This window comes from Rhamphochromis longiceps, linkage group LG19, assembly GCF_057381845.1.
Source record: "Rhamphochromis longiceps isolate RC_006_pf linkage group LG19, R_longiceps_female_GT1.1, whole genome shotgun sequence".
Lineage (NCBI taxonomy): Eukaryota > Metazoa > Chordata > Actinopteri > Cichliformes > Cichlidae > Rhamphochromis > Rhamphochromis longiceps.
The window spans coordinates 13,783,936-13,844,883 of NC_140575.1; the positions used below are offsets into that span (position 1 = coordinate 13,783,936).

The 60,948-nt window shown below is 41.8% G+C and overlaps 3 protein-coding genes across 7 annotated transcripts; 1 reads left to right on the forward strand and 2 right to left on the reverse strand.

Annotated features, from left to right (window-relative positions):
* Positions 1-16,052: 16,052 nt before the first annotated feature.
* LOC146646388 (uncharacterized) lies at positions 16,053-20,685 on the reverse strand. Its single transcript, XM_085391345.1, has 5 exons — positions 20,546-20,685; positions 18,992-19,060; positions 18,828-18,876; positions 17,735-17,827; positions 16,053-17,463 (listed from the first exon to the last, which is right to left on the reverse strand). Exons 1-5 carry the CDS (start codon positions 20,683-20,685, stop codon positions 17,152-17,154), a joined length of 663 nt encoding a protein of 220 aa, XP_085247471.1. The 3' UTR covers positions 16,053-17,151.
* Positions 20,686-41,494: 20,809 nt separating this feature from the next.
* syf2 (SYF2 pre-mRNA-splicing factor) lies at positions 41,495-50,010 on the forward strand. Of its 2 annotated transcripts, none has more exons than XM_085391818.1 (7): positions 41,495-41,552; positions 41,846-41,944; positions 43,137-43,262; positions 43,673-43,790; positions 45,732-45,822; positions 47,511-47,609; positions 49,652-50,010. In XM_085391818.1, the coding sequence occupies exons 1-7, from the start codon at positions 41,535-41,537 to the stop codon at positions 49,815-49,817; spliced, it is 717 nt and encodes a 238-aa protein (XP_085247944.1). In that variant the 5' UTR covers positions 41,495-41,534; the 3' UTR covers positions 49,818-50,010. The 2 variants fall into 2 exon arrangements, with proteins under 2 accessions (XP_085247944.1, XP_085247943.1); XM_085391817.1 differs by having other exon boundaries at positions 41,520-41,552; positions 41,843-41,944.
* A 1,684-nt stretch (positions 50,011-51,694) lies between these two features.
* On the reverse strand, positions 51,695-56,871 carry rsrp1 (arginine/serine-rich protein 1). 4 transcript variants are annotated; one of them, XM_085391764.1, is made up of 5 exons: positions 56,648-56,870; positions 53,521-54,132; positions 53,274-53,431; positions 52,148-52,222; positions 51,695-52,053 (listed from the first exon to the last, which is right to left on the reverse strand). In XM_085391764.1, the coding sequence occupies exons 2-5, from the start codon at positions 54,089-54,091 to the stop codon at positions 51,910-51,912; spliced, it is 948 nt and encodes a 315-aa protein (XP_085247890.1). In that variant the 5' UTR covers positions 54,092-54,132; positions 56,648-56,870; the 3' UTR covers positions 51,695-51,909. The 4 variants fall into 4 exon arrangements, 2 of the variants coding, with proteins under 2 accessions (XP_085247890.1, XP_085247889.1); XM_085391763.1 differs by having other exon boundaries at positions 51,696-52,053; positions 53,521-54,112; XR_014908825.1 differs by lacking the exons at positions 51,695-52,053; positions 52,148-52,222 and adding an exon at positions 52,360-52,649 and having other exon boundaries at positions 52,870-53,431; positions 53,521-54,112; positions 56,648-56,871.
* Positions 56,872-60,948: the final 4,077 nt, after the last annotated feature.

A 60,948-nucleotide genomic window follows, 5' to 3' on the forward strand; every position in this document is an offset into this window, starting at 1 on the left:
GCGTGTTTACACTGGCCTGACGTTAACTGCATAACCACATTCTTGGATATAAAATCATATGTCATCCAAATTAATTTACACTTGTGGCACAAACAACCAAAAACATAGAGAAGGTCTTTTATTTTCTTGTCCGTGAACCCTTAGCATTTCGCTTTGAAAACTTCGTCACCCTCACTTTCTTGCTGCTCTCAGTGCCTTTCCTCTGGTACATTTTCAGAGTAGGCTTTCACAAACCACTGGTAAAAATGTTTGTCTCAAGTTAATGGTCCTCTCCTCACACTTGAGACCAAACAGAACAAACAAAAAGCACTTACGTCAAACAGCATCCTTCATTACATAGGAAAGAGAATGTTTTATTAACTCTAAATAAGCCCCACACCTATCGTAAACACCTATATTACTGTAATGCTATCATTAAATGAGCAAGAGGAAGCCTTTCAGCCTGATAAACAGCAAACAGCTTTCCATTTGCCTCTGACTAAAATGATTTAATGGCCAGATTGAATCAGTGAAATTAAGTTGCTGTTTCAGTCCCAATGTATAAGCAGCCCAGCCTTAGCCTACGGGAGCAGAGTATTCCTGTGAATCGTGGTTACTCCGGAATATCAGCAGCTTTAAATGATGGTTCCCAGGAACAAACAAAACTGATACAAACTTCAACAGATGCAGCAATAAATTTACTTATAATATAGTGCCTTGACCTGGATGCTCCATCTTATTGTTATTTGGAAAACTGCAAATGTTCTGGCTGGAATTGTTCGTTTTCAAGGTGCATAGACAACGCCTACAAAAAGCAGAAAGCATACCAAATGTAACATTTCTAAATCCCCCTTTCATACTCGTCTTCATGTGAACCTCTCGATATCCGCCAGCACTGCTTTTTTCCCACTTTTTTCTCATTTTGGAGTAAAGAGACGAGGTAATTTTGCATTTTCAGGGTCATTTGCGATCAAGTTTGTTTTCCAGGTGCCCCTGGAAAACTACACACTGACAGTTTAGCCCTGAGAGGCAAATTCATGCTATACAACACTGTAAATGCCAGTAAAGGTCAGAGGGAAATAAAGGAGGAAATTAACTCAAAACAAGAAATGCTGAGTAAAGTCCAAAACAACTGTAAGGAGAACAGAGAAGTATAAAACAGGAAAAAGGATAGACTCATCACTAGAGATGATTTTTAACATAAAGGTTCGACGCAGATGGTGGTGTTTATTCTCTGTGCAAGCTTAAAGGTCCGTGATGAAATACATCAGAGGTGTGGCCCACCAAAGGGTTCAATCTAGTCCACTGGTTGGCTTTCAAAAATGTTAAAATTTTTAAAAAGGGACATAATTTTTGGACTTTTAACTGCATTTTTAGAGTCATGTTCCTGACAGAGATATCACCTTTGGCCTAGCATACTACACCAATTTAGATAACTCAATAAATGAGGTGTTATTTAAATTAATACTACTTAATATAGTTGTTATTATTATTGTTGCTATTTTCTGTTTAATCGTTTTCTTTGTATTGCTAGGTTGTGTTGTAAAAGTCAAACCAGGAACACTGTCTGCAACTTTGGCTAGAAGTCCTTCATACATCAGTTGCATTTTTTTTGTGTGTAAATGTGTAAATACAAATGCAAAGAGCCAGGCTGATGGGTATCTTTGATTTAGCATTGCTTTATAATGTAGAAAAACTGAAAGGTATTGTGCTTCTTTCAGTTCAAATGTGTCTGTGTGCAGTTAAAGTTCTTTACACTGAAAGAAAGAAAAATATTTTTGAAATTAGATGCACAGTTGCAAGAGTTCGCATCTAAAAGTCTAAATTAATATAAGCAGGGCTGGAAGCGGTACAGAGGTGCAGGAGGAAATGATTGGAAGGGAGCGTCAGTCAGGTTAAGTTGTGTCATGTGATCAACATTTCTCTCATAAAACCTTAAATCTATCCACTGCCTCTAATATCGCAAAGTGTTGATAGACACAACCTCACAGCATCATCACATGGCACATTAAGGCTTTGTTTACTTTTGAATATGAAACAATTTTATGTGTGCCAGGCCTGCACTCATATTTCTGGTTAACCATTGTCTTACATCAGGCTTGGCATGCTAGGCCGCAACAAAGATCGGGCCTGAAATAGGCATCTGATGTGTGTGTGTGTGTGTGTGTGTGTGTGTGTGTGTGTGTGTGTGTGTGTGTGTGTGTGTGTGTGTGTGTGTGTGTGTGTGTGTGTGTGTGACACGGCGGGCGAGCAGTATAAGTCTGCTTCAGCGGCTCAGCATTAGCTGCAGGAGTAATGGCAGTCCTGCTCTCGAGTATTTTTAACTGTCAGCACTAAATGCCTCATTCAGCCCCGGCATACCCCCCCACCCACCTCGTAACCTCAGCCAGAATACCTTCACTTCTGTGTACACAGCACCGCAGGCAGGCTTGCCAGCTGTTTACACATGCACGCACACACTCAGACTCACACGCTTGCATACCCTTATGGCTGCTTCAAAAACACAAATATGCGGCGGACATTCTCCGCTGCGCACTCGCAGATACAGAGCACATCTATATAAACTCAGTCTCCATGAAAGCATATTCATATTTGTAAATGTAGTCACACAGACGCGCGTTTTCTCTGCTCGGTGTGCACGCATGCACTCATCATGTGATTTGGCCCGGGCCTGTCCCGTCTGTTGGCACGTCGGAGGAATGGAATGTGTAAGAAATGGTGCCCACACATCGAGCAGCCGCCCAGCGCTCAGGTTGGCATGGCGCACAGCGGGGAAGTGTACAGCCGAACAACAGGGGAGGAATGCAGACAAATAACTTGTCTTTATTAAATATTACTGCTGCAATTAAAACCCCTCGTTCTCACCTTCTGTCTCACCCATTAGATGGAGGAGATAATGGGTGGCACTGCATGACGAGACGATGGTTATCTGTGAGAGCCAGCCACAGGGCAATCAGTCATGTTTGCGAGACAGCTTTATGACTTTTAATGAATTTCTCCCACGCCACCACCAATGATAGACACTCAACCGCAGCCAATAGAAGTTTTTGTCTCCAGGCTGAAATCTCAGGATGCATAACTGACGTTGCGCTCTTTTGGCAATCTTGCCTCAGCTTTTGTTTGGGCGTGGATGTGAGCCGAAGTCCTCTCATGTTAGGCGGCCATTGTTTTTCCACACCTGGTGTGCGAGACGTCCCAACATTGCATCACTTTGTGCCTTCGTTGCCTCTGTTGGCGCCCGAGTCTGCTCGAAGCTAATGAATGAACGCGAGGAGCTGTGGCTGACTTGCTCTGTATTTTTAGGGCTGTGTGCCTGTGGTCTGTGCGGCCTGTCCCATCCAGAGGAGCCATGGGGGGATATTTTTGACCACAGGCTGAGTTGAGTCCAGGCCCACACAGAATCGCTGACAGACGCAGGCAAAGAGGAAAGAGGGATGTTTTCCTATTGGGAGGAAACCAGCCTTGATTATGGAGGGGAGAGAGAAACCAAAAGAAAAGGAAGATGGTTGTGTTTGAATGTGGGGAGAGAATTTTTTCTTCCCTTATTGCCACGCCCTTCCTCTTTGCAGCCCACATATTTGGAGGCTTTCAATTTGTAATGGAGCAAACCCTTTTTATCAGCCTTAGCTGACACAAGGTCAAAGCTGCAGCGAGTTCACGTGCAAAACAAAGATAATTAGAGTCATTTCTCCCCAAGTTTTCTATTATTTTTTCCCTCTGCATTTGGTTTAGTCCATGTTAATGATATTAAAGATAACCATAGTCTTATTTATACAACTCTCCAGATGCTATTTCAGTTGGCTCACTGATTGGAGCGATTTGCATGCTCCATGTAATATGGATACAGCTCTCAGGCTATAATTCCCCATATTAATATTTAATTGCCATCAAAGTGTGTTTTCAAAGTATAAGGTGACGCTCCGGTCTCTCAGCCCAGTCACGATAGAGCTGATTCCGGGGCTGGGTGAGGAGCGTAGTGCGGTTCCAGAGAGACCAGTTCTCGGTCATCTTATCCCCCCCGCCTCACGCGCTGGCACCTGTAGCGCCCCTCCAGCAACAGTAAATCACGTGACCATTTCCTCGCGAAGAAATCCTAATCCTCGTGCCAGATCCGTCCGGGCGCGAGCAGCTGCCTCGACCCAAGACATGTTGAAACCCGAGGCGACGGCATTAAGAATTAAAAACGCTAGAAAGTGGTCCCTGTGCGCGCCTTGTTTTGTCATCAATGTTCCATTAGTGTCACTTTATTCCACGCCTCCCCTCCTTCTCCCCTCCGTGTGTTTGAGTCAATATCGGGAAAGCCTGCCTGTTTCTGCCCAAATGGTTACAATATACCTTCTTCACGCCTAAAGAGCTGACAAAGGTTATTAGGCCGAAAGGGCCAAACAGATAAATCAGAGCTTCAAAAGACATGTAATCTCAAGCTCTGGGAATTTGCCCAGAGAGGGGAAGTGTGAGGCAGCGTGTTCCAGTCCATTAATTATTATCAAGCTGCAAGTGAAACCGCCTCAAAAGTGTAAAAATCAAGCGTACTCTGCTCTGCAGTTACCCTTTAAATGTCTTGTCCTCAGAGTGGGATAGCGGACTTCCTGGACAGTGGCCTTGGTGTTCAGAGGCCAGGAAGCCTCATGGATATAATACCTATGTGTGGCTCCAGCCGGTGGCCAGTGTGGTGATGTTGATACAGAAGCAGACCTTGACACACAGCTGTTGTTTACAATGTGGCTAGCCCAGGTGGACAGGGCCACGGCCACAAGTCGGCCTAACCTCCAATCCACAGATCTATAGTCCTGACCAGAGATGTTTTGGGGGAAGTCGAGTCAGGTCGGTCCCAGCGAGACTCAAGTGAAATCCCAGCTCCTTTCAAGCAAATCCAAGGACGTGTTGCAAGCTACATCACTTTGGGACATTTAGTAGAAATTTATATGACCAAAAAGGAGGTGGTTCAAACATTTCCAGACTTGAATAGTTTATATTTAAAAAACAAACAAAAGTAGAGATTAATAAAAAGGACTCTGATTCAGTCATATATTCACACATCTATGTGCCACAATGTGGAGATATGAGCTCATATTAGAATCACAAATGCCGTCTTTAACTTTCATTCAGACTAAACCTTGACGAAACTGGTCAACTCTTCCATCTTCAGCTTCTGTTTCATTAAAACGTCATGACAGGAGTTTATATTTAACTTGTAATTTCCTAAAACGTTTCCTGGAATTATTATTGCATATTTACTCTATTGAAAATAGAGGAAAATGGTAGAAGGTGCAGTGGGCAGGGGCCTGTCACTTTAGCTTTCTAAGAAAAAGTCCACTAATTATACAGTCATACAATAAAAATAAAAAGGGGTCAGTTTGATTGAGTTCATGAGAAGCTGTTAGTGTCTAAAAATATTTTCCAAGAAGGAACTGCCAGTATTCACGATTCATATTTGGAAAAACTTATGTAGCCTTAAACCTCCATCCACCGTGTGACTGCTGTACGAAGGTAAAGCTTTTTTTAAACAAGCATCTCATGTCACTCGTGGAAATAACGCCGAGCATTTTTAGATGCAGAAACGTGAATTTCAAAGCAGTTTGTGCAACCAAGCTGTCGTAAGTGCAGACCAGGCTGCCGTACTCGTATTTTTCCACTTTTCTTGTTGAATTTTAATCAGTTTATTGTGGTTTTTCTGTACAACACTGCACTTTGCCAGATCTGCTGATTAATTGCTGATGTGGCAGGACTTGCGCCAGAGACAGAACAGCATGTTCTCATCTTCAGGGTATAAATTATTGCCTTTGTTTCAAAACCGCTCCCATCATTTGTTTATGCACAAGGTGTCCGTTGGCAAGTGCCACTTGATGCAGTGGGCTGTAGTATGAGTAAAAGGGTTCTGTCACTCCCAGCCTGCCGCATGTCATTGATCTGGGTTATTGTTGTGGAGAGGCGTGCTGTAAAGAAGTGAGGATTTTTCAGTGCTTACAAAACCAGCCAAAAAGTGCCAAAAACCTGCAGTTTACGCCACCGCCACCTCCTAATGTCAACTTTGTGGAAGCGGATGGGGATTGGTACCTCAGCAGCTGATATTTCTGCCACTGGTGCATCTGAGCATTGAAGCTTAGATTCTACATCTAGAGATGAGAACACATTTATAAAAAGTTTATAAAAAATTTCACACATAAAATAGCATCAGCAGTGCCTGTGCATTCATTCTGAAAGGCAGGTGGGCTTCTACTGGTTATTCCAAGGTCTCAGGTAGCAGATGAAGGTGACTTTTTCCTGTTTGAGCTCCCAAATCAGGCCACACAGACAACTTTGGTCAAATATGGGCCGGACCAGAGAAACACCCTGTTCTGTCAGTCTACAGGAAATTAACAAAAAATTTAACCAATAATAAATCCTTATATGAGAAACATTTTGTCTTAATTTATCCACATGATAAAGAAATGCTGCTACAGGAAATGTAGAAATCTCTCAGCAACACTTTTTGGGCTTAAATTGTAAGAAGGAAATATGTAAAAGTACATATCTAATAGTGTATAATGGTGTAGTTTGAATTGTCTTTGGAGAGGTCTTTATCAGCAGGAAAGTTTAGTCATCCAATGGGCCTAATTGGAGTCTTCGCCGGGCCAATTCTAGCCCTCTGGCCTTAGGTTTGACACCCCTTTCCTAAGTGCCTTCATAAAACCTTTTTAATCAGAACCCTTGAATGTTATGTTTGTTTTTTATTCCCTTTCTTCATTGTTTATTACTTTCTGTGTAACACGTAAGTAAATAAAGTTTATTGTTACTTTATTATATTCACACATGCATCCTGCAGATCTTCTGCACCATGATGTTCCTCCTCCTGAGCTTCCTCCAACTTTTCTTATGCAATGTTGGCATTCAGCTCTCAAACCTCCGACCGAGATGGAACTGGCTCCTCACCACCACGAGCACTATCGATGGAAAGCAGGTGTTACAGAGTTAGATGAGAAGGTCCATCCATCATTCCATCCGTTCACCCATTTTCTGTTGCTCATCCTGATCCGAGGGGAAGCAGTCTAGGCAGAGACACTCAGACCTCCCTCTTCGGACCATCTCCTCCAGCTCTTCTGGTGGGACGCTGAGGTATTCCCAAGTCAGCCAAGAGACATAAGCTCTCCAGCGTGTCCTGGGTCTACCCCGGCTCCTCCTCCAACCAGGAGGCATCCTAGTCAGATGCCCGAACCACTTCAACTCGCTCCTTTTGATGTGGAGTATGTATTTGACATTGAAAAGAGCCAGATGAGGAGATCATCAGATGCTGTAAATTTGCCCTGTGCAGTCTCTTATTTCGTCTTTTTTATTTTATATTCTTTACTTTTGTGTGAATCTGCATGCTCCATCTGCCTCTCACTTTGCTGCTGGAGCATGTGAATTTCCCCAGTGAGGGGAAAAAAGGAGATTTCTAGTCTATCCCACTTGAATCTGTAAACAGTGGGAACTGCTGTACCTGTGAACATTTCGGTTCATGCACAGATTGGATGAAATGCACACAGCATACGTTCCATGTTTCCTTTATGTGTTTGTTGCTGGCTGAGACTTCTTCCTTAGCTCCTTCTAATCTTCTCGAACTCTTGACTAAAAAGTAAAGAGTCATTTTTGCATTAAAAATGCCAAAAACTTTCCTTACAATTCAAACATTTATTGGAAGTCAAGGAGGAGAAAGTTCTTGTATGTCATGCTGACTTAACCGGCTTCACACACACTGACCTGTAATTACACTGACCTCATTCCACAGTTCCTCTAAGCTCGTAAAACCTTGACCTCCAAGTCATAAAATACTGCATATTTGAATCGTTTATATAATCCATTAATAATCCCTGTAATACACATTTTTTCTACTAAATAATTTTAGCCGCTCATGCTCTGCTAAACCGCTTTCATATTCCATGTATTTGATTTTATGGCTGTTTCATTGAAATTCACTCAGCGATTAACCAAATGTGCCGTTTTTTAAGAGTTCAGTATTATAATTAGTACACAATGCCAGGAAAGCTCTCAAGGCAAAAAACTCCTTTCTAAGAAACAGAAGAGATAAGAAAATAAAGGAGCGACATATAAACACACTTCAAAAAGCTTTGTGTTTCATAACAAACAACTGCAGCCTTCATGGGATTTTTTTTCTCTTTTGATTTAAAAGATTTCCAAAGCCATAAGCAGCAGACATCCTGCTGCATGTACAGTGTGTGCATTGAGTTGTACTGATATGCATCTCCACACAAACAAAGGCGGTAACAGAACTCTTTGCTCCCCCGGCCTTTGAGTCATCTCGCTACATCAATAAATACAGCAAAATAGCATTAGCAATAACTTCAACTATATGACCAGGCTCTAATATGATAGAATTAGTATCAGTGTTTTAAGGTTTGGCCATTTAGGTGAAATTCTAAGCCGGGCAGGGAGTAATTTGGACACAGGGAAAATTGATTTTGACCATCAGCACTTTCTCATTTTCAAACAGCGCCTGCGGCTAAATGGGTTAGCCTGTTAAGCACATTACACAGGTAGCTTCTCCTTTCCTCCCCAATGATTATGTGTCCGCCTTGAGCAATTGATATTTCTTGCAAATAAGAAAATTATCATATTCCATGACTGGAAAGAGAAATTAGTGCCTGCTGTTATGGAGTGGAGTCTCTGGACTGAGAGAGGGAGGCCGAAGTACATTTTTCCTCTCTTTCCTTTTTTTATTTTTAAGGGTGGGGTGTGCATATCAAATGTCCTGAGCTATATTGGAATCAGGGTGCTGTCAGGCCTCATCAATAAAAATATACAGTGATAGACTGTAAGTGGTGAAGGGGGGACACGGAGGGATGGAGGGGCACTGAGAGAGAAGGACTGGCTTTGACTGTGCCGAGGCAGAAAGCCGGGAACATGTACAGCTGGGTGTGCCGTAAGAAAGCTGTAATTTCACCAGCAAACTGTGTACTGGTTGCATAAATCATAATAAACTGTCTCCGCTGAATTTATATTTTTCTGCAGTGCCTGACTAAAGTTTGTAGTTCCCCCTAAACGCATATGCAGACTCCAGTCTGACCTGACCGCTCTCATCAATCGCAGGAGGTAAAGAAGCTTAGTAATGATCAGTGAAGAGCACCCTGGAGACAAGTGCCATGATGTGTGTTATATAGATCCTGCTAAATATCCAGTTATTGGGGCCTTCCCTGCTCCCTCTCTGTGGCCTGAGAGGCTGCCTGCAGGCTGGTCTAAGTGGAACCACATGGAGGAACCTGATAGCGGCCAGAGAAGTTAACCCGAGCAGTGCGAGCGGGCTGCCCCAGGCTGGTGAAATGAATGGTCAGAGATGCTGTGCCTGACCCTCGGCACACTCATTCAAAGAATCTTACGCTATATCTTTACCTAATGTCGTTATACATGCGAACATGGGCTCGCACGTCTCACTTTCCTCTTTCTCTCACTTTCCCCTCATGTACACATCTCATCCATTCTACACCCTCTCAGGGGTTTCTGTGGCCGCGGTGCCCTCGGGAGTGGCCGACCAATGAGAAGAATTTACCGGAGGGCCAATTGGCATGCTAACAACACCAAACACACTAATGGGAGAGAAACAAAGCCACAGGCCACAGACATCCAGTAAACAGCAGACCACAGGCCTCGAGATGTATGCTCTTTCCTGCATTTGACCACGCAGGTACAACAACTCCAACTGTGACTTCCTAAAGTTTCCTGTGTGATTTAGCGGTGGGATTGCTTGAGCCGGTGAAAGGCCAGGATAACAGTGTCATTAGGTTGGTTCCTCTCCACACTGTGAGGGATATTTAATTGGTGGGTCAGTCAGGAATAATCACTCTCTCTCCCTCTATCTAATGTGCTGTGCTGCCATGTGCTTCCAGTTAAGCTGGCGCTCGGCCCCGAGCAGAGGTTAAGTGAAACTACCTGCTCCTCTGTGTCTGGCGATTATTTGCTTTGTCCGCGGCGCTGCCACATCATAAAACACTTGGGTTCACTTTTGCGATTGCTGTCAGAGTCCCTGGGGTTCATTACTGTTACGCCTGCATGTGTGGCTGTACAAAGCCTGCCTTTTTCATATCACTGAGGGGCTCAGAGAGCAAACGTCGGGGCAATATTTCAACAGAAAACTATTGTGCACTTCAATCTTTAATCCTCACACAATATGGATGATCTTATAGCGATACAGTAAATAATGAAAAATTAGCTTTCTGCAGGCAAACGGGAAGAGACATGAAAGTGGACTGGGGTGCTGGCTCTGGTTTTCAGTCTGAATGGTTGTTAATTAATGGGGCAGACGAAGGCCATAACTCTTCGCCGGCCCTTAGACTGCCACAGTGCAAGGCCGTTCAGCGATCACAGTCATCCACATGCTGCTGGTCTAACACTTTGATTGTCTGAGCAGTGCATTTTTTCACTTTGAAAGAGCTTGTGTCTATAAGTCTTCGGGGGCGGAGGAAACTCAACCATCACAGTGATGGAGAATCTGAAGCGCACAGCTCTAGCAAAGATCAAGCCTTTTTCACCCCCTATCAGTATGAAAAGCCAGTCGCTTCTAAATGATTCCCAAAACCACAGGTGATTTGTCTCTGTCTCTCCCCTTGACTTCATTTGCAGGATTCAAAGATCAAAAGGACCTGCTGCTCTTCTAAGATGAGCTCTAAGTGCTTGAACTCCAGCGCAGTCATTAAGTACAGTAGTATGGATGTCTCTGCCCGAGTGCCAGCTGAAAGCAGACGCACGGAGAATCACTGGTGCCTCCTGTACACTGTGATTAAAGTAAATGAATGAAATAAGATATGAGGAAATTAAAATGATTGGCTTTAGAGCAGGAACGACTGAGCAATAAAGCGGGCAGGGAGAGCATAGGAGCATATGAGAGTAAGACAAAAATTACATTGATTATGTATTCCAACCAGCGGATTTCTCAGTGAAATATGGTCAGCTTTAAAACACGGTTGAATTTCAGATGGTAGAAATCAGCTGAACAATGTCTGGTTTCGATCACTGGCTGACGCCGACGTGGATATAACATGCAAGGACGTAATTCCAACCCAAATACAACATTAACATCCATTTTCCTCCCGAGTGTTTTGTGGACGCTGCACATTTAAATCTGCAGCATCGAGATTTTGGCCACTTTGCACAGAGGAAACCGTTTTTTATCATTTTTGCCATCTTTTTAATGTGTTTCTAAAATATGACATGGTTAGTGAGAACCCTGCATACTCATACGGTCGTTTACACTACTGTTAACAGGATCATTATTTAACCTCAACGTGTTTCCCCTCACCCCCCACAGCTGATGGCTGGCCTTCCCTAAGCCTGGTTCTTCCTATTAAAAGAGAGTTTTTTCTTCGTACTGCCACCAAGTGCTTGCTCATAGGGGGTTATCTGATTAAATACACTGAATACACTACATCATTCAGCTTTAAGCACCACCTTTAATAACTTCAAGTAATTGATTTCTGTATGACTTTATTAGTCACTCAAATTGTTGTCTGTAGATTTCCTGGTGTGTTTTGGATCATTGTCCTGTTGCATGGCCCAGTTTGATCCAACAGATGGTCTCACGTTTAGCATATATGGTCAGCTTCATGGTCGACTCAGTGCCCGCGAGGTGTCCAGGTCCCGTCACTGCAAAACAAACCCAAATCATCACCCACTAAAGTGCTGACAGCTGGTATGAGGTGTTTGTGGAGATATGCTGTGTTTGGTTTTCTCCCAATGTGGTTGTGTGCGTCATTGACAAACATCTCCACTTTGGTCTCATCGCTCCAGAAGTGTTGCACTTTGTTCAGATGCAACTTTGCAATCCTAAACCAGTCTGCCATGTTTCTTTTCAACACATTTGTGAGATTATTGTTACCTTTTTTAAGTCCATCCAACATCCAGCAGTTAAATAACATTAACAATAGCATTAATTTGAAGCTTTCAGCTTTCAGCTACATTTGGTGTTTCCGCTTTTTGCATGGAGTCACATGGTGTGGCCAAAAAAGCACCAAAGTGAGGTGAAAGTGGATTTCCACAAAGGCTCCTCTTATTGTACCTCTAATGGAGTGGAATTGTATTTATAGCCACATGTTGTTATGTTGTGGTGTCCCTCAGGGGTCAATCCTAGGCCCTTTTCTGTTTCGCCTGTGTTTCCAATCATTTACAAAAACATCTTATTTGGGACTTGCTGGTGATCCTTAATTTCATCTTTAAAAATTATTTTCAGTTTGTTACATTTTTCTCTGTTTTGTCATTTTAATCAAAACGATTCTGATTTCTTTTTCACACTTCTACCTTTTAATATTTTTTATTTCATACTTTTGTTTTATTATTTTTGTAATAAATACTACAGTAGAATAATACTTTTGTCTTTATATTCCGTTATTCGTTTTAACTTTGAGTTGTGTTCTTTTAAATCGTTGTGTATTGTCTTAGTTCTTACAGCACTTTGAATCTGCCTCTGTGTATAAAAGTGCTTTATAAATATAATAGGTGCCATGGTGGTGGAGTTATCTGATTCATAGTTAATAGAAGAATATTTCTTTGAATTGTATTTAAAAACAACATTTAAAATGGATATGTGGTCCAGCTTTGGCTTTAACATCAGCTATTATTGAAAAAGAAAATACATGTCTTGACTTGAGTTGACTAAACAAGTTTATTTGTTGAATTTTTTTTTTTTTTAAAAAAAGTGAAATTCCTCTCTGCCATAATGAGTACCCAGTCACAGTCCATTCCCACAGTATAGTCCCTTTTTAGCTTGAATTCATACATATTTTATTCATTCTGTTTTTGTTTCTTAACTTAGTGACCCTGTTTGTCAGCTACACTCTTTGTGGCTGCAGATGTTACTTATTTTTGTATTTTTACACCTCACTCTCCCTGACAGTGTCTTTAGGCGTGGGTGTAAAAGGGACCACATTCCCAGGGGGGACAGTTAAGTCCCTCACAAGGGGAAGCAATCAGACCCAAACCTCCAAATGATGAGTGTCGTCTTCCTCCCTCCTCATCCGACCAGAGGCTGTGAGTGGCGGTTGGTTTGTCCCATCCTCGTCACCGCACTCTGGCCTGGGGTTCTCCGCTGAGAACCCACATGCCTGAGCTGGAAGGGCTGGGATAATGAGACACTATGGGACAACAAAGGCATCAGCCCCGGCTCTTAGTCACAGTGGAAGTATGTATGGAAAAATTCCCGTTCTCATATACAGTGTGCTGAACTGCTTCTTTTTCATCAGTGATGCTGCTGACTGGCAGATGATACACAAGGGTCAAAGCAAAAAAAAAGTGGATGATTTTTTCTCAGATAGGACAGATGAAGTAGCAGTTTAAGGCATAATTGGAGATGTAAATGGATTCCAGTGAAGCTGGTCTTCAGATCTTTTCATCTGCTATTCAGTCCAGTTCCAACAGAGGGCGCTCCATTATGTGTGCAATGAGTAGATGGTATAAAAGATTCGTCTGCTTAACACCAAGTTGTTAACACCTAATACGGATGAAAAAGTGGAGTGCTGAGTTAGCACCTGTTTCCAGGTACTTCGCAAGCCACACCTCTAAACCAATAAAAACCCTTTTAAAGGCACCAGCATTACAAACATGGTGGAAAGGTCCACTTTAATAATGAAGTAGCGAATGAGCCCTCGCAGATACCGGCTGGCTTCAGCAGTCTTTGTCTAACTCAGTATCTGGGTGGGGGATAGTATATTTTTTTTAAATCAACACCGAAAAGGGGTCATGACTGGGGAGACTATGGATAGAGGCCAAAACCCTTTTATGTACCAGGATGTAAATGTGCTTTTCATGGTGTAAAGTTGAGCTTTTGAAACTTTTGGCATCATTGGTGCAAACAAACTTTTCTGCAATAAGTAACATGTTTAAGGTCACAGAGCGCTCCTAAAACCTGGTTCGTCTTTTTGAAAAGCCTTCTGTTGATCCAACATGTAGCGAGTGCTGACAGGAAGTAGAACAATAGTGCATATTCGCCTCACATTGGCTTCTCTTCACTGACTTCCCGTTAAATCTAGAATTGAGTCTTAATAGTACCGTATCACACCAACAAATCACTGTGATATTAGACTGCTGGTTTGATATTAGAGTTTGGAATCAGGAGACAGACACCGTCTGTTGTTTTCCCCTCACCACGACCAGTGGTGGCAGATGGCCCCGCCCCTCCCTCAGCCAGATCCTGCTGGAGGTTTCTTCCTGTTAAAAAGCAGTTTTTCCTTCCTACTGTTGCCAAATGCTTGCTCATAGGAGGTCGTATGATTGTTGGGGTTTCTTTCTAATATTGTTGGGTCTTTACTTAATAATATAAAGCGCTTTGAGGTGAATTCCCTCAGCTCAAAGTGGGTTTTGTCCTAAATACACTTTCCATTAACAAAACCACACTTGAATTTACAATTTAAAAAATCAGAAATATGATTTTGTGAAGATTTTAGTTTTAAAAAAAAATCTGAGTTACTCCAAGATTCCCTGGAAAACTCTTTTTGTAAAAGGGAACCAGAAAAATGCTCATTTTAAAACATAATCTACATTATGGCTCTCTATCGGACTGTACAGTATCTTAGATTGGCATTAGAAATATAGTAACAGAGCACAAAATGAATTAATATTTCTGTTGATGAAAGCCTCTACTTCAGGCTTACATGTTGATGAATGTGTCAGTATTCTTAGAGTCGATATTTTTAGACATAATGTAATATATTTTGTTATTGACTTATCCAGTGGTGCATATCAGACAATTAAAGGGAATTTCTTTAAGGAGGCTTTTAAATGATCCGCAGAATACAGCACATTAACACATACATAAGGTCATATTCTTCTAATATAAAGGTTTTTGCTTTTTTTAAACGTGGACTCCTGGGACTTCTGGGTTCTCAAACAGGCTGTAAAATAATCTGCCACATCTAGCAAATTCATAGCGTTTAACCTAATTCAGCAGTTATTTTATCTTTCTCAGTACGGCAACGTGGAAAAACAAAATGTGCCCACCCCGATGTACAGGAGGAACAGTGCAGGACTGTTTTTCAGCTGAATGTTGTGCGCTGTATTTGAGGTATTAGAAAGGAAAATGAGGCACAGCGTGTAACACTTTTATGAATGGCTCGCTAATGGCCTTGAGTACGAAAAAGTCCAAGCGGAAGTGCACGGACGATTTGCGCAGCGATTAATCACATATGAATTAGAAATTAGAAGTGTCCAGTCAGTTCAGCACTCATCACACAACCACCAACCGCAGCCACCACCCTCCACTGCCTCTCTGCTGTTTGATCCCAGGCCTGTGTCCACTCACCCACCCCCTCAGTGCCCTCTTTCATCCCCCGCCCACCTGGCGCGAGAAGAAAGGCTGCCTCTAAACACAGAGCAGAGTAGGCCGGGCCCGACGGGCATCTTGCCATGCGTACATTTCCACATTCTCTCATCGCCTGTGCTGCATTGCCTTCTCCAGAAGTCATACATCAGCCACTGCTGGGCCTGCGCCTCACCCTGCCCAGCTCCGTTCTGCCTCACAAAGCGACTACAAAGCCATAGGCTAAATGACAAGGAGTGGAGACGATGCAGAGCATAACAGGAACGAAAGGGAGGGGGCGGGGAGAGTGCATATTTAACTTTGCAGCACTAAAGTGATCAAGCAGAAATAAGGGCATAGTCAAAAAGTGTTCTGGTGAATTAAAACATTCAGCTGCATCCACAAAACTGGGTGAGGGTGTGGAAGTCATGGCTGGTGGCCAAGCTGGAAGCTCCAGGCCTTACTAGTAGGGCTCACATTGTGACATGCACCAGTGACCAAACCCAAACCACCATGACCGAGGGTGGAAGTGACATCATTCTCCATGGCTTGGCAGGCAAGAACGATGGCATTATAATAGGGATGGCGTCGCGCTGGAGGGACGAGCCAAGAATTGGTTAACCGCAGAGGAAAAGACATGGGGGCGCAGTGAATGACAAGAAAGGAAAAGGAGGATTTGTCAGTGTTTATCAGGGGAAGGGCAAAAAAGCTCAATTCAATTTCAACAAAAGCTGATTTTTTGATTTAGATTCTTGATAAGTTAGGCTTCTTTCAGGCCAACACAAATCCACACACACTCAAAAAAATAATTCATTGGATGAACTTAATTTCATCTTGCCACCTATATTCCATCTAAACAAATCATGTTATATCAATCCATCTTGATTGTGTTGTTTCAACACTAAATATGTTTGTAAGTGTAACATAATTTAAACATTAACATTCAGTTAATTTGATTTTTATTCAGTTAACATGTTTGTACCAAGTTAGTCTAATTAATTTAAATTCATGTTATATTGTTTAAACACCTTGGCACATCAAAAGTCAGTCTTGTTACATGAACTAGTAAAATATTTGTTTGTTACACCAATGTTAATCTTGTTGAATGAACAAATGTAATTTATGTCTGTAGTACTTACACCAATCATGTTTCAGTTAGTGTTTGTATTGCTTATGTAAACATTACTTTTAATTAAATTAATGAAACATACATAAATGATAACTTGCAAAACCATCTCTTTTATTTTGCTTGAACATTCTTAAAACAGTTGGCAGGATCCCAGTTCAGCCTAGCTTTCTCCCCTTTAACCATCTCATACTAAGACCACAGAACTTCCAGATCAAGACATGCTGACTGAAAGAAAAAATACAATAAAATAACCCTAACCCTAATAATAAAAATGAAATAAGTCTGTTGAATAGTTTGCAGACAAAAAATATTATCCCCAAAGCAACTTTCGTAAAATGTAGTAAAATATGCATTGCAAACAACAATATGAATTTTAACACAATTTAAAGCTCAGACATAACATTCAACATTACTATGTTGCTTGCATACATTAGTCCTCCATTTAATCAGGCTGTATCCATTAATAGTGACTTTATGCTATTTAACGTGTGGAGAAAACATTCAATTTTGAGTATAACTGCTCCACTCAAACAATTTGTGAAAACCAGTGTGCATTTGCCTTTGTAACAATTGCCATCTGGCAAAAATCAGTGTTTACACTTAAACTGTATAAGACTTTAAGTTATGAACAAACAATCTTTGTATAATAGCCGCAGAGCAAACCACATAGTTTATATGAACATTTTATAACTTACAATTTTAAACTTTAAAACAGTAAACACATATTTGCATTGCAAAAACCTTGAAAAAAAAATATCTGGCTTGCCTGAGTCTGTTTCAAGCTCATTCACCCCATTAGCTTGTTTTTTAGAAACTGTGCCTTGGATGACAACCTCTGTCCATCCAGCTTCATGATAATCTTTTGCAAGACTTCAAAAGTGCATTTGAGCTCCGGTGGGTAGCTTAGGTTCAGACAGTATATCAGTCCAAATAACAGAGCACAAGCAATTGCAATGCTCCTCAAACCAGTGAGAACCTCCACGCCTTCAATCAGGACACCGATGTTCCCTGGGTCATCTCCAGGCTCCGCACCCTCCTGATGTATGACATACACTCCCATCACAGTTTGTTCCATGGCTTCAGTGTTGGCCTCAGTGTTCTGTGACGTAAAATACAATAATACATTTGTTTGAGTCTAGATATGAAAAAAATAAAGGAATTCAGCAATCAGCGTGAATATGCTGATATATTTACTAAATTCTATGTCTCTGGTTTCACACCTCAGAAATTTGACATGAAACAAAACAAGGACCAATTGCAATATCTTTTATTCACACGTGGTGTCACATTTTACCATTTCATATATTGAAATTACCCATAACTCCTGGAGCAAATTACATAACACAGAACAACTTGTGAATGTAACTGACCGTATATTCCTTCACAAGTTTCTCATGGTCTTCATTCAGGTAGACACACAAGGACTTCAGGATGCATGCTCGTCTTGTATGTATTGTGTCATCCTAAGAAAAAAGGGAATCCATAATGACAATATTTAGCTTTTAGGCAGCAGTTTGAAAAAGGAATACTTAGTTTGGAAGAGTCCAAAAGGCCACATGGTAAATAGACTGGTTCTTATATAGCGTTTATACTGAAATGACTTCCTTTGGTCTATCGATAAAAAATACTAAACAGGCTCTACAACCCTAAAATTTTGTATGTAGTATAGTTTTCTTTTATAAGGAGTGGCAAGAGGGCCACACTTTCCCAATATTTTAGCCACAGGGTTAGAAACACATACAGAATTTGCAAGCTCTTCAATAACAGCCTGACTAATATGGAGGTTAAGGCTCTTAAAAATTTCTCTAATTGTACGCTTTGTCAGAGGTACACTAGCTGAACTCAACAGAAAAACTAACTCCTCTAAGAACTCATCTAATCCTTTTGCTGGAACATGAAATATGTGTTCCAATTTCAACAATATTACTGCTAATTTCCGTTCAATTAGTTCGGGCTGATTTTCAACAGCACTATTATCACATTCTGTCACTGACTCACTTTCAAATTCACCATAGGATACATCTTCAGAACAGCTAGCCCTTACGTTATCAGAGGACTCTATCACTTGAACTGGGTCCACACGTGTAACTACCCTGTCTTTAAAATCTTTAAGTGTGTGTGGATGATGCTTCCTCTTGTGTGTATAAAATGTATTGTAAATATTTGTCTTGAAAGGGCAACCAAGAAACACACAACTAACTGTCTCGTTACTTCGCAGATGTGTTCCAATATGGACAAAAAAAATCTCTCTCAGAGAAGACGTCACTGCAGTCACATAACTCACATTTAAAAGTTACTGAACTTGAAGCTGTCTGTGTAAACTGAGATGAATGAGCTTTATAGACATGAGTGTTCAGTCCACTCCAAGTCTTAAATGTGCACGGACAATTAACATATATGCACAGATAATGTTGACCTATTCCGTAATGATGATGTAGTTTATAATGTTGAAGTAATTTGTACCTGCTGCTCTCTCTGGTAACACAATGCTTGCACTGCCACATACACGTCACTGATAAAAGATGAAATATGCATTAGAAAACGTCAAGGAGATTAAACTTCTGCATCATCCAAAAAAAATAAATAACATAATAATAATAATAATAATAAGGCAAACATGAACTTACCATGTATTGTTGAGGAGGTGCATAAGAATCTCAGAGCATGGGAATGTGGCTTTATTTTGTGATGTATTTCTGGGGAGAGAAATTAATTAAAACAAAGTTATTACTCTGACAAATTTGTGTTAATATCTACATACTGTGAAATGTGAAGACTGTTACGGTGCGTACACACCGAACGCGATAGACGCGACCAGAGCTTCAGGTTTACATGTAAAGTCAATGGAGGAGCACGATGAAGCGTGACTGGAGGTCCAGCTAAACTTCGGAAGCAGATTTGCATTGAGAAAACGCTTTTCTGCCTACTTCACACGACTGACGCCTTTGAAGCGCGAAGTAAAATACGCGCTGCAGTTTGTGTGGTGCATTTTGTGCATTCGCGCTTATCACGTCTACCGCTCCAGCTGGTAAAATCTGCGGGACAGCAGCTCCTCAAACTCGGCAAGGGACAGAAGGTGGTACAGCTGAAAGCGGCCGTCATCCAGACGGAGCTTCTGGAGCAAGTGGTGAAACTCACCAAACTGCTCACGCTTGTGGAAGACCTGATGGACCCAGGTACGGTGAGGACGTCCTTTAGGCACTGCTCTGCTCTCCACAGCAAATAGAGAAGGGAGACTCTTTCTTCAAACGCTAGATTGACAGCTGCCATTTTAATAACATACCGTCTGGCACTACTTCCTCCCAGATCTCTTCTTCATACGCGTGAAAATTGCATATAAAGCTCGACCAGTTCATGCTGGACGCGCTTCGAGGTGCAAATGTGCACGCGATCAGCTAGGGGCGTCTATCGCGTTCGGTGTGAACGCACCGTTAGTCAGCCTTAATGCAGAGCACCAGAGAAACTATAACCCGAACAATTATCCACCTAAATCATTCTGAATTCGAAAACTAAGTGAATATATTACAAAAAAAGAAAATGCACATGCAATTATTGTGACAGATTTTATCTTACTCCTTGTTATTAACTCCCCTAAACGCTGGTTTAGTTGAATTAAACCTTTCATCAATCCAGTTAATGCGGTTGCCCGCGACTAAACTCCACTGACAAAAACAGGAATTTTAGATAGAGCATCATAAAACACTCATAAAATCACCAAAACCATGTCGGTCAGTCTTACCACTACTACCAACAATCACCAACTCCGGTTAAGCAGAAAGTAACCTGTCATTCACGGAGCTATATGCGAAGACGTAACGGCTCTACGCGGCTTTCCCGCTCTTCAAAGTTAGCTAACTCCAGAGAAGAAAAACAGTCCTACCAACGCAGATAACCATGAAACAAACCTCATTCAAAGTCGACAGAAACAAAAAAAAAAACCGAACTTACCAAAATAACCTCATCAGTTTTTGCTCTGTTGCAACAATTAGCGACTCCGGTTAAGTTTTTAAAAAAACATTAAATTCACCGACTTACATTTGAAAAATGCTTGGGTCTACAACCTCCCTGCTATATATAAAACTCCTCTAAATCTCCACACTACACAGGTAAAAAATTTTAACTAATAGTATTTATCTCTCACTCCACTAACCTAAATAAATATATCAAGAAATATTACTTACCTCACTATCAGGTATGCCAAAGAAGTAACTCCACGTGCGCTCGTTAACTTCTCAACGGACCTTTCCGCATCCGGTGGGCGTGGAGCATGCGCAATACATGACGCTATCAGAGCCGTTGGTTTGATGGACCTCATTCTCATTGGATTGCCGTGAACGAATTTAACTCATCAAAGTTTTCTTTGATTTATATTCAACAAAAAAGAATGAATCATTTAATGAGCATAAAAATGATTTCTTCATGTGATGTAAACATATTACTACTTTGTTAATCAAACACATGCCCTAGTTGATTTTTTTGAGTGCAGCCTTATCGAATGGCATGATTTCACACCTATTTCAGGCTTTGCTCTCGGGGAGGTGAACTTGTCCAACGAGTGATACTCCCGCAGCATCCTGAATGTGTGTTTATAAACAAGACTCAATATTATTGTGATGTCTGAGCTGAATTCGATAGATTCCTCTTCTGTCAGTTGTGCTTCCGCTGCAACACGATCCGAAATTACATTCAACAGCAACAGGAGACGGGCACCGCTCGCTCTCTCTGTGCCGACTAACACCGCTGCTCCCTCTCTAACTTCATCATAGGGGCTCACCGGGGCTCGCGAGGGGCCATGGGAGACTGAAAACACCCCGGTCCATTACAGAGTGAGAGGATAACCTGCAGTTGGCTATCTCCATCAGAGTCTGGCTCGAAGCGATTCCTGCAAGGCTTTTTGGCTTTAATGGACTCTGCTAAACACATTCTCTCTGTATATTACCTTTAGGTTTACCCCCTATCTGGTTTCTCTTTTAGTCTGTTTACACATAGCTCAAGCTTGTTCTGCTTCTTTTTAGATCCGTTTCTCCAAATATTCTTCCTTTCTTTTCCCTTTCTGCATTCCTGTGTCGACAGCAATCCTCTTTCCCCTAACATGTACAAGTTTTTTTTTTTTTTAAATAGACCACCAGTCCAGAGATTTTCACTGAATATTTTCCCCAGCACTCTGTCTTCTCTTCCCAGGAGGGTCAGATTATAGCCCACATTAGCAGAAACACCTCATTCATTCACACACATAACCCTGCATCACTGCAGATTGTCTGGCTGAGACAGTTCATTGACTCTGAAATATCTGTCATTGTTTTCCCTCCCCTGTTCAGCAATCTCACGTGTGCATCTGCTTTCAATGACTGCAGCTCACCCACAGACCTGTTAAAAGTAGATCCACCAAATAGTGCCAATACCACACTGGAAATCTATACACTGTAAAAAATGCACCTTTTTTCAGTCTGTGCTAGCAGCATAAACTGCTTTGTGGCATTAATTGTATTTGGTTGTCATGGTTTCGTTGCAGGCTATCCCATACTGCAGTCGCTACTGAGTTTCCCGCTACAGCTCACTCACATTCCCGCTTAAACTGAGCATTCTTTCAGTTCAGCCAGGCCACAAAGTCAGGATTAGTAGCAATCCCAGGGGGATCAGCTAATCTCAATGCAAGTCTGCATCAACTGGTGGCTCAGCTAACACCTTCATCCAGGATTCACATGGATCTGTTTCTTTAACCTAGCCAAAAGGATTGGAAATTAGCAGTAGCTACAGACTTTCTGTGCAGAACATATTTTCATGCTATCTATGAGAATTATGTTAAAGTGCACCGTGCCTGCTAAATAGAACATAACAAAGTATGACTGTGTCCATTCTTGTCTTTGCTGACGTGATCATCATAGAAACAGCCATAAATCACCACAAAGCAAGTTAGCAGTTAGCATTAGCAAAGCTAATAGCCCGTGATGAACTCTGTTCATATGCAACAGGCTGATTACTCACCACAGCGATCATCTTCCATATTATGATGCCAAACTGTACAATCAACATATGCATAAGGTGTTTAGATCAGTTCTAACCCGCTAACACTAACCCTGAGCTGATGCTTGAAAACCTTCAACACAAGCAAAGCAAAGAGATTCAGAAAGCAACTCGGCAGTCTGTGACATGACCACATTCAAAGCAAAATAGAAATGAGAGCACTGGTGCCTGGAAAACATTCATTCAATACTTTAGCATGCAATTTCTACACTTCTGCAACCCACCTCTGACTCACTTCCTCCTTTTATCCTAGTGTCATATCTGATGTCTCTGATGTTTGCTCTGGTTTGTGTCACTCACCCCACCGCCATCTTTCCGTACATGTAGATAAGGCCAAATATAACTTAGTGCAGGTGAAAATAACAGTATTTTTTTGTGTTGCGGATCCTTACTGGTCTACTTCAACAGGATCTTTTTATCAGTTGGATTTGAACCACAATTTACCTTCAGCATCATGGTTATGGTTACTTGAACATGTTTACATAACCATCACCTTATTTTAATGCCCAGTCACACCAAAGAGTGACACACTGAGTGAACGCTGATAGATTATGTAATCCCGTAGGCTCACTATTTTTTTGGCACAGCTAATATGTCGAATTCTGGAGGATAAAGATCAGCATTTCTAGTCAGTCATCAGTATTACTTACATGTCACCGTTTGAGGCCTGTAATTTGCAAGGATAGACCGATCTTTGAAATAATTAAATAAGAGTATTTCAAGACTGCAAGCCTCAGGGCAGGGCTGAAATTTCCCTCCACAGCATCCAGGAATTGAGCCTCTGGATCCAGAATAGGATCTGATATTTCCTTGAGAACGTCGCTGTTTTCTCACGTAAATGTTTGTGAACATGTGATGCAAAATTTCCTTGATCCATATCAACTCCATTTGCACTGCCTTTATGTCCTAATCCTGCTGTGATTCCATCAGTTTGAGCTGGTGTCGCTGATTTGTTATTGGAGAACACTGTTTAGATATCAGACCAGTCACTTTTTATTATTGTTTTATACTTGGAGCTTTTGATCATATCACTTAATCTCAGCATTCATTGAATTTGTTAGTGCTTGTGCATGTTTCCTTCTTTCAGAGCATTTATCATCTTTATAAGAGATTGCAAAGCTGCCAAACAAGCCGTGTAATGAGATTTTGTATAACCCAAAAGATGTATTTCCACTGCGCTATTGTATTTTCCCACTTTGCAAGTCCTACTTTGAGATTCTCAGGGAAAATGCTCTCCACCTTGAAGAGTACTAAATTAAAATTTTCTACCTCACAAAATAAGTTTGTTCATGAACACAAAAGATCTCTTTAAGCCCTAAATAGCTTGGCGAAAAAGCCATATTGTCCAAAGAAAGAACCCATTTATCACACGGCAGTTCACAGTGGTGTTGTTGTTGACACTTGCTTTACTTATTTGGCGCTGGTTTGTTCATCATCAGACTTGGAATTAGATCATCTGCGCCTTGAACCCGAGATGAAAGAAGCCACTGCACTTTTTGCACTAAACAGATTGTTAGTTCCCAGAGAACAAAATTGGGTGGGAATGGGATCCACTTCTTATGCGTTTGAGTTTCTGTGGATGTGTGCGTGCGCGTGCAGCCACATGCATCCTGACACGTGTGCGTATCTGCGTAAAGTTATTTGATCAGGCGACTGATTCTGCGTGTCATGCCGGGGATCAGATAGAGGCGACTGCTGGCCCACACAGCTGCATGTCCAGAGGCTGTTGACTGGCCACCTCTTATCAAGCCTCTCTACAATAGTGTATTGTTTGGCCAAGTGAGAACTTTACTCGCTCATTAAGGTCACTGGGTAAGAGGATGGGAACTCAGAAACGGAAACCCATGACACATTTGGGCCCCGCTTGGGGGAAGACACTGGTGATGAACTTTTGTGTGGGTATTGTGGTGAATGGATGCTTCACAGCAGATATGGAGCCCAGTGCTTTCATCTGGGGTGAGAACTCATATCTCCTTGTGATTGCTTGCTGTGGGAAGCAAAATTAGTCATGAAAATGCGGCCTTATTTAATATTATCACTCAGATTTAAAAGGACTGTCACCTTTCGTACATTTTCAGGGAAATGGTTCCCTCTTGTGGTTAGAGTTGCTGCTTCTCTTGTCATCGCTGCAGTATATGTTCACAGGATGAGCAGCTCACTCACACTTCCCTCTGATAGTCCCACTTGGCCCCGCTTACCGGAATCACTCAAACTTTTTTTTTCTTTTATTGCCGTCCTCTGAGTTCATATTGTTGTTGCACTTTAATTTTGATCAGTAATTATGATCATAAAGTTTGTGGATCAGTCTGAGTTCCTTTGGATGACAGCACAGGAGACATCTGTGCGCCCGCAATGTAGAAGCCGTTGAGCTGCTCTCCCTGCGGTCGCTGCTAGTGGAAAACCCATAATGGCCTTTAATTGGGACTTTAATTGTGTGTGGTGCAGGAAAAGCATTGACTACAAAACTGGTGGTATTTGAGTGCATACATGCATCTTTTGTGTAAGTATATGTGTCGCTCACCAAATCCTCTTCCTCTGCTGGCCTGTGAATGGCTTTGGTTGGAAACAGGAATCACCTACATGATATTGGCATTGTTTTTCCTGCAGGGGAAGATGCTGAGCTGAGCTCAGAAGGGACAAACATACGCAGCTGCTTGTGCTCGTACAAAGGTGTTTTTAGTGTGGACAATTTTACAAAGATCTCCCATCTAAAAAGCTCCATTCATATTCACTCCATTCGTACTATGTAAATATGACTGTGAGAATTATGTGATGTCTAAAAACTTGCTTGGTGGCATATGACCCTCTGAAATCTCTCTCATAGAGTATGGTATAGCTGTTAAAAATTATTTGTCAGTATTCTGGCATCATTACAAACAGACACAACCTGCAGAAATCTATGAGAAAACAGCCTTTGAACCTGACCGCAGTAAACACCTTCTTGATAAGTATGTAAGTCCATTTTGTAAGTGTTGGTCGCTAGTACATGCTCATGCTAGAGTATTGTTTGGTCTGTTTATGCAACTGGCCAAACAATACTCAACAACACTGGTGACATAAAAATACTTTTTTATGATTATTCTTGCAGATGCATTCTTTTAAAAGCTAAAAACAGATCGGTTCAGCCTGCTGGTAGATAGTGGGCTTTGCAGTGTAGCTGCTTTCTAACAAGCCCAAGATCTCTGCCTCAATTCCAGGGAGAGACACAAATCCCTTTGCGGTCATCTCAGGAACCTGGTGTAAAAATCTGCCAAATTAAATATGCAAAGCAGAATCAGCAGCTAAAAGTGTTTTTAGCCTGCTGCTGTTATAGATAAGAACCTTCAGGGGCCTAAGATGTATCTGTGTAACATTCCTCTGTGTGTTTTCTGTGTCAAGTTTGAGTATGTTAGTCTGCGATTTCCTTTGTGTGTGTGTTTTTTGATAGCTATTTGTCTCCTGTGTCTTGTTAGACTACCCCTGTCTCATTGTCTTTGTCATGGTCCTGGGTCAAGCGACCCAGTATTTGAGTTCCATGTATCTTCTGTCTTCATTTGCACCTAGCTTAGTTCACCTAGTTAATTTCTAGATTGCAGTTTTGTTTTGTTCCTTAGTTGTTTATGTCATCTCCCCCTGTACTAAGTCTCCCCGGTTCATGTGTCATGTCTAATCTCCATGTTTCCTGTTTTACTTTGAAAGTCTGTATTCACTGTCAGTGTATTCAGTTTCACTTCTCCTGTCCTGTCGTTAGGTTCATGTGTGTCAGCTGTGCTCCCATGTGTGGCCACTTCCCCTGATCATCCCTCATGTGTATTTAGTCTCTGTGTTTCATACAGTCTGTGTCGCGTCGTCTGTGTTCTCACCCTCCATGTTTTCACGGTCAGTCTTTGCAGTGATCTTAGTCTCTGAGTTTTCTTAGTTTGTCACAGTATTAGTTTTCCCAGTTTAGTTATAGTCTAGTCACGCTATCCCTGCTTTGTTTGTACACCTTGTCTTCAGCCATAATAAAGGCTCGCTTTCTGTTAAGTTCACGCCCGTCTACTCACTTGTGTACGCACCTGGGTCCATTACACACACCACCGCATGGCCTGTCTCTGCAAACCGTGACAGTCTTGATTGTTTTCAACTGTGTCTTGCTACCCAGGTTTTTTTTCCTATTTCCCTGATTACCTTTTAGTGCATCTGCGTGTGTAAATAGCTGTCTTGCCTTTGTCCATTGTTGTAGCATCTGTTTATACTTCCGGTCTGTTTCCTAGCAGTACTCCTGGCTCTAGAGTTATTTTACGTTGTTTATGAACTTTATTATTTTTCTTCTCATTCACTGATGAAGGTGGATGAAATGGAGAAGTATTTAGGGAGTCTTTTTTTTGTGTGTCTGTATGAAAGTCCTCAATCCTGCATTTGCTAACAACCTGTTTTCTGGTCTGGATCTTTTCAAAGGTAGCTGCATATTCAGAGACCGCCCTCATTAACTTCTGATGCATACCCAGTCATTTTGTTTTATAAGCAGGCCTGAAATCTGACAGATCTGTCAGATCACTGGTGGTGAATAAATTATTTTAGTTATTTTGTGTCAGTTATTTCAGTAACCCGTATTGTGAAAATGCAGCTTTTCTCTGAGCTATTATCCAATAATAGAGACAAATATTAAAGTATTTAACATGTTTCAAAACATGCGTTTATAATTTAAATGTCATTTATACCAACCTTCTTCATATTTGTGTCTTCTCGTACATGTCGATTTATGCCCACAGCCACTCTCTACTACTGGGAACACGTTACTATGGCAACCGAAAATATGTCAAGTTTATATACAGTCTATGGCTATCCTCAAGTAAATACATTGCTGCTCTGCCCTGCTCATTTTCAGCTGTGTATCTTTGTTCTTGGCCTCTGCTTTGCATGTTTTGTAACTGAGAACCTACCAACCATTTTTTTCTGCTATTTCTTTTTTTCTTCCACTCTGGACAGGGAGCCAGCCTGTTGGGTGGCTAACACAAAGACAGACAGACGGCTAATTTAGAGAACCCAGAGAGAACATGTAAACTCCACACTGAAAGGACCAAACATGGGACCTTATTGCAGCGGTGCTACGTCGTATATCTAATAAGAATAATACATTTTATTTAAATAGCGCCTTTCAAAGCACCCAAGGACACTGTACAACAGATAAAAACTGGAAATATACACAATGATAAAAATAGAAGATAAAAGTTAAAACATACAGAAATTTAAGAATAGGCAATTTTAAACAGATGAGTTTTAAGGGTGGACTTAAAAAGAGAGAATGAACTAATATTTCTGAGGTCCGGGGGTAGGGAATTCCAAAGTCGAGGGGCAGAGCAGCTAAAGGCCCTCCCTCCCATTGTGATCAGACGAGCAGAGGGAACAGAGAGAGAAAGAGAAGATGAAGATCTGAGGCAGCGGGATGGGAGCTTCATCTGTAATATCTGACCTCCATTTATCTTTTGTGCCCTGGCACAAACGGGCTTCTGACCATTTTTGATTGGCTGCCCCTTGCAAACAGGTTTTAGTAGTTGGGAGGAACTTTTTATCAGCTTTTAATATGAGTATCCACTATTGTAACAGAATAAATGACAGAGCATAAGAAAAAACCCCATAACATTTTACTTTTTTACCCAGGCATGTTGTAGATGTTGTTCTAGTTTTATATAACATGTACACTGACACTTGATCCTATATTTTTAAGGTACTTGGAACTACTTCCTCTAAGCAGCTTTGGTTTCCCAAACTATGTTTCTCTCTCTTGGGTAGTTTTGCTGTAGTTCAGCTGCTTCTAGTTATTGTTTATTTTCAGATCTGCTTGTTTTAAGTAGTTTCCCCAACACTGATTGGAGACATGTCAAAGAAAAGGGTAGAGAGAAGGATGGCGGTGCATGTGTTGAACATACAGAGCAGCAGTAAAAGAACAAGAGCAGAAGTGTGGAAGGGGGAGGAGGACAGAGATGAAACAGGATGGGTTTTTGCCTGTCATGATTACACTGGCACCACTTGAATGAGATGGAAAACAAGACGCCATCTTGTGTTCCACTCATGTCTGCAGCAGCTTGGCTTCTGTTCCCTGTACATGCATACACACACACGCTGGCAGAGCACGGCAGGAGCTTGTGGTTCCAGTCCAGTGACAGCGGCCCGTAGTCAGGGTGGCGACGCTTCAGGAGCAGCTCCTCGTATTGGGGAACCATGTTTGTGTTGGCCCCGAATTAATAACTTTTCATTTAGTGCAGAAATGACAGGAATAGTAATTAAGGAAATGGAATGATTTTATTGGCCATGATGTTTATATTAAGTTCCAGATGTGAAGCAGCTGTCTGCTCAGCAAGACGCCCTGCCCCCCCACGTGCTATCTAGAGGAACTCTTATTAAAAGCACGATAACAGCACCAGTCAAATGGAGGAAAAACATATAGTATCTCATTCACAGTGGCTAAACTCACATCTCCTCTGATTAACGAGAAACTGTTATAAAGCACCGTGAGGCCAGCTCTGTATTTACAAAAGTGCAATTTATTTGCAGATATAATGTTACTCTATTTAAGACCTGATTTGCCTGACTGGAAAAGTTAATATTAAGGAGTGGCTGTTCAGCATTTTTGGGTGGCCTCCGCAGATGTGCGATTCATGTCGCACTACGGGATTGCACAACTGGATTTCAAATTAAAGGCACAGTAAAGGGACAGTTTGTTCCAGGATCAAATATACATATTTTTCCCTTTTTTATTGTTTAGGGTTGATATCAGATGTAGAGGTGTGTGCCTTCTCTGGAATACTTTGCATTTAAAGGACACTTTAAAATGTCAAGGAGTTATGTTTTGTCATATTAGGCAACTTGAAACATAGATTCTTGTGGCAGATGCTGGCAGAGGATTATTGAAGAAGGCTCCCTTTAACCAATAATCAGGTCCCATCTTATCTTAAAGACCTCGTACCGTATCACTCCAATAGAGCACTTTGCTTTCACTCTGCTGGCTTACTTGTGGTTCCTGTGGTATTTAAAAGCAGAAGCTTTCAGGCCCCTCTTCCCAATTTGGGAACTACAACAGAAAAACTACTGTGGGACTTTAAAAGTGCAGTAGTTAAGGGTGATTATTTATATGAACTTGACTAAATTCACCTCATATGGTTACCTTGAATGTTTCAGATTTTTTTTAGAAAGCTAAGGGTGAATGTAATATTTATGTGCTTATAAGGTTTTGTTGCCTTCATTTGCCCAGTAGCCTACGTATAATTAACGTCAGTCTGAAAGCGCCTTAAAGCTGAATTTCTTTCCAGTGGCCACCAGGGGGCGGCTTTTCTGATTTTATAGAAGTTTTATGTAGTGCAAGGGTCCCCAACTCCAGACCTCGAGGGCCAGTGTCCTGCAGATTTTAGATCTCACCCTGGGTCTACACACCTGAATCAAATGATGAGTTCATTACCAGGCCTCTGGAGAACTGCAAGACATGTTGAGGAGGTAAGTTAGCCATTTGAATCAGCTGTGTTGGATCACGGACACATCTAATAACTGCAGGACACCGGCCCTCGAAGCCTGGAGTTGGACACCCCCGATTTAGTGTTACATAGGGATGGGTATCGTTTCGGTTTTATCCGATACCGGTGCCAAATTGGTACTTTTGAAACGGTGCCGGTGCTCAAACGGTGCTCAAACCGGTGCTTAAAGAATGGAGAACACAAAATTGGTCCAAAAACCTCTCATGTTCAGCTGGTTTTTGTAAAAAGATAACAATGTTAGCCTTTTCTGCAGCTATGGGGCATATATGGTATCACTCTTGGATGGAAGCAGTGCTTAAACAATGGAAAAAACACAAACTTTGTCCAAAAACCTCTCAAGTTTAGCCGTTTCCCTCTTTTTCTTTGGTCATTTTAGCCTTTTTGGCCAGGGTGAAGGGAGTATCTGCCATCAAACAAGAAGACAGCCACATGTATCTATGATGATGTTTGCTAGTTCACCTTACATGCATTAATGTAATAACGTGGTTAGCCTACTCAACGTAAATTACACATGAACAACATTAAGCTACTGACCCAGAGAAGAACGGCTGCTGCTGCCGTCATCATCCTCATCATTTCTGCTACACTGGCAGGGCTAGGGGCCAGGACTCTCCTCTTCGTGTTTTTGGGTATGTTGCTAACTCCGGGTCTGATAACAGGCAACCCACCCGCAGTAGATGCGCTCGGTGTGAGGTCTCGCAGCAAGCTATCAAATACAGCGCGTTTCTTGGCCAGGTGTTTCATCGGATTCGAGGTGTTACCTCCTTTGCACAGTATCACAGTATCAGCTTAAAGCACTTGTTGCAGGCTGCTGAGTTTGCATCTTTTACTGTGAAGTACAGCCAGACTTTTGACCGCTTCGCCTTGGGCATTTTTAATCTGTAGCTCTGCTCTAAAAGAACGTACGTACCTGGGCCCACCTACTATCCTCGGAAACGTAAAATGATTGGCTAAAAGTGTATCACAGCTCAGGAAAAAAAAAGCACCGAAATAAAGCACCGAAATGTGCGCTGCTTTTCGGTCTGGTTACTACCGTTTATGTCAGAACCGGTGCCATGATACCGGTACCCATCCCTAGTGTTACGATAAAAGGGTTAAAATGTGAGCTGAGTTCAAGTCCAAGAGATGTTTTCCCACAGACTTCTATACACCCCGGTGGCTTTTTGCAACCTCAGCTATCACCTGGCGGCCATTGTTTAAGAAACATTACTTTGTTCGCTCTACTTTTTAGACCCGAAAGCTATGAATCTATCTTTATTCAGACTGTGGCTATCTTTTTACATTTCAACTGAAATAGCAAAGCAGTGATAATATATATATATATATATATATATATATATATATATATATATATATATATATATATATATATATATATATATATATATATATATATATATATGTTGCTAAGGTAATATAAAAGGTTGCTAAGAGTGGCCTGTTTTTTAGAAAGTCTGCTAGTACACAGTATTTATATAATATGTGAGTTTTTGTTGATTCTTGTGACCCATGCACCGCAAATGAACTTCAGTCCAATAATTTAAATGATGTGCAATCGCTGTTTGCTTTATGCTGCACACTGTTTTTGGATTACTGTTACCATGTATCTGGTTTAAACTTAGAGTAGTGCTCACTCTTATTGTAAGTACTCATGTTTCTGTTGTGCAAATCTTCTAATTATTACAGGTCTCTGATTCTCTTTAATCATTTATATAATTACATTATAATGGAGTGCATGTTACTGAGCTTTGGTTTTGTGCATGACATGAACATTAAACATTGAGGTTGAAGTTGCTGCTTGCTAACAAGCTGTCTGCCCATTTCTTTCACTTCCCCGTGGACAGATAGCACAACACGACGGAGCTTCCAGGGAAGTGAGCAAAGGGAAGTTTAGCTAACATATGAGAGTACTTGAGAACACTGAATCATGCGTGGATGACAAAGAGATTAACAGCTATTGGAGAAAAATAGCACACCCACAACTGATATATTGTAAACTCTCACGCTTGTCTGGATACTTAACAGTCATACACACCAGCCTTAAATTCCCCTTTCCTGTTGTTTTGCAACTGTTCTGCACGCTGCCATTTTAAGTCTGAATCAGATACAGAGGAAATGCTGTTTTGTCCCATTCTTGTTTTTTACCCGTTGCTCTCTTACTCATTTGAGAGTCATTCATTAGGAAGATATTTTCTCCTTTGCATGGCAGTAGTAGAGCCCTGCCCATTACTGCAGCCAATGATGTTTTGCTCTGTTGTGATGTGCTCCCATCTGGTTTCCAGTGAAAATGCATCACTCCATTAACATTGCCTGTGATCTAGAGGATGCTTTAATCTAAGAGTATAAACTCCACTTAATTACATCCTCCAAAAGAGCTCTATTAGTATAATGCAATCAAACAGGGAGCACATCCATTTTGGCAAGTCAAACATGATCAAATGAGTCTTGAAAGTGTTTACTTTCATCTCCTGATCAGATCATAGAATCATATTTAGGCGTCCCATGTTCCAAGGCCTTGATTGATACTTGTGTTTTTGTGGGTAAAAATAAGATGCATTGGTAATATATTTCTATGTGGCAAAAACAACCATAACAATTGAGTTTAGGAGAGTCTAAACAGACTCTGTGTGTTACACTGATGACTTTATGCTTGACCTTTCAAGCCTCTCATTTTATAACCTCCAGCCATATTCATAATTGCTCTCTGTGTGTGTCATGCCAGTTTCCATTTGTATAGCAGTATTTTTCAATGAATTTAAACTTCAAAAGTAAGTAAAATGCCCTGGTTTAAAATTATACACAAAGACTTTATTGTATAATAAATTGTGTCTACCAATTACTTTTGCCATGGTACCACAATAAAAAGACCAAGCATGCACACAACTGATGCAGTGTCACAATAAATAATCATGAGTTCTCGTAGTTACAGAACATGTTTGTTAATGATTCATGTCTAATAACCTCATGAAACAATCTTACATTTGTAGACAGGATAGCTGAATAGCATTCAGATCAAATCAAATCAAATCACTTTTATTGTCACATCACATGTGCAGGCACACTGGCACAGCACATGCGAGTGAAATTCTTGTGTGCGAGCCCCACAAGCAACAGAGATGTGCAAACACAACAACACAAACGAGCAAAATACAAGAATGGCCAACCTGAAACTAATAAATATATGTACAATATATAATAGTGTATGCATTTCTGGATGTGTATACTAAATATTTTCCTACGTGTGTGTGTGTGTGTGTGTGTGTGTGTGTGTGTGTGTGTGTGTGTGTGTGTGTGTGTGTGTGTGTGTATATACACATTTTTACAAATTAAATAGTAAAAAAGTAAAAATAAAATAATAATAATAAAAATAATAATAATAAAATATATAAAATATACAGAGTTGAATATGTGCAAAACAAGTGGCATTTATATACAGTGTGGAGTGCATAATGTTGAAGTTCCAGTAGTGAAGCTGAGGTGTCTATGACGTGTTCAGCAGTCTGATGGCCTGATGGAAAAAGCTGTCTCTCAGTCTACTGGTACGGGACCGGATGCTGCAGAACCTTCTTCCTGATGGAAGCAGTCTGAACAGTTTATGGCTGGGGTGACTGGAGTCCTTGATGATCCTCCCCGCTTTCCTCAGGCAGCGCTTCCTGTAGATGTCTTGGAGGGAGGGAAGCTCACCTCCAATTATCCGTTCAGAGCACCGCACTACTCGCTGGAGAGCTTTGCAGTTGTAGGCGGTGCTGTTGCCATACCAGGTGGTGATGCATCCAGTGAGGATGCTCTCAATGGCACAGTGATAGAAGGTCCTGAGGATGCGGGGGCTCATGCCGAATCTTTTCAGTCTCCTGAGAAAGAAGAGGCGCTGCTGCGCCTTCTTCACTGTTTTGTTTGTGTGTACTGACCACGTAAGATCCTCAGCCAGATGTACTCCAAGGAACCGGAAGCTGCTCACTCTCTCCACAGCAGCGCCGTTGATGGTGATGGGGGTGTGTACTTCTCTGCACCTCCGGAAGTCCACTATCAACTCCTTTGTCTTTGCGACGTTGAGGGTGAGATGGTTGTCTTGACACCAGTGGGTCAGGGCGCTGACCTCCTCCCTGTAAGCTGTCTCATCACCGTTGGTGATAAGACCCACCACTGTAGTGTCGTCCGCAAACTTCACAATGATGTTGGAGCTGTTAGTGGCTGTGCAGTCGTAGGTGTAGAGTGAGTACAGGAGAGGGCTCAGTACACACCCCTGTGGAGCACCAGTGTTCAGTGTGATGGGGGATGAGGTGATGCTGCCCAGTCTGACCACCTGGCGTCTGTCAGACAGGAAGCTAAGGATCCAGCTGCAGAGGGAGCTGCTCAGTCCTAGATCCTGCAGTTTCCTGTCCAGCTTCGAGGGAACGATGGTATTGAATGCTGAGCTGTAATCTACAAACAGCATCCTCACATACGTGTCTCTCTTCTCCAGGTGTGACAGGGCAGTGTGTAGTGTCAGGGCTATGGCATCATCAGTGGACCTGTTGTGGCGGTATGCAAACTGTAGAGGGTCCAGTGAGTCGGGTAGTGCAGAGCAGATGAAGTCCCTGACCAGCTTCTCGAAGCATTTGCTTACGATGGGGGTCAGGGCTACAGGTCGCCAGTCGTTTAATGAGGAGATGGTGGAGGATTTGGGTACAGGGACGATGGTGGCCATTTTGAAGCAGGCTGGGACTACAGACAGAGAGAGGGAAAGGTTGAAGATGTGTGTGAACACTCCAGCCAGCTGAGCCGCGCATGACTTGAGGACGCGGCCGGGAATCCCGTCCGGACCAGTAGCTTTGCGTGCGTTCACCTTCCTGAAGCACTTCCGCACATCCTCCTCAGACACAGTGTGCGCACTGACGTCATCCGCGGTGCGCACACTGTCCGGTCTCATGGTGTTCGCTGCGTCGAATCTAGCGTAGAATATGTTTAGATCCTCACACAGAGAGGCCGTGGTCTGCGGTGTGCTGGTTTTCCCTCTAAAGTCTGTGATCGTGTTTAGTCCCTGCCACATACTCCGAGGGTTGTCAAACTGTTGCTCCACCCTGTCCCTGTACTCACGTTTGGCTGCTTTGATCGTCTTCCGGAGTTGGTAATGTGCGTGTTTGTAGTCCGATGTGTTCGCGGAGGCGAAGGCGGTGTTCCGTGCCGCCAGTGCCGCGCGAACATCTCCGTTAATCCAGGGTTTTTGATTTGGGAAGGATTTAACTGTTCTGGATGGGACGACATCTTCCATGCATTTCCTGATAAATCCACAGACTGAGTCTGTGTACTCATCAATGTCTCTGGCGGCCACGTGAAACATTTCCCAGTCCGCGTGATCAAAACAGTCCCGCAGCGCAGACTCCGATTGGTCCGTCCAACAGTGCACCGCCCTCCGGGTTGGAGCTTCCTGTTTCAGCTTCTGCCTGTAGGCGGGCAGGAGCAGGATGGAGCGGTGATCTGATTGGCCGAATGGGGCGCGGGGGAGGGCTTTGTACGCATCCCGGAAAGAGGAGTAACAGTGGTCGAGTAGCCGGTTTCCACGTGTGTTAAAAAGGATGTGTTGATGGAGTTTTGGTGAGACTTTCTTCAGGTTTCCCTTATTAAAGTCTCCGGCTGTGATAAACGCTGCCTCTGGGTGTGCGGTTTTCTCACTGCTGATCGCGCTGTACAGTTCCCTGAGTGCACGGTCAGTGTCGGCTTGTGGGGGAATGTAAACAGCCGTAATAATCACTGCTGTAAATTCCCTCGGTAGCCAGAATGGCCGGCACTTAATCATCAGGTACTCCAGGTCCGGTGAGCAGAAGGATTTGACCGGGTGCACGTTCGCATAATCACACCAGCTGTTGTTGATCATGAAACACACACCACCGCCTCTGCTTTTCCCAGTAAGATCCTGTGACCTGTCCGCGCGGTGCACAGAGAACCCCGGTAGTTGTATTGCGGAGTCCGGTACTTTGTCCGATAGCCAGGTTTCTGTGAGGCAGATCACGCAGCAGTCCCGCATCTCTCGCTGGAATGAGATCCGTGCCCGAAGCTCGCACAGCTTGTTCTCCAGAGACTGCACATTAGCCAGTAATAAACTGGGTAACGGTGGTCTGTAAGTGCCAGAACGCCAGATCTTCTCCCTCTGCGTCGGCGTTTGCGGCCTCCAGGGCCAGAGAACAAAGGCGTCTCAGGTGAGATGAATGGGGGGTCTGCAAACGGAGCGTCCGTGTTGCAAAACTTGAACTCCGGAAAGTTATAAGAAAGACCGTCTTTTATGTCCAGTAAGGTTTGTCGGTCGTACACAAGGAGACAAGTGCTGCTCGTGAAAAAATAAAGGAAAAGTAAAATTAAACACAGAAGAAAGCCGTTGCTTGGGGGAGCTCGCGACGAGGCTGCCATACTCGGCGCCATCTTGTCATTTGTCAGATGATACGTACACTCAACAAAAAATATACACGCAACACCTTTGTTACTGCTCCCATTCCCCATGGGATGGACGTAGAGACCTAAAATTCATTCCAGATACACAATATAACCATCCCTCCCAAACAGTGGTCACAAATCAGTCCAAATGTGTGGTAGTGGGCACATCTGCTATATTGAGATAATCCATCCCACCTCACAGGTGTGCCACATCAGGATGCTGATCTGACATCATGAGTAGTGCACAGGTGTACCTCAGACTGTCCACAACAAAAGGCCACCCTGGAATGTGCAGTTTTTTGCGCTATTGGGGGTCTGGGGACCCAGAACCGGTCAGTATCTGGTGTGACCACCATTTGCCTCATGCAGTGCAACACATCGTCGCATGGAGTCTATCAGATTGTCAATTGTGGCCTGTGGAATGTTGGTCCACTCCACTTCAATGGCTGTGCGAGGTTGTTGGATATTCGTGGGAACTGGTACACGCTGTCGTATACGCCGGTCAAGCACATCCCGAACATGCTCAATGGGTGACATGTCCGGTGAGTATGCTGGCCATGCAAGAACTGGGACATTCTCAGCTGCCATCTGCCCTGAACAATGTGAACCATGATTCATCCGTGAAGCGCACACCTCTCCAACGTGCCAGACGCCATCGAATGTGAGCATTTGCCCACACAAGTCTGTTACGGCGACGAGCTGGAGTCAGGTCAAGACCCCGATGAGGACGACGGGCATGCAGTTGAGCGTCCCTGAGACGGTTTCTGACAGTTTGTGCAGAAATTGTTTGGTTGTGCAAACCAATTGTTCCAGCAGCTGTCTGGGTGGCTGGTCTCAGACGATCTTGGAGGTGAACCTGCTGGATGTGGAGGTCCTGGGCTGGTGTGGTTACATGAGGTCTGCGGTTGTGAGGCCGGTTGGATGTGCTGCCATATTCTCTGAAACGCCTGTGGAGACGGCTTATGGTTGAGAAATGAACATTCAATGCACGGGCGACAGATCTGGTTGACATTCCTGCTGTCAGCATGCCAATTGCACGCTCCGTCATTGCTTGTGGCATCTGTGGCATTTTGCTGTGAGACAAAACTGCACATTCCAGGGTGGCCTTTTGTTGTGGGCAGTCTGAGGTACACCTGTGCACTACTCATGATGTCAGATCAGCATCCTGATGTGGCACACCTGTGAGGTGGGATGGATTATCTCAATATAGCAGATGTGCCCACTACCACACATTTGGACTGATTTGTGACCACTGTTTGGGAGGGATGGTTATATTGTGTATCTGGAATGAATTTTAGGTCTCTACGTCCATCCCATGGGGAATGGGAGCAGTAACAAAGGTGTTGCGTTTATATTTTTGTTGAGTGTAGATAACAAAGAAAATCCGCAAACACAGGAAGAGAACAAAACATTCTTCAAATTACTTTAAATCTTTTATCATAAAATGAAGTGAGATGTTTGCTATCACGACAATGTTTGAGAAAAGATCGAGCTTGAAATTTTGTTTCATACAGTTAATATCAGTTTACGTTTAGATTATTTTTTACATATTTCTGTGATAGAGTGAAGAACAATTAGTTTCATTAAATAAATCAAGTGTATGCAAAGAGGCTGTACTTACCAAGTTGACCTCTGTGGCATGCTGCATGATCGAGCCATTCATCTCTTATCGAAGGGCCATGTTGTTCAGTTTGTGGGTTTCGGCTTTTTAAGGTCTGACCACTAAAATCATCCACAAGCATCAGTTTCTTCAGGAGCAATTTGGTGACCGGCTGTGCACTTTCCAGCATGTTGCCACTCCATGTCACAAGGCGAAAGGGATGACTAAATGACTCAGAGATCATCATATTAACATTTTGGATCCATTCATGGGAAACTCTCAAGATTTTAAGGTCCGATTTTAATGAGATTTTGAAACCATTGGATTTTAAAAGTGAAGTGATAAAGACTTGCAAAATCAAAGGCAACGATTCCACCTTTATCAGGCTTATTCATTAAGACAGCTTTCCTAATACTATGGTTTTTCCAAATAAATAAAAAACTGGTGTTGTATGCAACAGTCTGCAAAAACTCTCCTGCTTTTGCAATTAAAGCTCTCCCTAAAACAGATGGGTGTCTGTGGAGTCACAAACTAAAACTGTGTTCAACTGATTTCATCAGAGGGTTGAACTTGTTTCTAAAGACATTCTAAGATATTTACATATCATATAAAAAAGAAGGTCTAATAAAGCGCATCTTTAGTCTCATATTCATCCTTTAGAAATAGGGTGGTATCATCTGCCAGCTTACTGGTGATAATGGGACCAGAAGTGGATCTATGAACTCACTCACACTAGGACAGCTGACTGTGAGCTCATAATATCTTCAACACATTTCAATTTGCTTTGCAGCTTTCAGTAGGGTCATGCTTTCAAACTAGCTGCACAACCTAAAATCACCTCTTTTTGATTTCAAAGAGACAGAAGTCGTACTTCCCAAAGTGCGACCTGCATCGACCAATCCACTCAGTCATGCTGGTTCCCATGACCGGTGCAAAAGTATTGAATTACTGTGAGCTAAATAATTAAACTGAGATTTCACGGCACTTATCAGTGATATGGGTGTTCATGTTTTTCATCACCCAAATTGTATGAGTCACTATAACTTATAGTTGAAGTGTTTGAGTACCATTCAGCTGAAACGACACACTGACTTTACTGGATGGGCTTGGACCCCTGAGGCCCATCCATAACACCAACACTGGTCCCTGAGTCACTATAGAGGTAAGTGACCCATGCTTCCCAGTTTCTGTGCTTACTTTATAAAGAAATAAAGATAGCTTCTTAAAGATCTTTACAAAGCTCTACAGTTAACACTAGGAGTCCCAGGCTTCTACCTTTCTACCTTTAAAACCCACCACCAGCCAAATGGCTGGTAGGCTTTTAGCTAGGCTTTAGCTTCAGCCAAGTGGAAGCTAAATTGGCCAGTCATTCATATGTAAATTAGGTTGTTAGCTGGGAATTCTGGAGGGAGGGGAGTGGGGGTGTGTGGATGAGGGGGTGGGGGAGCTGCTAAAAGCTGTGAACTTCCTTTTGTGTTTCATCTTGATGCATTCTCAATCATCCAGGGAAATAAATCTCCAAAAGTCACCAACTTGGAGTGTTTCAGTTTGCCATCTTAGGGAGAAATCAACACACATGGGTGTAGGTCCTTTGTTGCTGAGATTTATTGATAAAAACAGTACAAAAAACCAACCATTTGTACACATATTTACAAATAATAATAAAAAGTGAGTGAGTACATTTCAACATTTTCAGCAATCACTCACAATCCTGGCACTGCCATGGTATCTGTAGTCTGCATTTACCACATGTGTATCTGTAGCAGTGAACACATCGCACAGTGGCATGATTGTTCTTGCATTTGTGTTTGACCTGACACATGGCTCTTTTTCCAAGGCTAGGTGTGGAGGGTTGTGTCCGAAGCAACTGTTCTTTTCTTGCCTTCTTCTCAGCTACATGAGAGTGAGCCAACTCTCTTGCAAGCTCCACCACATTTACATATGAATGACTAGCCAATCCACTAGTGGATTGAGGAATTTCCCTGCGAATCTTGTTGACTGTGCCGAGGATGGTGGTTTTCAGTCTAAGAAGTTTTTGCGCAAGTGAAAGCGATGTGAAAAAATTGTCCGTGGTAACATTTCTGCCCTTGTCTAGGAATGGTTCCATCAGCCTCATTACTACATTTTCAGAAAGTCTCTCCCCAGTGGGATGATTGGGGTCCTTGCCAAGATATGGGAAGACATTGCAAATGTACTTGGATTTTAGGTCACAAGCCACCCAAAACTTGATCCCAAACTTGTCAGGTTTACTTGCAATATACTGCAGGAAACAGCACCGAGTCTTTGATGGGAAAAGCTGTTCATCAACGGTGATGTGTAGACCAGGGTTGTGGCACGTGATGCAGTTGGTGACCAATGATCCCCACACACTGGAAATTGCAGCGAACTTATCAGTCTTTGCTCGATTTGCTCCATTGTGGCATCAATCAGACCACTGGTATAATGTTGAAATGTACTCACTCACTTTTTATTATTATTTGTAAATATGTGTACAAATGGTTGGTTTTTTGTACTGTTTTTATCAATAAATCTCAGCAACAAAGGACCTACACCCATGTGTGTTGATTTCTCTCTAAGACGGCAAACTGAAACACTCCAAGTTGGTGACTTTTGGAGATTTATTTCCCTGGATGATTGAGAATGCATCAAGATGAAACACAAAAGGAAGTTCACAGCTTTTAGCAGCTCCCCCACCCCCTCATCCACACACCCCCACTCCCCTCCCTCCAGAATTCCCAGCTAACAACCTAATACACATATGAATGACTAGCCAATTTAGCTTCCACTTGGCTGAAGCTAAAGCTTAGCTAAAAGCCATTTGGCTGCTCTCCGGGTTTTAAAGGTAGAAAAAGCCAAATGGCAGTCCGTGGTGATGTAAGTGTTAATCCATCTGTGCCAGGAGAATTTTAATTTTTCCCCTTAAATCTTTGCATGATTATTTAATATTGTTAAGTGAGTCCATAAAAGGAGTAACTTAAAGTTTTTCACTGATTTTGTTTTTAAAGAAGAATTTTGAATATGGTCTTCAGTTATATTACTCTTGACGTTTAATTTAAAAATATTTTTTTCCTTTTTATTTCAAGTTTAAGAAAGATACATTCTTCTTCCTTTTCTAGCCATTTTTTCAGTAATGAATAAAAGCTCCTTCAGCCCTTGAAATATAAAGGTTTTTATACCTAAGTTGTAAATCTTTTAGATTTGTCTGTTCTTCTAATGATAGATTTTCTTTTTTTATGTTGTTGGAGCTTTTATAAACTATTTTCTAAGTTCGTAATCTTCATCAATTCTTCCTACGTGAATTTTGTATAATAACTGTATTCTATAAATTCTGTATTTTATTTATTTATTTATTTGTATTACTTTTTATTATATTATTATATTATTTTTATTAAGTTTAGTGACTCGTCCATTAAAATTTAGTTGTTAAGTTGTTTATTTCAATAAAAATAAGTTGATGATCTGAAAGTGGAGCTGAGATTATATCATATTTGATTTCTGCCGTTATATGAACCGATGTTGTTCAGCAATTAATCGATTATCTTTGCTTTATTTACGTTTTGTTGTTGTAATTGCGTTGCTTTCTTCTTGTACGTAATATCCGGCGCTAGTGCTGAACTTCCTGTTTTCTTCCGCATCAATACCACAATAATGGCGTCTTGTAGCGAGGTTAGCGCTTTTTCCTTGTTATTTGTATTTTATTGAGGTTTTTTTTATGGATAGTGGATACGGTAGATGGATGTAACTCGTTAGATTGCGATGTGTCGTTTTGCTGACAGAAGTTGTGTTTCTTCGTCGTGTTTGTTGGTTAAAATGTCGTGTTTTGTGTACGAGGCTAACGGGAATTTAGCGGCTAATAAGCGTTAGCTTTCTGACTGTCAGTTGTTCTCAGGCGTCTCTTCTTCATTGAACAGTTTGAATTAAAACGTTTTACTTGTATTGATAACTGTCTTTGTTAGCAGGAGTCTGCTGCAACTGCCGAAGAGGAGCCGACTGAAACCGTCACGTCCCAGAAGAGAGAAGCGAGACTGCGAAAATTTCGAGAGCTGCATTTCAAACGGGTGAGCTGTTTAACTTCAAAGCTTCAGTCAAATGTATCGTAAAATCACAGAAACCTCATGTTTAACCGCATGGTCAGCAAATTGGGGTCCCAAAGGCCGGAATCGATCCACTGTAGTGTGCAAACCAGTGGCATGTGAAAAACAAAGCTTGAATATGACCAGTATATCTCAAACATATCTCTCACGAATGATATCGAATCATCTTGAGCCCGAAAAAACATTCCTGTCACAAAGCAGAAGCTCACAAGCACAACAGCTCTATAAAGATTGGGCAAAAAAGGACTTGATTAATCATACAGGGTAGTGACAATAACGCAGTCATAAAGATGTTTGCAAAGCAGGTAATTTCTTTATTTTATATAAAACTCACTAACACATCCTGCTCACTGCAGTATATTTGTTAATATAAGCAAATATATCACAGATAGAGACTTCAGCAATCACTTTTTGGTGTGACACCGGCCCAATGGATGGCAGTTGCAGTAAGGTCATTAACTAACCCAGTTTTTCAATGAAACGCACTGCTGCTCCTAGTGTCGTGATGGTGTGATTAATGTGGATAAAGTGAGATCTGCTGTTGAATATTTGTTTTTTAAAAGAAAATCTAAGGCTGTTCATCAGTTCTTGTTTACAAGAGAAGAACTTTTCTTCTAGTAAGGAAATAATGTTTTTAAACTTGGGCTGCTGGTATCACTAGCAATGGACCATCAGGACCATGCAGCCATTATAACACCCCCCAGTGCATTTGGAGAGTAATCAGGGCATAAAGAATCACCTGCCAAGTCTAAATATTGCTTTGAAATTTTGCCACAAAATAAGCTTTAAAAAAAACCCACAAAAACCCCCCGTTTTTTTTAAAAGCTTATTTGCTGAAAGTTTAACTTCTAAAGGTGTGTTTTGGGGAATTGTAGGACTGAACGACAAGTTAAAAACACATTGTTATTGAATTGTAGGTTTCCAACAGTAGATATGTTAATGTACTATAACAGAAGATGTCTCTGTAAACATCTTCTAAAGATAAGTACTGTGTGTTACTCTTACTTTTCTTACCCATTTTGATCAAATTGGGCCAGGTGTGACCCATGAAATGAGGTATAGAGGTTTACAGGTGTATTGTATTTTAGTTTTTTCCCTTTTTTTCTTTCATGCAGCTTCTCCTCAAACCTGTCATTTGTGTTATTTGTCACTGCAGAATGAAGCACGTAAGCTCAATCACCAGGAGGTCGTGGAGGAAGACAAGAGGTTGAAGCTGCCCTCAAACTGGGAGGCTAAGAAAGCCCGACTGGAGTGGGAGCTTGCTGAAGATGACAAGAAAAAGGTATTTCAGTTTTCCGTAGTCCTGGGTTGGTACACTGGATGTACTGATATACTGGTCCTAATTTCAGGCTAATTAAATACCATCATACCGAAGAACATGCAAAATCCCCACCAGGACTCTTAAAGTGATTTTTAGGTATCCACGACAGCTGTATTAACTGCATCCTTGTCAATCTCATATCATCACTAGTGCAGTTGCCCCAAAGTCTAAAGTGAATCACCTCCAGGCATTGTCAGAAAATTCTGTTTCTCTTCTATGTAGCACAACATAACGTGTTATCGCATCACCCAAAAATACTGTGGCAGTTTTATGCTGGATTTACTAGAATCAAAATATCTAAAAGTTTTGCGGTGGTGCAGCTGAATTTTTCCCAGTTTGAGCTGATTATTAAGTATCGATTACTGATTCAGGAGTGTGCTGCTCGTGGGGAGGACTATAACAGAGTGAAACTGCTGGACATCACTGCTGACGATGCAGAGAGGTGGGAGAGGAAAAAGAAGAAAAAGAATCCCGACACAGGATTTGCAGGTCGGTTGTTCCACTAAAGACAGATGCAGATTATTTTCTAATGACTCTATTCTTCTATTTATTAATGGCAAAAAATGTGTTAGAAAGTTGAGTCGGAGAAGGAAGAGTGACAGATGACTTTATCATCTACTTGTGCAGTCTAACATTTTATAGTGTGGTTATTAGACTAATTGGTTAAACATGCCATCATAATAGCAGTGGTTGCAAAGCTGTAGAAACTAGCCACAACATGACCCTGCGTTTGTATTAGTGTCATCGCTGGCACTTAAAAAAAACAAAGAGGAAATAGTGAACAGCGACAAAAATCTGTGGTCGATCCCATTAAAGATTTGCTCATATTCGCCTACACGGTAATGTTAAGGTGTCAGTAAAATATTTGGCAGCAGGAAAAATGTAACAGGTCTGCCCAGATTTAACCAGCAGAGTGATCATAGACTGTTGCACAGCACTCACGATGCATTTAATTTTCACATCTTAGACTTAAAAAAGCTTTTACAGGCAGTGAACTTCAGTGTGCTGGTAAAAGCTGAATGATTTTCTCCTGGAAATTTGAGTTAATGTATAGAAGCAAATATCAGCGAGTGATTCTTCATTATGTCCAAGACTAAGATATTTTTTTCCACTATTTATTTAGTTAAATATGTCATATTTAGCAACAATGTTAGCTTCACCTCCTAATGGATGTAACATTTTTAGTCCGTTCTTTGCTCAGAGTTGCTATAAAAAAAATTCCTAAATCACTTATAAGCTGAAATTCCTCTTGTTGGTACTTTCTAGGCTAATGTAAGACCTCTCTGAGGTCTTTCTAAGGAGACTAGGAGCACACCCTTCTATTTACTTTTTGTCAGCATACACAGAAACTCTGCAGCTGACCTGTATTCTTTGGAAGAGCCAGACTGTCACCAGCCTACCAAAAAATGTCTGTTTGAATCAAGTTTGAAGCTCAGGCTAACAGCACCACCTTATTTAGCTTGAATCCTAAAAGAATTCTAATCTGATTGCATGATTCTCATCCTCTTTAACGTCCAGCATGATTGCTGAACAATGTTTAATACGGTGTAAAAATAGACCACGTCTAATGATTGTATTGGCTGAGGAATCCTTTTGCAGATGTTATAAGGTGATCAGATCAAACAGCTTTATTTTAGCCGTGGGCAACCCTCTTGTCACGCCAAAGAGCCTCAGTCCAATCATTTACTAGATACTTACTTAACTTAATTTACTCTTGAGAAAGTGGTGCACCGTGATTCTCGTCTTCTGTTTAGTTTCCAATTTCTTTATCACAAAAAATTCGAGTGACATAGATGAATGAAAGATGCTTTGAGCCGACATTACAGCAAAATGTAGGGAGCCAGCTTCTTATGGAAATGCTTGTTTTTGCTATTTGTACCATTCTTTCTGTCCATTTTGGTGCTGGTTGGATTTTTCTGACTGTTTGGTAGCCGTTACTTTTCATCACACCATCTGTACTTTTTCAGTGATGGCAAGGTTTAGTGTAGTTCCTATTGGAAGAGTTGGAATAGAAGGTGAATGCCTTTGTGGATAGCTTTTATCTTTACCAGGATCTTTGTGACTAGGAACAACCTTTAGCATCAGGAAGCTTTGTGAACACAGATCCTGGCCTTACCGTGTCAGACTGCTCCTGCTTTAATCTGCTGGGAAAAAAACATTTGCTGTGTCTCCTAAATATGGCTGCCATGTGTGGCATCAAAACCTCCCCTGAATTAAAACCTCTGGGGAGAAAATAATCAGCAGAGGGGCTTCAAAAAAAAAGGGAGGGGGGGGCTGAGGTGGAGAGATGCCTCTTCAGCCCTCCTTAACAAGCCGCAGATTGTGATTGCTGAGCCTCGTGCCTGCTTGCTGTTTGTTCCACTAATTATAACTCTTTTTCTTTTTTCCTTTCCTCCTCTCACACACAAACGCACACATGATGGACTACAGGATATGCAGAAGCCCAGTTCCGGCAGTACCAGAGGCTTACCAAGCAGATCAGGCCAGACATGGAAAATTACGAGAAGCAAAAGGAGGAAAGGTGAGTTGGGCCTCCGTCAGACCCCAAGCAACCTCTGTATTCTCCAGCCAGGTGGTGAGTGGCTGCTGGCAGGGGAAATATGAACGTATAGATATAGAGGCACACAGCACCTTACTTGAAAGCTTCTTTAGTTTGCCTGGAAGGCACCAACTTGTTTGCAAAGACTCAAAATCACAGAACTGGGGACGTTTGCGTTCCCAGTACACCCTCCACTGGCATTCATCGTCGTCACACAGGAAGTCGCTGCAGTATAGCAATAGTTGCTGTCACTTGGACAATACCACCACATCAATCTCCTACCAAAAATTGTGCAAACTGGCCGAAGCAACGCCAAAATGGCAGCTGACATTGATTTTTTTTTTTTTTTGCATATCACCATGTGACAGGGAGCAAACAGGGAATTGGAGCGACAAAAACGAGGCCCATTGTTTTACAGATTTACTACTGGCGCATCTTTGTAGTAAAACCCCCATTAAGGGCATCACTGCATCTTGGAACCAAAACTAGCAGAAGAAGAAGAAAAAGAATCCTTTAATTGTCCCAGATGGGGAAATTTGGGTATAACAGCAGCAAGAAAGACACATATACAAACAAACAGTATACAAGACACAGAACAGAAACATAAACAATTTTTACATATTTACATCAAGGACAATGGTTACCAAAAACAGAGTACTGTACCATTATTAAATTAAATTAAATGAAGTTAAGAGGCAAAATCTGGTTATAGTGTGAATCGGTTGATAAAATAGTGCAAGTTACAGCGCTGATGTAAACATCTGTGTTTGTTGGGAGCAGTTCTGATTGTACAGTCTGACAGCTGCAGGGAGGAAGGACCTGCAGAAACGCTCCTTCATGCATCAAGGATGCAGCAGTCTGTCACTGAAGGAGCTCTGCAGTTCAGCAGCATTTACATGCATGGGGTGGGAGACTCTGTCCATCAGAGGTGTTATTTTGGCCAGAGTCCTTCTGTCTCCCACCACCTGCACTGGGTCCAAGGTGCATCCCAGAACAGAGCTGGCCTTCTTAATGAGTTTATCCAATTATTATTAACTAACGTATGTTGCAAGTTAGATTTTGTACGTTGATTAAAATAAATATTACATTTAACTGACTAGCACTTCTGGAGTCTTTATTAATCCGGTTACACAGACTACTCAAATTATGAAGAAATGTCCTTGGGAGTTAGTTTTACGAATTTCCTCTAACAGTGTAATAAAAATGATGCATGAGGAGGTCTTTCTGTGACCCGAACTGTGAAATTTCCAGTCAAGTAAAATTAATTGAGAAAATGAAGCTTGGTGATATTGATCTATAACGCCCGCCATCATGTGTGTGCAAAGCATTTTCTGTATATTAATTCGCATATCCCCGATTTTCCCTGGGCGATATGTTAACTTAGCTGCACACTCCAGAAATAATTTAAAGATTTATTTTTTTTAATGTGGAGAATGCGCACCAAGGTCAGAGAGGAATTCACTGCCCTGGAGGTGTTTTCCAGACTGTAAAAGCCGCCACATGCAGAACCATGAAGGATGCACCATCACGACTGGCCCCAAAGCGACATCATCTTCCCTCATTGGGATGTGCATAATCACAATGATGGGATAGAAAAGTGGATTTAGGAATGTTAAAGTGCCGATTATCTGTGGTTATGCATTTCTAATTGTTTTGCTGGTGCTCCACAGCGGTGAGGACTTCCACCCCACGTCCAATAGCCTGATCTACGGCACCCATGTTCCCACAAAGGATGGCATTGACCGCATGGTGGAGGATGTTGAGAAACAGTAAGTCACAAGATAAACCTCTGTACCCACTGATGCTCTGTGGTTACACAAAATCAAGCATGTGATGTAAAACAGAATTTTATCCACCTGTGGCAGTGTGGAAGAAAAGCCAAGCACTGATTTGGTTAAAGCTTGGTTATTATGATTGGTTTGCACCATCAAAGCTGCACAAAATGTTTGTTTTGTCTCAGGATGACCGTGGGTTCATGTCAGTTAAATCCCTGCTTCCCAATGCTGGCACACCACAAACGCAGTGTGAAGATAAGCAAAGGCAATGGGAGGCAATCTCTGAGTGGAAGAATTCAACCCCGGACCATAAATTCTGGTCCAAATGAGGATAGGAGGCAGTTCATTATCTGCCACCTTCTGACCAAGGTTTAAACTGAGTTTTCAAATACTGGGAAGTTCAACCTGCTAAACTGAACATAACCGTAACCAAGCTGGCAGGGTCATGTCTTGTTATGCCAGGAAGAGGAGGTGATTGGTTGTGCAATTTGACAAGAAAGTTTGAGCAATAAGTTGGTGACAAGCAGCGGGCTGCTAACTGCCTATGAAAGCTCCGTTGTGCTGCAGTCACACCGAGGAAAACAGTGGTTGGAGACCGGAGCACAATCAAGATACTGCAAAATAGTTGCTTCAGAAGACTGGGACCAGGTGTCGTGTTCAAAGCAACTTTTATGGTAATAAGACAAAGTTTGTTTGTTTACAGCCCACGAGTAAAGGGTCAATTACATGCAGTCTGTTTGTGATAATACAGAAATTGACTTTAAAAAATGTGAAATTTGTTGCTTGTCTTCAGACACAGAAAGTCACATCAAACTTCCAGAACCTCAGAGATTTGAAACAGAACTTCGAAAATGCCTCAAGAAATCGTGATGTAGTTTCAATCACTTGAGATCCATCAAAAACAAGATGCACCCGTTGGTGAAATGACTGTACAAACTCCATGACTGTACAAAGTCCAACTGCGATTGTTTGTAGATGGGTTGCCTCACACTGACGAGCATGCAACGTCTTCAGCCTCTGGGTGACCTGTTTCTTGCTGCAGCTGCTTGTAGTCAGTCTCCGAATGTGAAAAAAATCAGTGCGGTGACAACAAAACCACCAGTGTTTCATAATAGCAACAAAGTTGCCACCCTGTGTTAATGTGACCGAGCCATTGCTCGTCTCATAAGTGACCGTTGGTTCTTGATATGATAATCATAACATCACATGTGACATCCATGAGCTATGATGCTTTTATGTATTTCAAATGTTCAAATATGACATTGGTTTTTGGGGGTGTTTTGAAAATTGTTTGCAGCCAGTGACTGGATGTCTCCTCCCTTGAAATTCTCCAGCAGACCTGCAGAGCCTTGCAGATGTTTTCAGTTCAGAACTTTCAGACAGAACTGTGTTGAATAAAGTTCGGAGATCTCACAGATTAAATGAGTGTTGGCCAGTCTGTAAGTGACCGACTAGGTCACGTGATGGTGGAACCGGGTCATAGTCGGGGAACTGTCAAACCTGAACAGCCTGTGTGCACGGCTAAATGTCAGACAGATGGTGTGATGCTTTTGCAAAGCTTTATGATAACCACACTGGAGGCTACTTTAAGGTGGCGAGACAAAGAGGTCTAACAGTACCTTCTGCCTCACTCACTTTTAATGTCACTCAGCTGAAGGTTTTCTCTTTCCTCCAGAAATCTTTGACCTTTTTCTTACCCCGGTCTTCCCCCAAGCTCTTCTATATTTAAGACAGTCGAAGGACTGTGTTGGAGATGCAACTGCAGGGCATTAGACAAGGATTCGGTTGCCAGGGTATGACGCACAACAATGCTTTGAAGACACGGTGGATGAGGAGTAGGAGCTCACAAATTGACAGTATTTTCCTCCGAGTATGTGCGCTAGGTTTTCCATCGCCACTCGGCTTGCCAAATTTAAAAATGCATGCTTCCAAATTATTGCCTGCAGCCAGTTATTGTTATTGGATCTGCCACAGTTGGAGGCCACGCCAGTTTATGAAAATGTCTCTAAGCTGCTTTTATTTTTGCTTTGTGTCAGGATTGAGAAGCGGTCCAAGTACAGCCGACGCAGGGCCTACAACGACGACGCCGACATCGACTACATCAACGAGAGGAACGCCAAGTTCAACAAGAAGGCGGAGCGTTTCTATGGCAAATACACAGCAGAGATCAAGCAAAACCTGGAGAGGGGCACAGCGGTGTAGAGCGTCAGGTCACTTTAGAGCTTCGCTTTTTATTTTTTCCTTCTTGCTTAAAGTCTCTGTGTTTATGAGCGAAAATGCAGTGTTGCCAGGTTTTTGAGCTGACATATGTAAAAAAAATTTTGTTTTACTTGTACAGTATGAAAAGTCTGTCTCTGAACTCTTATTTTTTAATAAACCACTTCCAATTATCTCATTATCTTGCACACTTGTTGTGCTTTTTTTTTTTTTTTTTTTTCCTGTGGCTGCTTCTGTGTGTGGTCTCATGACGAGAGCGATTTTGAGCGTGAGAATGAACTGTTAGCTCACCATTGAATCTCTTTGGGGGCATGTTTAGCACAGAATGTCAGCCAACAGGGTTTCAGCGTAGGTGCATGAAGAGAACGGGACACGGAGCAACAGTTGGGTAATTCAATTTATCGCTTTTATCATCTGCATCTTGCCACTAACTTCCCCAGAGCAGATATGTGAACACAAAGCCTTGTGACTTCAGAGCAGACATGCAAACAGCTTTCCATGCCTGAACGTAGGGTCACTGTGCCCTCTACTGGATAAGCAGCGACAGGACAGAGCCAGAAGGGTTAAATGACATGAAATGTGTCCTTACTTGAAATTTATTTTATTTGGATGAGTCAGACCCTTAAAGTAAATTTATGAGATCTTCTTAAACACAATGCATGTTTATGTTTTGCTGATGAAAAGCAGGGAAAGTCTTCAGATTTTCCTTTTGATATCTGACTTGCTGTTGGTGTTCAGGTTTAAGAAGTCTTATCTGATTAGCCTGAGGACACTGGCTGTAGAAACGTTGCATAAATTCAGTTGTGTCTGACACTTTTGATTCATTCACGGCCAACCGACAGTTGGTGTGTCCTATAAAGCAATACTGATTTAAAACTAAGGCACAACTGATGCCAGTGTCTGCTCATAAAGGTGGGGGATCATTGAGTCACGCAGAAATGTCAGGATAAACCTGTCTTCTCACCTTTTCCTGTTAAAACAAGCTCAACACTTGCTTTGTGTGTCAGTACTAAGTAATCAGCAGTATCTCCCATCAGTCATTAATCACAATTACAAGTCAGCTTACAGCCAGAGACGTTTAGTCTGGCAGTAAGGCGCTCAAAGCGGTGAATGCACCTTTGAATATCTTAGTATCAAGCTCAGATTTACCAGTATCACACTGCTATTTATATTGTATTTAATATTTTCCAGGCAAAATATTAAATACATGTGCAAACATACTTTGAAATACATTAGGCACATCCTGAACTGTTCTCCAACACCACTATTTAAAATGTAGCTCCAAGAACATCCCCTTAAGTTTTTGCATTCAAAGTTGGCTGCCCATGGTGCCTACCCTGCAGGGTGATAATACTCCATCACCCTTTGCAGTGTAAAAGAAAAACTACACTACAAAAATGTCTTACCCATTGGAAGCCAAATCTAGTGGAGTCAGGCCCAGTCAAGTAAATGTACAGCATTATAACTAGAGGTGTTAACCTGGGCTAAAACAGAACAAGTGGAAGTGTCATGTCATGCTATGTTACAACAGGTACAGATTTACCAATAACTGTTCTAAAAGATTTAATTTTAATGTTCAAGGTTTTGGAGATGCACTTTTTGATCTGCGTTACCACTGCTTGAATCAGCTGAACAAATCAGATCTGACAATTGAGGTCAGGAACCTTCTGGAAGCAGGCCTTTATATAACCAACCTTGCAGGCAGTGGAAATGCTGACACCATGTGGCTATTTCAGATACTGCAGGTCACTTTCCAGCTGATTTCCAACTACTAAACCCTTGGGGGTTTAAGTGGGGAAAAAAAGAAATTACACAAGTCTCTTTGGCACTGCTGCACCTTCACGTATGAAAGGACGTCCAGAAACAAGTATTATGTGAAATAACTTTATTGAGTTTATAAACATCACAAAAAACACAAGGAAACAAAAAAAAAAAATAATAATCCCACCTGAACGATTCTTCACTTCTTCCCACAAATCTTTAACATCTGCAAGAAAACACCAATGTGTGAACATCTCATATGTACAGTATATACAGCATGTACAGTGTCCATGTGCTCTGCCCCGCAAGTGCGGGTTTAGGTATGTTTGCGTGCACTCGAGGATTGGCCTGATCTGACTGGGATCCACTGGCCGTAGGGCTTCCTACGCTCTACGCTGTCCACTCGGGGAGTTACCTTTGCTGTAGGAGGAGCTGCAGCTGTTGGCTTAGCAACAGAGTTCTGAAAACAAACAATTTTTATTTTATTTTATTATCACGAGTGATTCAGAGCAGTGTGAAACAAAGGAAGACTCACTTTAGTTTAGGTCACTTACGTTAATGCTGAAAGCAATTTTTCCTTTCTGGGACGACCTTGGGCTGGAGACGTCATCAGGCTCCTCCTGTGTGCCCTGTTGAAAAACAAGGACAACAAGTAGTTACTCACAAGCCCCAAACTGGAGGCAGAGTGAGCTTTGACAGTTTGTGAAGGTCATATTAGATTAACTGCTTCTAACACAGTTAAGCTTTTCTACTGCGTAGGTAGGTATAACTTCAACAAACTACAGCTCTCATGCAACCCCCAAACACTTAATCCAAGCTTCAAGGTAAGACCTTGAAACAGAATCTCAAAACAAATTATTAAAAAAAATAATAATAAAAAAAAATAATAAAAAGAAAAATATACAGTTTCAGAATGGTGGTCACGCAGCTTTCCCAGCCCCTTAGCACACACCATGTGTACCAACTTATCTTTGGTATATGGAGAGGAGTTCTTCATCTGTTTTTAGCTCTATAATGCAGTCCACACACGTGCGCTCCATCAGCGAGTGGAGGGCTCTGCTAAATAAACAACCCACTTCAACTGCAAGCATAAATACATTTGTAATATCAAATTTTTACTTCCTTTCTACAAGGTGAATCAGTAATAACACATCTGAGTTGGCTGCATCTATGTGTGCAATTAGCAAGTATCTAAAATGTGAGATGTGACATCTACATTTGCATTTATTTGGCCTCTAGTGGAGAAAATGCAGATTGTGAAGATTACAAGGAGTACATTTTGTTATCACCCAAGTCACATGACAGCCCTTTAATCCCAGGTGCCGATGAGTGAAGGAGACCACTGTCATGTCATCTATGAAGACAGGAATAAATAAAGAGCATGTGTTCCCCTCAAGGTCCAAAAGGTTAAACAAGACAGGAAAGTCAACAACACAGACCACAATATAGTCACAGCTATAAAGTCTGAGTGCTGAATCATTTAAAAACAATGCATTAACCTCTACCTTGTGATTAAAAGTTAGAGAGCACTGCTGTGCACAGGAGATATTTCTAAGCTTCTTCATATCCCTCGTCTTTATATGGAAAGAAAATGCACATCAAAGTCTTTAGAGTATTAAAAGCTCCGCCTTCAGTGAATGGCAGGTTCCACATACAGGTAACGTTTCCTCCCACACTCACCTGTGCTGCGGTCTTTTCGGAGCCGTGTCTCACCCTTTTCTCTGGCTCACGCTCGGGTTCTGACAGGATTGGTTTCACACTCTCAGGAAGTTCCAGTTTCTCCACTCCCAGAATCTTCATGGCGTTTGCCTTTGCAGCTTCGAGGAGTTCCCTTTTATCTGCTCGACACAAACCAAATGAAGACATTTAATACGAGCATTATTACTGCTTGCTGCCAATTTCTACTGACATCAACTACAGAGCTTACCACACAGACTGAGGCTGACAGAACGTCCAACAGATCGGGATCGGCTCCTGGATGAGGATTGTGAAAATCTGCATCGATACTGGCTCACGCGGCCCCTGGACCTGCGGAAGGATGACCTGGATCGGGAAACTGAGCGGGACCTGGAGGGAGACCTGTACCGTCTGCGATGCGAGCATCTGGCTGGCGAGCGGCTGAATGAGCGAGTGTGGGCCCTGTAACAGCGGGGTGGGGAATGACTAGAACGACCTCTGCTGCGTCTGCTGTGGTCGTCACATCGACAGCGAGAGGAGCGTCTGTGGCAGCGGGGGTAGGAGCGTGACCTGGAGCGAGAAGACCTGCTCCTGGAAGAAGATGAGGACGATGAAGATGATGATCTGTAATAGCGTCTGCGTCTGTCGCGCCCTCTGTAAGAGCCTGAGGAGTGGCTGCTGTCATAGCTGCTCCTGGACACAGAGCGGGATATGGAATAGGATCGGGATGACCTGGGGCTTTTCTGGTCAAAGATCACATTGAGGCCATCGCTCTGGCGAGCACGGGCCATTTCGGAATGAGAGCCTGTTCCCTTGGCCATTATCTGGTCTTCTGTCAAAGGCTGGAAAGAGAAAAGAAAACCTGCATAAAACGACAAGAACACTAAAATTACTAAGCTTTTTTTTCCCCTCCCCCTCTCTCCTCCCCTGGTGCAAGTCCCTACTACTAGATTTACTAGCCCTGCGCAAATTTGCATAAATTCCCCTGAACCCAACACCCTGCTTTCACAGGCCTTCAGCTCCATTGTTCTCCTGCTTTTTTTGTGCAAACACCCCCTGCCCCCCAACCAGGAGAGATTCTGGTCTTTCCTTACCTGCAACCTACAATACACTATGGTAGTTTTTATGTGCAATATTTCTCATGCATGCCTGTCCATAAACATACATACACACACAGAGTACATATATTTATATAGCCACAACTTACATAACATGCATAAAGTCTAGTTACACACACACACACACACACACACACACACACACACACACACACGTCCAATATTTATGTTTCCAGACATTTGTATAGTGCACTTTCTATACTGTGCTCTGTGTACAGTTTTTATTTTTGCTGCTTTTGTCTTGCACTGTCCACTTTTCTGCAATAACAATGCAGATTTTCCACTTGTGGGACTAATGTCGATTTGCTGCGTGCGCGCGTGGGCAACATTGCCATTTGTTTACTCCGATCCAAGGCCAAACCTCTGTTACAACCTTCAGAAATTCCTACCAAATCGATACAAAAGACAGACATTCACAATATATGGGTACACAAGTCTGTTTTATTTCAGTGTTTCAAACTTTACAGCATTTGCAGACCCAGTGTCCATCATCCCTGCATTTGGCACAGGTGAATTTCTGACATGTTGCACAGGTAAACCTGCTGCGATTCCCGTTGCGGCTCTCTTGCACCTGGCACTGCGTTGTCTTTACAGTCCCTGGCACAGCAGCTGCAGCAGCTTGCCTCTGTGCTAATATTTCCTTGTGCTGTATGAATCGGCAACGAAGTTCCTGAGCTAGAAGACTCAGAAACAATCTTCTTTTGCCTGACCACCCTGTACATGCCTTGTACAAAATGTAGGCATTCACCACCGCCAGGTCCAGTATATTGCAGAAAACCGCTACTGGCCACCTGCGTGTTGCTGCTCTTACGGAATACATCCGCGCAAGTTGAGGAAGTTCACGCCAGACTTTATTCACTGTGCCCCTTAACGTCGTTTTGCGTTGCAGCAGTCTGTGCGACAGTGACAGTGAAGTAAAGAAATTGTCCATTGTGACATTTCTCCCATCAAACAAAAACAGTTTCATGACCACGTTCTCTGCCAGCCTCTCTCCCTTCTGATCACTGGGGTCCTTTCCCAAGTAAGGAGACGCACTGTGGACATATTCCTCTTCCGTGGAGGCATGTTGGTTTCTTGTTCCGTCTCCTTTTCAGATTCTTCTGAGGAGATATCAGTGGCCTGCTGGACAAATGAAACCTCTCCTCCATCAGTCTGCTTCGTCCATTTCCTGAAGCAAGGCAAAGCCTGTTGCGTGGAGAGGTTCTTCCTGCTGGCAGTGATATGGAGGCCATCCTGATGTGTGTGTGATTCTCCCGCCTGGTCGGTCTGCATTTATGCACAGCGCTGTGCTGTAGTAATGCAATGCCAGTCATACACATACACAGTCACAATGGAATAATGGAAGATCTGTGCTGAGAGTCAGGGAAGGTGTGAATGTGTGCCTTTCATAATTGCAGATCAGTCAATGTGTGGGATATTTTATAGACATTTGTGACGGTTGTAACACAGAGGTTTGGCCTGTCTTGGATCTGAGCTACTCTGAGTAAACAAATGCATTATCCATTATCCTTGAGGCCTGGCACATTGCAGACCTCAAGGATAATGGGTGGTTGGCACAACAAAAGCTGGAGGAGAAACGAGCTGACGACCTGTGAAAATCTCAGCAGGGGTGATTTACACCTCAGAACTTGCACCAGAAAATAAAAAAGCCAGTAATTCTAGTAGGTGTTGGATTGAGGGAAGTTACGCAAATTTGTGCAGGTTTAGTACATCTAGTGTTAAGTGATCAACACGCCTCAGTAATTTTAAATACTTTACTGGAACGAAGTCTTTTTAATGTGGCATTACCACCACTTTCTCAATGACCTAGAGAGAAAGATCCCTAGAGCAAAACGCGACTGCAGACTACTGGTAAATCACATTTCAAGGCAAGCTAAAACTAAAAACTGCTCCCTGAACATTAAACAGCTTATAAAAGGAATACTTTAAGTTACATTCTGTGTTAGAAACGTGTGTCAGCGGTTAAAGTCTATTAAAAGACAGCATAACCGTTGCATAACCACTCTGCTGCCCCTAGTGAGCAAAGCAGTGTTGTGTAACCTCACCGGCTAAACCGGCTTGAACTGGAAAGTTCCAGGTTGACGTAACCCTGAGCTAACGCGTCTCCATCGTTGAGCAACATTCGCAAATAATAACTTATCCACATCACTCAATTTGCATTAGTCACAACCTTTTTTGTTTGTTTGTTTTTAATCTGAAACCGTTTCGTGTAACTCTAACTTAGAAATAAAATAAAGCCAACGGCGATGTTTGTCTTACCAGTTCGACTGTAACTAGAAGGTCTTCTTTCTGTTGAAGTCGATTCAAAGGGCAAACGCTGTGGCAAATTGTTGCCCCCCAGAAGTATATCAAAAGACGAAAAGCTGTCAGAGAAACTCAAAATGCTCGAATTTGTTGGTTTGTAGCCAATTAGCTCAGAAAAAAAGCGACCGTAGCGTCTTCCTCGAAGTTCACTCTTCCACCGTCGTCACTCTAATGTAGGCGGGGAGAGACCGCAGCGGGCTTTAAACCTGCTTCTGGAAATTTCCATTCACGTGATGTTCGCGACGATTGGATTCTTTTGAATGACTCGCGGGCTTAACGACTCTTTTTAGGAACAAAATAAGTCGAGTTATCTTCCCTTTAGCGGCTTCTGCTTTTTTAAATATCCGCAATATTCATTCTTCCTTTAATCGTTGTTTATGAATCGTGCCATATTTGTGTTTCTACAATCAGTATAGGTTAAAAACAAGGTAAAAGAAACCGATTCAGCGGGTAATAAAGGTTATCTTATCTTAACTGATACGGTTGGTGAAAATAATCAAATCGTTCAGGGCGACCGATAAACCCACTGAGAAAAAGGCGCATTGAGGGTTTTGTGTTTTGAAGGCCTCAGTGCTGCAGAAAAAGCTGCACACGCAGTTCTGAGATGCAGTAAAAGCTATTATTTAAGTATTATTTATAGAGGAGTTTAATCCTGATACCGAGCAAAGATTAGGATGGATGTATTCAGTGTATTATGTGCAGGATAGAGTTTACAAATGAATTCGGCAATGATTATGATTTCATTATATTGCATTTAAACAAAAGCTTGCTGCAGCAAATAGCAGAGCATGATGCGGTAGGTGAAGGGAGGGGGGCAGTTTGGAGTTTCTAGAAAATTCACATAGACCTGAAAGATTACATCATATCTGCAGCATTATCATTGATAAAGGGATAAAAGATGCATCACAGCATCAGCAGGTTATTGCTGTATTACAAGTCTGAGTGGTGAGTAAACATAGACTAGACATCAGTGTGATTCTCCATATCATTTCATTGATACTCAACATAAACAGCCAGTAAATGGTCAGATGGATTACATAATACTTCAAATTTAACTGCATTTATTATACGGGAAGAAAACGGAATCCGTGAAGTGCAGAGGAATTATTTTGATATTACAAATTTACGACTTGTTCTAACCCAGTTCTTACTTAGCATCATCCATTTTGTTGGACTAAAAAAGAGTTGCAATGATTTGCATTAACCTATCCTTTCAAATAATGTTATATATTGCTATAGGTCTTTTGGTATTGGTTTACTTTGATAGCTGCTTGTTTCAGTCGAGGTTTCTTTTAGGATAAGGGATGGGAAATCCTTTAAACATGTTGGGGGGCCAAGCTTCAGCTGCTATAACTCAATCAAATGTGTCTTTGTTCTTGTTGAGTATTTGTTGAGTTGAGTAACTGATACTTTCTCATGTTTCTGATGTCTCCCTATCAGCGTCATTATCTTCCCTCCTCACTATTGCCCGTGTTTTATTTTGCTAATCTCTCTTCTGTTATTCATTTAGCTTTGCCTCTTTGTAACGTCTACCCCACCCACATTGGCTTGTCCTCCTATTGTTCGTTGTTTTGGTTTGTTTCTTTTTTTTTTCGCTTTTTTTTTTGGGGGGGGGGGGGGGGGGGGGGGGGCATTGGCCATCAAGTCTTTTCCCCTTTCTATCAGTCTAAAGAACTCAAATATCTGGGTAAAAAGGTGCAATTTCAGTATTATATTCGTTTTTCTACATTGTAAAGGAATGTTGCAGAAACTCAAAGAAACCAGTCAGCACACATCTTCAAACTTAAGAGTAAATCAAATAAAACAAAATTTCAAAAAAGGCCTTGAAACTAATTATCCAAACTTTGTCCTACATAAAAGAGAAATTTTATTTTAAATAAAAAATGACAAATTTCACTATTTCCACATTTAATAGTATAAACCCAATAAGTTTTATGGTTTTTAGTGGAATAATAATTGTTTGTTTTTGTTGGCTTTTTAAATTGTATTTTAATGGTTTATTTTTGGCTTTTTGTACTTTGCCGTTGCTTGTCAGGCCATGACTGAGGTCTTTCTCAGCAGGAAGGCTGTTAAAGTGACAAAAGACAATTAAAAATCTGCTTACATTCTCTAAGGCCATCCAGCGTAATTGAATTTAAGATATTATCAGTCAGCTGAATGGGAGTTATCATTGCGTCTTCAACCAGAATGGGTCTTCAACACCTTCTAGACTCTAGAAGGTGTTGAAGACCCATTCTGAAATCTTAATGAATGATTCTTTCATATATTCTCCTTCCGTGAACGGCTTCCCATGCTTGACTATTTGCTAAATGGCCATAAAACTTGCATAGTTGAATTTGCAGACTTCATCCACTTCTTCAACTGATTTTTCCTCAGATCAGCCTTCCGCTTCAGTTCTTCAGCTTTATTTCTCTCCCTCCAGGTATTGTTCTGCAAAGGCTGTGTTTTTATTTTGGAAATGTCTTGCGACATTTGACATTTTATTGTTAGCCAATCTCTCTACACAAATTAGGCATACTGGTGGGCCACTCTGATCAGAAGTAAATGCAAATGCTCAGGATTTTCTACGAGTCTGTGGCCAGTGCAATCCTCTACACTATTGCATGCTGGGGGAGCAGGCTGAGGGTCGCTGATGCTGACAGACTCAATAAATTGATCTGTAAGGCCAGTAATGTTGTGGGGATGGAGCTGGACTCCCTTAAGGTGGTGTCGGAGAGGCAGATGTTGTCCAAAAATAAAGACAATGTTGGATAATACCTCCCACCCACTCCATGACATGCTGGTCAGTCACAGGAGCACGTTCAGTGAGAGACTTGAGTATCAAAAAGCACCACTGAACGCCACAGGAAATCATTCCTGCCTGTGGCCATTTCCCTGTACAACTCATCCACTTAAGACACTGTATACTGCAATAGCTACACCCTTTTTGCACACGCTCTTCTTCTTATTCAGCTATTTATCAATAAGTGACTTATATCTATATAAGTCATGTATATATTGTATATATTGTGTCTATTTCTTACTTAGTGTATTGTCTTTCTTTGTTACTGTTTATACTGGAGCACTGTAACCAAAATAATTTCCCCTAGGGATTGATGATTCTGAAATGAATCTGCCCGAGCATCATTAAATGTTTCATTTTCTTCAGATATTTTTCTTTCCTGACATTTCTCCATACTTGGCCTCCCTGGGGTTGAAAGTCTTGATATGCTTATTTTGAGCAACAAAAAAATAAATAGTCAAAGGAGCTTCAGAACTGAAGAAGCATCTCGGATGAGAGGTGAAACATCTTCAAGCAACTTAAAGAAGTCCACACGCTTTTCTTTGCAAGCTCCTTTGACTACGATGACCTGGATGAATGAGAACCTTCACAGACAAAAAAATAAATAAATAAAAAAATTAGAACTACAATTTAAAAAAACGTTTTAAAAAAAAGAACTGACACAAATAAAATACACTTCAAATAAATTCTGATAATTTATTTTCCCAAGGAGCTGCATGTGACCCCTGTTCTAGAGGTCAGGAGGTTGTTATCACTGGCAGGAATCATTTACCGTATGCTTGACACCTCTACTGTCTGTTTCCTATGCAAATAATTTCACAACCTTACAGCTTCATTAACGACCCAGTCAACCTCCCTGCTCTCTCATAAAAGCCCAAGTGAAATGTGATGTTTATTTATGTTATAAATACAGGATTTTCCTCTATCATGAGATGGAGGACTAGAAGATGAGTCTGGTAACAATTGTAGGTTAAAACGATGCCTTTCATATGCTGCCTTTTTTGGAATACATAAGGATGAAAGTTTACCCAAAATGCACTTTTTAAAGTTCTCTCCATTGTATTATCAGAAAACAGCTCAAACACCCAGAGTACCAAGATTTGTTCCTGTTCCTCTGTGTCACAGACATTTAACTGGTGGAGGTTTTCTATTCAAACTGTGATATATTCCCTGATGTTGATGCTGAGTGTTGGAATCATTGCTTGGACTGTGATGCAGAGTAAAATGAATTTGGTAAATTGACTGGTACTTATACTATGCCTTTCTACTCAACTTGAGCACTCAAAGCGTTTTTTATTCCAATATGTTATGATCCCTGAGTGGTGGACACAGTTTTATTTATGGTTCCTTTCTGAGGAGGACTCATGTTTGTGTTTTTTACAGAACTGTGAACCGAACCTTAACAATACTTTTGTTTAATTATTCCTCCCTGAGGGAATCTCTACAGTCTGTCATTTATGTCTTATATTTTATG

What these genes read in the sequence shown, in the direction of transcription:
- LOC146646388 (XM_085391345.1), bottom strand. Translation starts at nt 20,685, where the DNA reads ATGAGAATGAGGTCCATCAAACCAACGGCTCTGATAGCGTCATGTATT. An exon ending in TTGGCATACCTGATAGTGAG is followed by an intron (nt 19,061 to 20,545) that starts GTAAGTAATATT and finishes TTCTCTCCCCAG; the next exon opens with AAATACATCACAAAATAAAG. An exon ending in GTTACCAGAGAGAGCAGCAG is followed by an intron (nt 17,828 to 18,827) that starts GTACAAATTACT and finishes CTTTTTTCTTAG; the next exon opens with GATGACACAATACATACAAG.
- syf2 (XM_085391817.1), top strand. An exon ending in CTGAAGATGACAAGAAAAAG is followed by an intron (nt 43,263 to 43,672) that starts GTATTTCAGTTT and finishes TTACTGATTCAG; the next exon opens with GAGTGTGCTGCTCGTGGGGA. An exon ending in GTGGAGGATGTTGAGAAACA is followed by an intron (nt 47,610 to 49,651) that starts GTAAGTCACAAG and finishes GCTTTGTGTCAG; the next exon opens with GATTGAGAAGCGGTCCAAGT.
- rsrp1 (XM_085391764.1), bottom strand. Translation starts at nt 54,091, where the DNA reads ATGGCCAAGGGAACAGGCTCTCATTCCGAAATGGCCCGTGCTCGCCAG. An exon ending in TGTCAGCCTCAGTCTGTGTG is followed by an intron (nt 53,432 to 53,520) that starts GTAAGCTCTGTA and finishes TGTGTCGAGCAG; the next exon opens with ATAAAAGGGAACTCCTCGAA. An exon ending in CCGAAAAGACCGCAGCACAG is followed by an intron (nt 52,223 to 53,273) that starts GTGAGTGTGGGA and finishes GTTTTTCAACAG; the next exon opens with GGCACACAGGAGGAGCCTGA.